We start from the raw sequence: 72089 nt of genomic DNA on the forward strand, positions 1-72089 counted from the left end.
TACAAGATCTTTTGTTTAAAAAAATACAGAGAAATTTTTCCCCTACACCTTTTATGAGACAAATGCAACTTCAATAAAAAGAGAGTTATATCCATCTCTTGCAAATATAGACATAAAAATCTCTAATGATATGTTAGACAAATGAACCTGATGATAGATAAATTGAGGCCATTCTAGGAAAGTAAGATTGAGTTGACATTTTAAAAACAAACACAACCCTACTACCATGACAAGGAGACAGGTGGAATAGGAAAATCTTAACGTAGGCAGAAATAGTTAGACAAGTTTGTCCCTCTCTGTACTTCCATTTTCCTGAATTCTTAGGAAACCAGGAGTAAAAGATGACAGTATTTTTCTCTTATGTATCTCAGGCTGGTCCCAAACTGGCTGTGTAGCCAAGGATGACCTTGAACTTCTGATCCTACCACTGCCACCTCTTTGTGCTGGGACTACAAGTGTGTGCCATCACACTCAGCTCAGTTGGTGCTGGGGATGGAACCCAAGGATGTGTGTGTGCTAGGAAAACACTCTACCAACTGTGTTACATCCCTATCCCCAACACTGAAAAACAATGAACATTACAAAATGCCTGTGGTACATCACATCTAATGGGGAAATCTTGAAAGTCTTTCTACATGGACTGAAATTGACATGGATACTGGCTCTCATGCTTACATCCAGCATTTGACAAGTCGTTCTAGTCATAACAATATATTTTTAAAGGATATTGCATCTGGAGCAAGAAATCATGCTGCCATTATTCATCATCCTTACGGTAAGAAAATGCAAATTAATATACAAACTATTTGAGCTAATAATCAAATCTGCAATGTGACTGAATACAAGGTCATTATTTAAAAAAATAAGTATTTTTATCATGTTAAAAATTATATATATATATATGCTTGTGTGGGTATGTGCGTGTGAATCCTGGTGCCCATAGAGTCCAGAAGAGGGTGTCAGATTCCATGGACCTGGAGTAGAGGCAGTTGTGAACCACTTGACATGAGTGCTGGGAACTGAACTTGGATTCTCTCCTGCTGTGGGATGGTCTGTATGTCAAATTACTCTGATTGGTCAATAAATAAAACATTGATTGGCCACTGGCTAGGCAGGAAGTATAGGTGGGACTAACAGAGAGGAGAAAAGAAAGAACAGGAAGGCGGAAGGAGTCACTGCCAGCCGCTGCTGCCATGACAAGCAGCATGTGAAGATGCCGGTAAGCCACGTGGCAAGGTATAGATTTATAGAAATGGATAAATTTAAGCTATAAGAATAGTTAGCAAGAAGCCTGCCACGGCCATACAGTTTGTAAGCAATATAAGTCTCTGTGTTTACTTGATTGGGTCTGAGCGGCTGTGGGACTGGCCGGTGACAAAGATTTGTCCTGACTGTGGGCAAGGCAGAAAAACTCTAGTTACACTCTCCAAGAACAGTACATGGTCTTAACCTCTGAGCCACCTGTTCTGGTTTCCTTTCTGTTGTGATAAACCATTTTGACCAAAAGGAAACAGGAGGAGGGAAGTGTTATTGCATCTTAGTTATCTTTAGAAGATAGTAAGAGGTTACTATCCTTCATCAAGGGAAGCCAAGACAGGAACTCAAGCAGGAATCTGAAGGCAGGGACCAGGCAGAATGCTGCTTACTGACTTTCTCTCCAACTCATGTGCAGCTAGTTTTCTTCCCTAGTTCAGGACCACCCACAGTGGACTGGGCCATCAATCATGCTCACAGGCCCACAGGCCAATCTGCTTCAGACATTCCCTCAACTGACATTCCCTCAGATGACTCCAAGCTGTGAGAAATTGACAGCAAAAACTAACTAGGCAACCATCTTTCCAGCCCTTAATTTATATTTTTCTATGCTATCCAGAAACAGACAAAAAAATTATATTTTATTCATTTTTCTACCCATACTGGGGATTTCTACCCAATGTAAGTCCTCACACATACTATGCACTCTACCACTGAGGTACAGTCCCAGTCCTGAGAGATTTTTAAATCACACAATTTATAATATCAAAGTAAATATTATATTTGGTTTTAATTCTACAAAAATTGTCTTCATTGCAATGTTGGCAATAACAAACACCAATTTTCATTCATTTGTTTGTTTGGGACAGGGTCTCACTATGTAAACTTGGCTGGACTGAAACTCACTATGTAGACCAGGCTAGCCCCAAACTCAGAGATTTGCCTGCTTCTGCCTCCCAAGTGCTGAGATTAAAGGTATGCACCACCATGCCCACCATGGAATGTTAAATTTTAATTCTTGGAAAGTTAAAAACTGTAAAGATCTCAATACTTTTTATTTAATTTTTTGACAGTTTCATGCATGCATATTACGCATTGTGATCCCAGTCCCCCCAAATCCCCCTCTGTTGACCCCTTTCATTCCTGCTGATCTCTTCTTCCCAGCTTGTTTCTTCTCAACTTTTGTGTTTTTTGAGTGTATAGGGTCTTACAAGGCAACCACATCTGCCGTGTGTTTATATCCAGAAGACGGCTTTTTATAGCATCCCACCCCATCCATCATCTGGCTCTTACAATCTTTCCATCCCCACTTCTGTGATTTTTTTTTTCTGGAGGCCAGGAGGGGAAGATAGAGATGTTCCATTTAGGGCTGAGCATTCAATAGTCACTTATTCTCAGAACATGGAAATTTCAAATCTCTGTATTAACCACCTCCCACTACAAAAGGAAGCTTCTCTGGCCAAGGCTAAAAACAGCATGAGGCAAGGGATATAAACATAAATATTTAGAAGGCAGTTTGGATACATGTCCATTTAGCGTACCATCAGAAGTACATTCGTGTCTACTACAGATGTGTCCAACCAGAAGCATTTGAGCCAGTTTACAGTACCAGCGGTGAAGGGCTCAAATCCAATGAGGAAAGGGTTGGTTAGCCCCCCCACCCCACTCCCTGAACAATCAGAACCCAAGTGAGCACATCTTGTTTGACAGGTTGGTATGGTGGTATGCAGAGCCCAAAGGTGAATAAGTCTATTAGTGACTTTTCTGTTGTTGTGATATAATCTCAAGACGGAGGTGACTTGTAGAGTGAAGAGTCTCGTTGGGCTTATGGTTCCAGAAGGTCAGAGTCCATGACAGGAGGGATAGCAAGGGACAGGCGTGGTGGGAGCAGAAAGCTGAGAGCTCACATCTTGAAGTATAAGCATGAAGCAGAGAGAGTAATTTAGAAGTAAGCTACACATTTTATTTCCCAAACCCACCCCCAGCGGCATACTTCCTTCAGCAAGGCCCCCGCCATCTAAGCCTCCTTCAACTGCGCCATCAGTTGGGGATTGTGTTCAAATGTCTGAGACAAAGCGGGCATTTCTCATCCAAGCTACTATAGTAAGGATGTTGAAACCTTTCTCCCCCCAGATAACCTGAGAAGCCCCTCTGGCTTTATGCTTGTTAAGGAGCAGGGAGAAAGCTTCCAGTCTGATTTATCTGTATCCTGCATCCAAAGTGTGTGGTGTGGTTAGCCCCAGAGTCTTACCATCCAGTTCTGGTAGATGAAGGTATTAATATTTCTAATTAATTATAAATTAATTATATTTTCATTAATCATACATTAATCAATTAAGTAACTAATTAAGTAATTAATTTATACATTCACTATTAATCCAGTAAAAATCCCATCAGGAATTGGCGGGGGGGGGGGGGGGGGGTTGGGGGGTTGGGGGTTGATAAGTAACATTTGATTCTAAAATTCCTATGGAAATGCGAAGGGCCAAGAATATCCAAAGCACTTAAAGGGGAAATTCAAAAAGAACATCAGGACCAGCACAATGTTAGGTAAACTAACCAATGAATCAGAAAGCCTTCACATAAATAGTCACCTGGTCTGTGAAAAAGCCTATGATGTATTAGAGGAAAGAATTATATTGCCAGCAAAAATTGCCAGATAAATTGACCACATTATAAAAAAAGACCATTATAAAAAATTGACCATAAAAATTTAAAAAACACATTTTTTTAAAAAATACCATTTCCAAATATCATTGCTCAAAATTTAATTACAGATGGGTTGCAGAGCTAAATGGGAAAAGGAAGCTGGCTTTTAAAGGACACGTAAGTTGACTTGATCACCCTAGTCTGAGATGTCTTAGGAGCCAGTAAGATGGCTTAGTGAGCAAAGTTTCGAACCCATGGGGTGGAAAGAGAATATCCACTCCCATAAATCATCCTCTGTCCATCACATGAATCGTGTGTCATGACTGGACATGTGCTGACATGAGACCATGCACACACGAACACACACGAGTATAAAAGATGTCTTAAACATGACTGGGAAGGGCTGGGAATGTAGCCCAGTTGGTAGGTTGCTTGCCCTGCATGCCCAAAGCCCCGAGTCTGAGTCCCAGCACCTCAACAACTGAGTGGTGTCACAAACTTGTTTTTGCTTTGTAGGCAAGGCTGATATGAAACTTGATACATAGCCCAGACAGTCCTCAGCTTCACGATTACCCTAGTTTCCTGAGTGCTGGTCCTATGGTGTACACCACCAGAGAACTGCTGTATTTTGTAATCTGGTTGCTGGTTACACGGCTCTGTCTAGTTGTGAAAACTCATTGGGACTTACAATTAGGACACAAAAATGCTGGTTTTCAATAAAGGTTAAAATAACAGAAAAATTAGCATTAGGGTAGAATTAGATTAGAAAGTAGAGACTGAAGAACACCATAATAATAACGTTCTAAAGAAATTATATCTTGAATTAATTTTTGGTGCATCATGCCTGGTAAAATGCATAGCTTAGTACAATCTAAGAAGCCAAGTCTGTACTGATGGGGGTGACAGAGGAGATTATTTTGCCTTTTTAGTCATAATAAATATTCCAATAAAGGCTAAAAAAAATTATAAAGGGCTCCAGTTAAACATTCGGGGCCTGCTTTGGAGTATAAGGTTAAAGTGATTCATCTCAGAATGTACTCCTGGGGTGCGGGTTAATCACGTTTTAATGTGTTCCACTTGTTACGTTTCTGTGCTAGGGAAAAGTCTATGTATATTTATTTTCAAATTCAATTCTTTCTTACCTATAGCAAAATACTCTTTGCCTTTCTGCATCTAAGAACACAGGTAATTTTCATTTAAAATGGGAATAAAATTGCCTGTGTGTTTTAGGTCCTAGAAAGCGGGCTTTATTTTGACAGGGCATCGGTTCCATAATTCATACCTCACATCATTGCATAATTCAAACTCCTTATTTAACAATCCCCATATTTTAACAGTATCCTCTTTGCTAAATTTCATTCCACAGCAACATGATTTTTAGCTTTCCCCACAACCATTTTGTTTAGGGAATATGTCTCAAAGGTTTTTCTTCAGATTATAAACTACCAAGAAGGGAGGGGGCTTGAAGATCTGTGAACACAGGGGACTTTTCTAGGGCACCAACCATATATTGCATGCTCAACAATTACTTCTCAAATGTCCTTAGGGGGCTAGGGGAGGATCTAGGCATCAGACATATGATAGAATAATCTGTGGGCTCTCTCTCTCTCTCTCTCTCTCTCTCTCTCTCTCTCTCTGGGGGGGGATGAGTAGGTGAGGGTGCTAGTATGGGTAGGTGTGCATGGGTGAGTGGCTTGAATATGGATGGAGGTGTGTGTGTGTGTGTGTGTGTGTGTGTGTGTGTGCAGGTGTGCAGGTGCCTGCAGATGCCAGAAAGAGGGTGTAGGATCCCCTGCAGCTGGAGTTACAGGTGGTGTGAGCTGCCCAACCTGAGTACGGGTGCTGGACACTGAACTTTGGTCCTCTGGAAGAGTGCTCTTAACTGATGAGCCATCTCCCCAGCCCCACATTAGATGCTTAATTTAAGGAACCTGGGTTCAAATCCTAGCTATGTAATGCACTAGCTTTGTAAAAGTGAGTTATAACCTTGTCTGTGGGTAAATTTGCTCACTGTGAACTAAGGCTATCCGTCATCCCTTTCTCCTGCCCTTGTTAGGAAAGCCAGGTGGTACAGAATGTGAAAACCACTGAGACTCATCCTTGGCATGTGCGAAGGATTCAACCCATGTAGCTGTTACCATAAGAAGCAGTGTCTAGCGAGTTCTGCCAACTCGTCTATCGACAAAGCACCCCACCAACACGATGACCTGCTTTGTTCTCTGTCTTGGCCACCCATCCGGGGCGGTCACTGGGATGAAAATGAATGATGAGAACCCTCTACTAGGAGGATCGCATCGGAAAGACTTCAGTCCATCTAACTCTTGCCTTTTGCCAACGAGGACACTGATGCCCAGGGCGGTTGCCCAGTTTAAACCCAAACTCCCACCGCTTACTAGGGGCACAGCAGGTCTGGGGTCTTTCAGTTTAGCTCCAACGCTGTTCTGTGGAGGCCTGCAACAGGGAGCATTAGCCCATCTTCTTGTCTGGCTCACGTTTGACTCCCCCAAACAGCACAAGTACCCCATAGCGCTCACCCTAGGCGCTGGGCGGGGGTGTGGCTTGCTAAAAGATGTCTATTTCTAGCCTTTGTGGATGGCCTACTCCCTGCAAATTCACTCAGGCTCACAGACTGCCGCGGCTGCATTTGAGACACTTTCCAGGCTGTTGCTTGGTGGTTGCTATGACAACCAAAAAATGTAATAGAAATAGAGTTTTCTGGAGGATTATGCTGGTGGAGGCTTTAAAGTCAGATTGCAGTTATGACTTTAAAGCTTAAAGAATATCAGTGAAGTGTGCTGGCACACAGTAGGTATACGGTGACACCGTGGGAAGAATGACGGCAGGCCCGTCCTTGAGCTGGGAGATAGACCAGCAGAGATCTGAGCCACTACAGTGGATGTCTGAGGCCCCTTGGCACAGCTTCACTTACCCCTTCCTTGAGAAATGATGGCAGCGAATTTTCATAATTAAAGCCATGCTGTGTGGGAAATGACTTATCACCAGAATTACCAGGAAGGCTTGTCAAACCGCAGATTGCTGGGGATCCATACTCAGGGTTTCAAATCACTGCATATACTACATCACTAACAACACAGATTTCTATGTGTATGACACATAACCAATAACACATATTTCTAACAAGGGTCAGCTGCTCCCGCTGCTGGGGACAAAGCACTGTGCCCCTAGTGACACTTCAGAAACCACTGGGTTAAACTATAGGGTCCTTTCTGCCTGTGACCCAAAGCCAAATCTCCCATAATGCTGGATTCAACCCTGCGCACAACCTCTTTGTATTAATTTTTAAGTATTTCAAGAAGTGTTCAATATCTCTAGCCTTCAGGAAAATACAAACTAAAACTGCCTCGGGATACCACCCCAACCCCATTCAGAATGGCTACCATCCAGACACCCGACAGATGTTGGAGAGGATGTGGAGAAAGAGGAACCTTGATTCACTGCTGATTAAAGTATAGACCATTATAGCCAAACAGGCTACCATGTGACCCAGCTGTAAGACTCCTAGGCATGTGCCAAAGACCTCTGCATCCCATCAGAGAGACACTTGCACATCTATGTTTATTGCTGCTCTGTTCACGATAGCAATGGAATGGAACCAGCCTGGCTGTCTGTTAACTGGTGAGGCATACAGAGAAGGTATGGGATACTGTTCAGCTGTAAAGAAAACAAAATCATGACATTTGTGGGAAAATGGATGGACCTGGAAAGAATATTACGCAAAGTGACCCAGACTCAGAAATAAACCAGATGTTCTTCCTCATAAGCAAGCCCTAACCCATAATGTATACATGTACACAGGATGACAAATATAAGTGGGGGGTATAATCTAATTTTCAGGAAGGGGACCAAGAGAGGGAAATACTGGGCAATTAGGAAGGATGGAACTCAGACAGAAGGACATAAGTCATAAAAGAGGATATAAAATACTTTTGGTTTTTGTTTTTGAAGTTTCAACTGTGTCATAGGTTTTTTTTCTCCATTGTGGATTTGTGAATTCAACTTTCTGTGTATTGAAGTAGAAAGAACTATATATGCATTCTGAAAGATCCAGCATGCATTGTTCTCTTGAGGCAGAGGTTGTGGAAGTCGGCTTTATTTTAGCATCACTGACCCTTAGCACAACATGAAGTAGCAGTGATCTGTCACTGACATCTGTCACATTGACCTACTTAGAGGTGATTTTAAATAAAATTGTTCTTGGATTTTTTTTTTTTAACTGAAAAGAGTTCCCCCTTTGCTTCTATTTAAAACTATATCAAATCATTCTACCATTGTGCACTTTAATATGGAAATTGTATTGTCATACATAAATTATAGATTAATGAAGAATTTGATAATATTTATGACATTATTGGAGAAAAGATTCTAGAAAAATCTCCAGGCTTTCACTTGAAGTGGAGAAACTTTGGGACCAAGAAAGGGAACAAGTTGCCTCAATGATGGGAGGGGGCTGAGACCTAGACCTTGGTCTCGCCTCTATCCCCAGATCACACTATCCCCAAAGGCAGCCCAGGTGCACTTCCTGCTTGCTTAAAATGACCCATACACCCTGTGCTCTGGCTTGTGTGCACCCCCAGGCTAGATCTCCCTCCCCCCTGTCCCTGTCCCTCTCCCTGTCCTCCCTGTCCCTGTTCCCTCTCCCCTCTCCCTCTCTTAATTAACCATTGGAATAAATATACTTCAGAGAGTGATCTAAAATGGCAACCTCAGCGAAGAATAACATTTTCCAAGAGAGCTGGGCCCAGCGCAGCAGCCAACACCCATTTCGTGGGAGTGACTCTCCGGACCTGTTTTTCTGAATTTTACAAGCACGCAGGCCCCTCTTGTCAAATTATTAGTAAATATCCATGAAATAATACTGACAGCAGTAGCTGATCTCATCAGTGTAGGATCTCTACGAGACCAGTATGTGCTCGGAACTGCTGAGCCATCTCTCCAGCCCCTCAAAGCCCCTCCAAACACACACACACACACACATACACACACACACACACACACACACACATACACACACACACACACACCAACACCCCAACAAACTGAGATTTCGATTAAGAAATGACACCTCTCAGGAGGTTAAACCTCCCTTCCACCAAGAGACTGGTGTTGGGGCATCCCCTCAGAACGGAGACCTCAGCGGTGCTGAATTTAAGCGTTTGTTAACTTCTGCACATTTACCAGCTTCAGTTCTGTTTAACTTAGCCCCAGGACACTCCCTTCCAGGGCTGGAGCAGGGTAGTCATGTGGTCCCTCCTTGCCAGGTTGCCTGCTTGAAGTTTTAGCATAAATACCAGGGCCTTCCTGCTGGCAGCTCTTTGCGGGGGCTGGCCAACAAGGCTCCATCTTCACACCCACTTTTCCTGGCCCCTGTAACTGGGAAGCACTTTCCTGGGCCTGACGCGTCTCAGCTGAGCAAGGCTGGCGTGCGTCCCCGCCTCCCTCCCAGGGGACCATCCTGGATCCCTCCCCGTGATGTCAGCGGAATCCTGAGCTGGATTGAGGGAAAGGCCCAGGATCTCCTATAGAGGAGCCCATATGGGGTGGACCCAGGGGTGGCCGCCCGGGGCCGGGAGCTCCAGCCTCGCGTCCCCGGGCGCCGCCCCCGTGTCCCGCCCGCGCCACGCTCCGCCCCGGTCGCCGCTCGTCCCGCGTGGGAGCCGACCCGGCTCAGCCTGATTTACGGCTCTGCTGAAAACCGCTCGAGCGGCTCCCGCAGCATCAGCACCGGCGGCTGCAGCGGCAGCAACAAGTCGGGTAAGTGGGCTCGGCTGGAGCCGTGCGCCCGCGCCCCCTGCCCCACGGACACATTGGGTGCTGGTCCCGGCTGCGCAGCGTCACGGGGAGTCGGAATGGCCGGCTTCCCCGCAGCCACCTGCACGAACTCGCGTGAGCACGAATCCACGCAATCACCAGCCAGAGCGGAGGGCTAGGAAAGCGGGGGACCCCAGGCAGGGGCTACCCAGCTTGCCCAGCTCTGCACAGGAAATCGCAGCCCTTTTTGCTAACCTGTGCCCCGGGTTTCCGCTGAGCGGGTGGAAGCCTGGTGCTGGGGAGTGCGTGGTTATCCCATCTTCCCCATCCAAACATGCCTCCCTTCCCATTGCCGCTCTGGAATCCTCTCTTCGTATCCATCCCTGCACCCTTCTCCAGCCTCTTCAGCCCTGGGCTGGGCCAGGGTTTGCATCCTGTTAAACATCCCAGTGCAGCACCGGAAGGGTCCCCTTTGCTGGGGTCCAGAGACTTAGTAACCTGGAAAATGTGCCTGCCTGGCCAAACCAGGCACCATTTCCATCTCATCTTCTGGGTGCAGTTGAGGGTGTAACACAGACTCTTCACCCTAAGATGCTATCCGAGCTCCTTCTCTCTGGGACCCGGTGCTCATTACCATTCTTGGAGGAAGTGAGTACCGGGGCCCCTAGCAACATTGGGCTGTATAGCCATCTGTTGCTAGGGCAAAGGTGAAGAATTTGCAAAGACAGCAAGTACTTCCTGTTTTTGGAGGAGTTATGCTGGCTGATGCCCACCTGGTTCCAACACTCTAGAAGTTGTGCTGAAAACAGCATCCTAGGCAAGGCAGCTCCACCTAGAACATTCTATTATCGTCCATGGCTCTGTCTATATCAAATGATAATCGGACGTTTTGGGTTTTCACATTTCAGCGGTGTTGGATCGTTGTTGTTATTATTGTGTTGATTTATGTCACCACACCAGTAATTACAAATATTAAAGTTACGGGCAGACAAGATGGCTCAGCAGGTAAAGGCGTGTGTCACCAAGCCTGATCACCTGAGTTCAATCTCCAGGACACACATGGTCGATGAAGAGGACTCATGGACACAAGTTGTCTTCTGACGTACACACACGGGGTGGGGGTGGGGGGATGCTATTTAAAATAAAAAATAAAAAATACCAAGCAAAATGAATTTTTTTAAGCTCATGGTGTGCTTAAAGCCACTGTGCTTAGCTAGATCCATCGTCCCCCAAACTTGAGAAAAGACTGCCAAGCTGGCTCTCTTAAGACCTATTCACGTGGGCCGCATTTCTGTATAGGATGCCAAATTCAGGAGGGCAAAATACTTGAGTTCTGTTTCTGGATCCCTGTCCTCCCTCCCTGGGGCTTATTATTTCATCTCCTTGCTCTGTTTTCCCTTTTCATCTGCACAAGTGTGTTAGCCACCTTGGCTCAGCTAGGTTGGAGTTGGATTAGACATGTTTCTGCCCCTGTATGCCTTGACATCTGCATCCCGCCTAAAACGATACTGTACAGCACAGAGGAGGGCAGATGTGGCTGCATTTAGCGTCAGGGTTTAGGTTTTAATTTCAACATAAAAATCAACTCTAAATACTATATGCAATAGTTGCTTAAAACCCAAGAAACCTGAACTGGTGTAGTCACTATGGAAATTGGCATGGAGATTTCTCAGGAAAGTAAAAATAGAAATATCATATGGCCCAGCTATACCACTCCTGGGCATATCCCCAAAGGACTCTATATCCTACTACAGAGACACTTGCTCACCCATATCTATTGCTGCACTGTTCACAATCGCTAAGCATTGGAACCAGCTTAGGTGCCCACCAACATAAGCATGGGTAAAGAAAATGTGGTACAAATACAAAATGGAATTTTATTCAGCTGTTAAGAAAATTAAAAGTAATGACATTCACAGGAAAATGAGAGGGACGGGGCATTTTGCTAAATGAAATAAGCAAGACTCAGAAGACGAGTATTACGTTTTCTCTCAAGCAAGGGTCTTAGAATTGTGTGTGTGTGTGTGTGTGTGTGTGTGTGTGTGTGTTTGGGTGGGTGTAAGTCATGAAATAAGGATAAAAGGACATCTCAAGGAAAGAGAGGGAAGGCTAATGAAAAGCATGTAACTTGAAAGTAGAGGTGAGATAATGGGACGGGAGGAAAGGGAATCATCTGGAAGGGCAGGCAGATAGAGGAGGGCCTTGGGAGGTGGGGGAGGACCAGTAAGAACAAAGTAAGCATGGAAGAGCCACAATGAAACCAGTTCCTTAGCGGATACTAAAAAGCGAATTAAAAACAAAGAGTCACCGCCTCCCTGGAGAGGGGCAGCCATCCTGGTGAGTGGTGTCATTTCAGTAGCTTCTGACAGACATGCCAACTGGTGTCTTCTCCCCCTCGCAGGACTTTCAGAGGGATGCAACAGACGACTTTTGAGGAAAGCCGGTACCGTTGGCAGGACTCGCTGGAGAATGTCGCTGTGTGCCTGCCATTCCGCTGCCCGAGGTGTGGAGACCACACCCGATTTAGAAGCTTGTCGTCCTTGAGGGCCCACCTGGAATTCAGTCACAGCTACGAGGAGAGGACCCTCCTGACAAAATGCAGCCTCCTGCCGTCGCTCAAAGACACGGAGCTAGTCAGGTCCTCCTCAGAACTCCCGAAGCAGGGCAAACTGCTCCGGGGTCACGCAAAGGTGACCAAGCAGAAGCCGAGCTATGTTAACTTGTACAGCATCTCCCACGGACACGCCAAGGACCCGAAGCCCTTTGAGATGGTGGCAGAGAGGCCCGTGTCCTACGTGCAGACCTACACGGCCGTGGACATTCGGGCTGACTCCCTGGAAGGCCCCCGATCGAGCCCTGGACTCCCCACCCCAGACACCAAAGCTGCTTTCGAGGCGCACGTCCGAGAGAAGTTCAATCGCATGGTAGAGGCGGTGGACAGGACCATCGAGAAGAGAATCGATAAACTCACCAAAGAGCTGGCCCAGAAAACCGCCGAACTGTTGGAAGTCCGGGCAGCGTTTGTGCAGCTGACTCAGAAGAAGCAGGAAGTTCAGAGGCGAGAACGGGCCCTGAACAGGCAGGTGGATGTGGCCGTGGAAATGATCGCTGTGCTGAAGCAGCGACTGACGGAATCCGAGGAGGAACTCCTGAGGAAGGAGGAGTAAGTGGGATGCTGAAACCGGATGCTAACCCCTGCTTGGGAGACTCCCCCTCCCCCCACCAAGTTACAAGCAGATGTTCATGGTTGTGTGTTATGTGCGCATGTCTTGGCTAGATTCCTCCCTGGTTCACCAGTGCCAGGAGGCAGGAATCTTTGCTATATGATTCACCTTTCTTGGATATGGTGACCGACCTGGCATCATTGATCTAGTTAATAGCTAACTCCTGGTTACCTTGGAATCTCTTCCATGGCTGGCGTTAGACAGAATGGTAACACAGCCTGTCTATAAGCCTGCCCACCGTGGGCAAGGGTCCGCCAGTGTGTGTAGATTATATAGTCAAGAACATGAGATGATGTCTCCTTCTAATATGAAATATGTTCCAAGTACAAGTACTTTTGGCTTGTTTGCCCCGATCCTTTTCTTTCTTAAATTATAGTAACTAAAATGTCCAGAGAAACTATAGTCAGGAGAGCTTCGTTTGCTAATGTTAAATATTTAGGCTCCCATTGAAGAGATGCCCAGGTACTGTTTCATCTCACTAGACATTTTAAAAATTATGTAGTTAGGATGACTTTAATCAGCTATTGTATTAGTCACTTCACACGCTGCTGTGACCAAGTGCCCAAATAAAAGTGATTTAAGGAAGGGAGGGGGGTTTAGCATGGCTCACAGTTCGAGGGCATCATGGCAGGGAAGTCATGGTAGAAAGAATATGAGGGAGCTGGTTACATCGCATATATAGTCAGGAAGCAGAGAGAGACAAGCCCGGATGTTCAGTTTGTTTTCTCCTTTTTATTCAGTCCTGGACTCAGCCCATGAGATTATGTCACTCTAGTTAATTAGCTGGGTTCTTCCTGATTGTGATTAATTTCAATTGTCAACTGGCCACAATTTAAAGTCATCTGGAAGCAGAGTCTCAATGAGGTTGACTGGTGGGCATGTCTGTAGGGGATTGTCTTAGTTATATTAATTGATGTGGGAGAATCTTGCCCACTGTGGGTGGCTCTATTCCCTAAGCGGGGCATTGCACCCAGACTGTATGTATTAAGTGCAGAGGGGGGCTGAGCACAAGTAGGCATGCATGTTTTCATTTTCTCTCTGCTCTTGACTGTGGATATGACTAGCTGCTTCAAGTTCCTACCACACTGACTTTCTTGTTATGATGGACTATGAACTGGGATTGTGGTTTGCATAAATCCTTTCTCCCTTAAGTTACACTTTTCTTTTTTTAAATCACAGCTGCAGGAAGGAAACCAGGATAGCAGCTTAGTTAGAACTCTCTGGAAATAGCTTCCTAGACATACCATGAAGTATGTTTTATGGTGATTCTAAATCATATCCAGTTGACGATCAAGCTTGAGCATCCATAGGACTTTCTTTGTTCTTAGGAAAGTCATCTCTAACGGCTACATCATTTTTGTTGTGGTGTTTGACCTCTGGTGCTTCCTGGGAGGAAGTGCATGTTTGGATCCACAGGGGTAACCCAGAAGACCTACCCCCCTGCAGTACTTCGAGATGGCAGATAGGGATGCTGTAAGAGTAAAGCCTGGGCTAACTTTCTGATACTTTCATTTGATTTAGTAGCAGTAAATCAAAAGGGCCACAGGTGAATGCATTTGTTCCTTTTTTATATTTTATAATTTTCTCATAGTACAAATAATAATGGATGCAGGTTTAGGGGTAGGGACTGCATAGACTGCAGAATGATGGCTAATGGAAGGTGGTTATGTGGTCAGATGTCTGTTATTGTCAAGGATTCACTTTCATTTGAGTTGGTGGACTCAACCAGTGAGTTATTCTTCCAGAGAGTAAGATTAATGGCTGGGAATGTACTTATTTGGTAGATTGTTTGCCTAGCATGCACAAAGCCTTGGGTTCAATTGCCAACACTCATAAAACTCCATGGTGGTACACACCTGTAATCCTATAGTCCAGCACTCAGAAAGGAAAGGGAGGAGGATCAGGAGTTCAAAGTCATCCTCAGCTCCGTTGGGAATTGAAGGCCAGCCTAGGCTTCTTGAGACCCTTTCTCAACATTATTTAATTAATTAGTTAATTAGTAAGTACATGCGCCCTGTCGGTGGATAGATAGTGGCAGTTTCTATTCATCCAGAATTGCCACCTGAACAGAGGCTTGTGAAACAAAACATCCCACCAGATGTGTGTGTGTGTGTGGGGGGGGGGGGTATGTGTTCTATCTCCTCTCCAAGCCCACCCCAACTCACCCTCAGGCAAAAACACTGTGAAGTTTTATAAGCCTCCTTCCAGGCCTATCTCGTGTGCACACAGCCAAGGCACACACTCCTAATGTTCCTCCAAGTGGAATCCTGACACGTACTGCCACACCCCTGGACCTCACAGCTGCTTGTGCTTTCTCGTGGCATGCCTCTTTGGTGTCTTTTGGTCAGCAGACAGAGTTCTGTCATTCCTGTGGACGATGGCATGATACCCAAAGCGCTATTGAATGCACCTTTTTCCTAGAATTAAATGTCCTAGTCCAGCTAATTTCTCATTACATCTTTGTACTCACATTTGTGTGAGTTCTAAACTGGCATTTCTTTATTGTCTGGAATTGATGCCAGAGACTCGTGTTTGCTAAACATGCACATGACCATTGAGCTCCACAGCCTGGGCATCACCGCTTTTTAACAAGTCATGTTTGGGATGACAGGGGGAAAAGGAATATTTAGTTTAAAAAATAGAACATGTGGAATAAAAAATATAGAGAAATTGCCTTAAACTTTGAAATATAAAGTCACCATTTTTCTCGGCCTCCCTTGGAGGCCATCCTACCAGTTTCTGTATTCACGCCTTAAATAAACACAGTCTCTGTACGTGAGTTGGAACTGAAAGGGTCTTGTTCCTAGGGACACTGAGTCTCTTGGTCTGAGTGTAACAAAGACAAAGAGAGCCCCCTCTGTCCCTCAGTATCTGCAGAGCCTGGCCCTGCCCTGCCACCCCACCCCACCCCACCCCCCACCCCGCACCCCGCCATCTGAATGGGAACACAGAGGCAGCTGCTCATCAGCCACATCAGTGTATCCCAACTCAGCTGGTTTGATTATGTTTGCCTGGTTGGGTCCCTTCCCATATTAGCATTTTCTCAGTGGACTATACCGCACAGAGACATGGCATTTCTGATAGGAAGGACCCCTCTTCAGCCAAGGAAACTTCTAGATAATTCCTAATAAATGTCCCATTGTGAGCTCTCTGGGCTAAAAGTTCATTTCTGAGCAAATATAGGTTGTTACTGTCCCATTTCAAATTCGCTTAAATCTGGGTAAACTTTAAAATCCAGAGAGCAGATTTGGTCAAGACAAACAAATGCCTTTAAAAAAAAAAGCAAATGTAATTAGCTTTAAAAATACCTTTCATTGAAAAAAAAAATACCTTTCATTGAAACAGAAATGAATAGCTTCAGGGACAGCTGGACATGGTATTACATCCCTGTAATCATAGCCCTCGGAAGGCTGAGGCCAAGGATTGCCTCTAAAATTCAAGGCCCGACTGGGTGCCCTGGTTAGCTTTAACTGTCAACTTGACACACCCTAGAATTATCTGGGAAGGAGTCTCAAGTGAGTGATTGCCTAAACCAGGCTGGCCTGTGGGCGTGTCTCTGCGATTATCTTGGTTGTTCATTGTTGTATGAGGTCCTAGCCCACTGCGAGCAGTGCCATTCCCTAGGTAGGTGAACCGGAACCATGTAAGGATAGCTGAGTGCAAACCTTCATGCCTGCCAGCAGCATCCTTCCTAGTTCCCGCCACGCTTGTTTGACAGTGAATTGAGTTCCTCGTTTGAGGGGCAATGCCGGGTAGAACAGGAAGCACGTCTGCCTTCAGGATTCTGCCTTGCATTCTGTCTCCTCAGTGATGGACTGTGACCTGGAATTATAAACAGTATAAACCGGTTCCTAAGTTGCTGTTTGATCAAAATATTTTATCATAGCCACAGAAAGGAAACTAGAGTACCGAGCGACAGAATGAGTTCCAGGTCATCTTGGGCTCCAAAATGAGATGCTCTCTCAATGGCACAGCACACTCCAAACCAAAACAGACAAAGCCCTGGAGTCACCTCCAGGCTGCCTTAACTCAGTTTGCAGTGGTTACACAGTCCTTAGCAGAGGAGGTGATTTGAGTAGGTCATCTTTTGTACCCATTGCCTTTCTCCCCCTGGGCAGGGCATCTATGAGCTCTGCTGTGCAAATCTGAAAAAAGAATTTGCTCATCATCCTCCCAAAGTCAGTGTGACTTTAAGAGCCCGGATGATGAGAGATGCGTTTACTTATTGACAAGCAGTCTTAGCTGCCGGGTAGCACTGTCTCTAATCAGGTAAATCAATCCAGGCCACCTTGCAGTAAGGGATCCCTAACCAGAACAATGGAATCAGATAATCTCTCCGTTGGTTACTTGGTACCAGAGTCACACCAAATTTGTTAACATATTTTTAGCCAATAAGTTTGAGACATGCCACTGGGCTGTCTTTGATGTGCCCAGTGTGGTGCTGGAGATGTCTGGAGAGCATAAGATTCATATTTTTCCCTGAGGTGCATATGCAGAAAGCAGAAAGCATACCCAGAATCATATCCTGTGCAAACACAGGGCCAGGGCTTTAATGTGTGTGTGTGTGTGTGTGTGTGTGTGTGTGTGTGTGTGTGTTACTCTTGGTCTTCAGGTACTATTTTTAAGATATCCCTTACTGGTCTGGAACTTGCCAAATAGGGTAGGCTGACTGGCCAGTGGGCCTCGGGGATTCTCCTGCTCTCTCCTCCCTCATTACAAGCAAGTGGCACCATACCCCTCTTTTTTAAAAGTGAGTTTTGGGGATCAAATTCAGGCTCTTACGTTTGCAAGGCACCAAGCACTGTACTGCCTGAGGCATTGCCTCAGCCTCCTCCCCCACCTTTTTTGGGGCGTGGGAGGGGGCATTAAGACAGGGTTTCTGGGTAGCCCTGGCTGTCTTGGAACTCACTGTGTAGACCAGGCTGGCCTCCAACCCAGAACTCAGAGATGCTCCTGCCTCTGCCTCCCAAGTGCTGGGATTAAAGACGTGTGCTACCACTGCCCTGACCTTTTTTTTTTTTAAACCCAGGGTTTTGTTGGTAGCTTCATCCTCCTGGTGCTGAGATTACAAGTGTGTGCCACCATGCTCGACCACAGGGTAGCTTTAGCTTTAAGCGCCTGAGCGGAGGCCACAGTTCTAAGTTACTAAGCATTGAAAAGTAGACCCTTCCTCCTAGAGAGTGCGAAGGGAAGGGAGAGAAGAGAATCTGTGCTTTTGCTGCGGAGGGAGGGGGCCAGAGAGTCCCTAAATGCACCCTGTGGTTGGTGATTTTGAAACTGGGAGGTGCCCTGTGCTTCCTTCAGAGGGACGCGTTTTTTTGTTTGTGTGTGTGGTTTTTGTTTGTTTGTTTGTTTGTTTTGTTTTGATTTTCAGTTAAAGAAAAAAAAGGCCGAGAGCCAGGAAGTGACTTGCCTAGGAACAGATCCCCTAACAGAGCTGAGTGTGGAACCCAATTGCCCCGTCTCCCTGCTGAGGTTCGCTGTGTCCTTGCCAGACTTCTGACGATGTGAGATTTTTATCCAAAGCATCAGGACTTATATAATCCCAAGCGTGGCCCATTTTGGAATAGCTCGATTCTCAGCTATTTTGAGACGGCTGCTATGGTGACATCATTTATTTTTCTGATGTGAATAAAGAGAGAGTCAACTGGCATTGGAGGTGTTGGACGCAGGAGCCTGGTAGTAGCATAGCACGGTCGTGATGCTAAGTTTCTGGAATACCCAGCTCAGAGCTTCCAACTCGGCTCTCCAGAAGTCCTCACGCTGTCAGGGTGGGGCCTTTGCCACTGTCGGCCTGGAATGTGAGGGGCCTCTGATTCCGTCTCTGCTTTCCATTCTGTGCTCTGTCAGCTAGAGCAGACAGACTTTCTTTCCCTCTCCTGTCATTTGCCGTGTTTCCAGCCTCGAGCCCTGCAGGAGATGGCTATTTCCAAGAGAGCCTGATGAGTGTCAGGTTTTGTTCTAGGGTCTGGTATTACAGTGGTATAAGCAAGGTGAAGTCCTTGCTGCCAGGGAACCCATCCACCAGTGTGTTCCTTTAGCGTGCTCTACCTTGTCTCTTAAGACAGGGTCTCTCATGGAACCTGGAACTCATCAGTCCCGCTAGGCTGACTGGCCAATGAGCTCTAGGGAATTCATCTGTCTATTCCTCCGCCTAGCCTTAGAGTTGAAGATGTGCTACCAAGTCAGCTTTTATGTGGGTTTTGGGGATCCGAACTCAGGTCATCATGCTTGCAGCAGGCACGCTACCCACTGAGTTATCTCCCCCAATCTGCTACCCCCACCCCCCAAAAAAACCAAACTTAATAAAGAGCATACTTGTGTTTCAAAAAGCCAAAAGAGAAAGGTGAGGCAAAGGGCCACACACAAACAGAGAGAAGCCAGTTTCAAGACTGGGTGACTCCCTGGGGAGTATGGGACCTTACTGTGGCCTCCAAACTTGTGGTTAGATGCCTGGTGCTTGGCCGGGTTGACTCCAGCTTCTCAGTTTGCCTCAGAGCTGACGTTACAGGCCATCTGAGGTGCTATGTGATCAATAGTTAGACTATTTTTAGCTGGAGGTATTTTTATCGTTTCATATACCCCTGAAGAGGTTCATAAATCAGTAATGTAAAATGAAATTTAAGTAACTTGATCGAGTCTTCCTGTGGGAAAGGGGAGCCAGCTGGTGTGGAAGTCATTTTTAAGAGTAGACGGCAGGCATCCATTGTAGATCCCACCTTTTTCCTGTAGGAGGTATCTATGGTTTATTCATCGGCTTATGCCCCAAGACTGCTCTGGAAAAGAACAAAAGAAATGTAGGGTCTTTCTGTTGGTTATGATGCTCAGCTAGAGCCGTGCTTGTACATTTGTACGCCATTAGGAATGTGTTAGGTCTCTGTTATCTCCTGGACTCCCGTGGACTACACACACAGTGCCCCAATGGTTAATCTTGATGGTTGACTTGATGGGATTTAGAATCACCATGGAAACAAATCTCTGGGCACATCTGTGAGGGATTAGCTCAATTAAGGTAGTTGAGTGGAAAGATCCAAATGTGGGCAGCAGTGTTCTGTAGGCTGGGGTCCCGGGCTGAATCAAAAGGAGAAAGTGAGCTGAGGACCAGCATGCGTCCCTCTGTGCTTCCTAACTGTGGATGCCAGTGTACCAGCTCCATCAGGCTCCTGACACGGTGAGTTCCCCACTAAGGGATGGCATCCTCTGGGTCTGTGAGCCAAAATAAGCATTTTCTTTATTAAGGTGCTTTTGTAACATTTTTTTTTTCTTATAGCAAGGCAGGTAACTAATATTCTCCCCCTACTCAATGATTTTATGATGAAATGGGCAAGTCATACAACTGGTCTCCTGTGGGGCGAGCCCTGACAGGGTCAAGGGTCTGTGGGAGTACACAGCCATCCATCACTACACTCGGGGATGTGTCTGGGAATGGTTCCTCCAGGGAAAGCATTAAGACAGGGGACTAGGGAGAGATTCTGGCTGAGAGAACAGGGTGTAAGAAGGTAAGACTCTCCCTGGGTGCTGGAAAGAAGGACGTCAGAAAGAAAAGACGTGGTTTTGAATAACAAGCTAGGTGATAGGGGGCCATACATTGCCCCCTCCTTAATAATGTGTAGCTCAATGAATGTAAATTGTGAATTCCATAATATATTAATGTTCAGTTCTGTCAGTCCCCCCACCCCACCGTGTGTGTGTGTGTGTGTGTGTGTGTGTGTGTGTGAAAGCTAGAAGTCAACCTTGGGTGTAGTTCCTCAGGTGCCGTCCACCTTGTTTTGTTTGAGACAGTCTCTCATTGGTCTTGGGCTCACTAAGTAGGCTTGGATGGCAGGCCCATGAGTCCCTAGAGATCCACTTGTGGGTGGGTGCTGGGATTCTAAGTGGGAGCCACCACACACAGCTGTTTTTACTCACCGAGCCATTCCTCGCCACCTCTGTCACTTTCGGAATTTGCTTCTAGGTGTGCTGATCCCATGGCAGTGCATTTGGATTTTTCCAAGGTTAGCTGCCTTTAACGCTCCTTCTCCGAAGAAGTCGTGGTGGTGGGGCGGGGCTTCAGTCTCTAAAAGTGTGAATATGATGGGTTGGTGAGATGACTCAGCAAGTTAAAGATATTTATTACCAAGCCTGCAGACCTGAGTTTGAACCCCAGAACCCACGTGGTAGGAAGAGAGAACTCACTTCTGTGGGTTGTCTTCTGACCTCCCCATGTGCACTGCAGCATGTGCGTGCATGCTTGTGAGAGTACACAGGTGTGTGTGCGTGTGCAGACACACACAATAAACAAACAAGCCAATAAATAAATAAATAACAGTAGTAAATAAAGGTAATGTTATCCAGGTTGCAGAGTTTATGGCCGTCCTATAAATGACTGCATGAGTAAGCTTTTTTTTTTTTCTCACGAAGTTCTGGCCACACAGAAAGAAAGGGCTTTTTCCCTCTGTGCCTTTTTCAGCTCTGTGGATTTCAAAATGCCGTCGAGTCCTGGGGCTGAATCACAGTCCCAGGGCTGCAAAACACTGCATAGAAATGAGCTTCAATGTCAGTTTCTTACATTTTCCCCTTTCAGAGTCAGATGTTACTTTGAATAGGCATTTTTTCCATAAAATCTTGGATTTAATAGTAGTTTGCTCTTGTTCTTTTTTTTTTTTTTTTTTTTTTTTTTTTTTTAAATAAGCGATGAGTGAGCAAATGGACAGGAAGTGACTTAGGGGTGGTTAAAGGGGATTTTCCCCCCATACCCTGACTGAATTCCATTAAGGTCGGCCCTTATCTTTGCATCTGGCCTTCCAGAGCCTCACAGTGTTCTGAATCAGCAGGGCAAGAACCTGAGTTAAAACTATGGACTAGCTCCACTGTTCTGTGGGATTGCGACCTGTTCTTCTTTTTAGCTGTAAACCCTAGTCTTGGGCTTTTTCAGGATCTACCATGTGTAACGTCTGCCTCAGCCACCAAACTAAAATGTATGAGCTGTTAGCACAAACCACAGGTTTTAGGAAAAATAGCCATTTCCCTCAAAACAATTGAGTAAGAAGAGGGACCTTGTTTTAAGTGTTCCACAAATACTGTTGACTTTTAAAGTTTTATTCATTATTATTGGGTGTGTGGGTGAGGGTGGCTGGGGCCATGGAGGTCAAAGGACAACTTTTGGGAGCTGGGATTCTCCTTTCTTTGTGGGTTCTGGACACCAAGCTCCTGCTGCAAGCTCTCTTCCCCACCCTACGAAAACTTTCCATTTCTCACTTCTCCATGCATAGCTAGACTTTAGTAGTTCTATATTCAGTTTGGTACACGTGTATTGTTGGGCTGAAGGTCGATGAAAGAAGTGTGGAATCACAGGGACCTTGTGAGATGGCTGAGGGGTATTTTCATCTTTGCAGACAACCGCAGATGATACTATACCAGAACGCAACAACAACAGGTAGTTTCTGAAAGAGTAACTGTGCTGTGGAATCGGAAGCCAGATCATGAACATTTCATTCTCTTACATTGAGATTAATTGTTCCATTTGGTACTTTTATTAAGTGTTTAATGGTTTGGCGTATAATTACTAAAGAAGTTGTAAATGGAATACAGTAACCCCCTCCCTCCACCTCCAGCCTTTTGTTGTTTTGTTTTTGAGGCAGAGTATCATGTAGTCCAGGCTGGCCTCGACCTCACTGGGTAGCTGAGGATGACCTTGAACTTCTAATCTTCCTTCCTCCGGCTCCCAAATGCTGGGCTTAATGACATGCACCACTTTGCCCAGTTTTATGTGGTTCCGGGGATCAAACCTAGGGCTCTGTTGTGCCATCTTGCTATGATGGCACTCTACCTACTGAGTTATAGCCTTGGCACTAACCTTCATTCATCCCTCTCCAGACTTCTCCTCATTCCTCAGGGAAATAAAGGTGTGGTTCTCAGTGGTGTGCAGTAGTCTCTCATATCATTTTTTTCCCAAGTCTGGCATCTTCACGGTGACCTATGAGCCTCCCAGCTCCTTCCTCTAGGTGCACGCACTGGCTCAGATCCATCTGCATGTATCTGGTTTACAATTCCCAGGTGTCTCTGTGGCTCCATCCCTGGGACTTCCTTCAGGTGTCCCTGTCTACAGGGTTGATCTTGACTTCGCTTTCTGAAATCCTGACCCCTCTGAGTCAGCTTTGGACCTGGTTTCAATGTTGTTAACTTACCTCCTGACACACGCATTTATTTCTACATTGGGTGGTGACTGCCTCCCTCCGTCAACATGGAATCTTATCCCTTTTGGTCATGGCCGGTCGTCACAGCTGAGGCACTGCAGGTGTCTGTCAGGATGCAATGAGGGAGGGCGTGACTTTCAGTGTCTCTTTGTGTCTGGTCCTTACAGAGAAGTTGTCACATTCAACCATTTCCTGGAAGCAGCTGCCGAGAAGGAAGTTCAAGGAAAAGCAAGGCTCCACGACTTTATTGAGAATCTGCTGCAACGGGTAGAGTTGGCGGAAAAGCAGTTGGAGTACTATCAAAGCCAGCAGGCTTCGGGCTTCAGCCGTGACACTACTGAGCATGTGGTGAGTCCAGCCCAACCCGCCTCCAGCCCCAGTCCAGCGGGAATGAATCTAGACAGAGCTAGGACAGAAGAGAAGGGAGCTGTGTGATTCACAGGGGCTTCCTGGGTAACATTTGAAGTCCTGGGCCAGGCCGTCCCTCTGTCTAGCCATGGTACCAGGGCTCCAGGGAGGAAGCTAAGTCTGGGGTACACACTTACCTGCTCTTCTTTGACCTCTATTCCAAGCCGAATTGGTAGACGTATTTTTTTTATGCTTGTAAAATAACCAAGTTGGAAATATCCGAGTTCCGGTCTTCGTTTTCAGGTAGACCAGAGGCATCCAGGTTTGAAACTTGGATAATATTCTGAGGATTATCATGTCAAGAAAGCAAGATCCAGCCATATACACTCGGCTTTCCTTACAAGGGAGGAAAATGCTCTTCAGCAGTGCTCACAGGGAGAAGTTTGAGTGGCCTATTCAAAAAGCATCCCTGGCAGGTGATAGGTTTTGGTATACTGTTTCACACAAGGCTTTCAGAAGCTTAGGCAGCCTGCTACCAGCCTAAATGAAGTGTCCGTGGGTGTTTAGGGATCCGGGTGTTGTTAAGAGGTTTGATCAAGACTCCTGGCTTCTGAAGGGCAATAGGATGTCCGATCACTCTCCAGGCGGGGTGAGTGGATGGTCAGATCTGCCTGATGTACAGTTCAACCTTAGAGGAATGGAGAGATAAATAAAATTAAATTAAATTAAAAAAATAAAATATAAAACCAGATTCCCCCCCCCCCCCTTCTTCGAGGCCAGTAGTAGACTAAGGAAGGAAGTGTATGTGAGATTTCAGCACTATACTCAAAGCAACCCTGCTGGTATGCCCTATCTTTTCTTTCCCAGGTGGGGGTGCCTGTGTATTCTGTGTAATCCCCCTGAGGCAGAACCACCACTCCCCAAGCTGACGCCTCTCTTTTCTTCTAGGAAAATCCCGAGAATGTTCTATCTAGTTCTAGTATGTTCTCTCTTGACTAGCAGCAGCTGGAGGGGCACCCTGAACCCTCTTGACCACCTTCTCACATCATTCCCTCTCACAGAAGGGCTGTGGCCTGTGGTCATGGAGCACAGATGTGAGGGGAAAATGCTTGGCTTCTGGAACACTCTCCACTTGCTTCTTACTGAGCCAAGACAGTCGTTTGCCTTCCTGGACCTGTAACTCTTCTAGAAAATGAAGTCAGTGGGGCCAGTGCTCTCAAAGCCATTTTGGCCTCTTAAGTTATCAGTTCCCCCGTGATGGTTCAGAGTCCTGAGGCTGTAATGCAGCGTTCAGATTTTGGGTGTGTAGGTGGATAAATTACCCCAAGCACATCCAATTGTGAAAAACCCTGCACTCTACCCGTGGTGTCTTAAAAGAGAAAGCAGTCGAAGGCAGGAAGGAAGCATGGAAGCCATAAGTGCCCCCTCTTTTTTCTATATTTCTGTGCTCATGCCCTTTGCTTAGCCTATTTTCCCAGCTTCAAAATTGAGTCTTTTGAGAGTCATAGCACTAATTATTTCATATATATTTAATCTTGTAATAAAAAGTTGAATAATATTCGTCTCCTGGTCAGATATACATATGCAAAACTGTATTGCACATGCAGCATATGTCTACTTATACAGATGTATTACACATGTAAACATGTGCAAATTCACATAATGTACACATAAATATATATTTACACAATGTACACAAACAAATTCATTCACACATGGTAGGAAATTAAGTATTTATGTTGGTCTCTTTTATGGTTCAACCACATGATCTGCCTTAAGCCAGTTGGCTCAACCTAAGGAAGCTTTGGCTGATTTAAATGCTATTAAGTGCAGTTGAGATTGTAATGAACAATTTAGATATGAGAACTGTGTGACTAGCATGATCAGGCTGTAGTGAGAGGAATGGCCCTAATGGTTGTAGATTGGAGGTCTGGCCTTGGAAAGACCCAGAGTAAGGAGTGATTTCAGAAGAGATTAGGCACATGTATTGGTAGTTTCTCCTCTTTGTATCTTCCTCAGCCTTTCCTTGGGTCAAGTTGGGCAGTCTGCAGACCCTACAATGGGTTCTCTCTCTGTGTCTCTGTCTCTCTCTTTCTCTCGCTCTAATTGTAGCCATATGCATCCACTCCTACCTGAAAATGAGGAGCCAAGCCTTTCATAGAGTAAGAGAGCGATGTCCGCTCTCCCACACTCTCTGCGACTATGGAGTGTTGTGGGATATTATTTTAACTGGGCAAAAAATGTGTTACTATTTAACTCTGTGAAGGTGTGTTACATTTGTTTCTGCTGCCTTTGTGAACTATGTAAAGGTGTTTTGCATTTGCATTAATTAAATACAATTAACCAGGGCTCAGAGAGGTGGGGTTAGCAACTGGCTGACAGGAAGTCGCAGGGAGGAGCTTAGTGTCATTTTTTTTTTTTTTTTTTTTTTTTTTTTTTTTTTTAGTTAGGGTGGAGTGGAAGGGCATGGCTTCCGGGGACACCAGCAAAGAGTCAAAGTTAGCCAGTGGCTATTCTTGCTCTCTGAGCTCACAAGTTTTCACCCTAGACTTTGAATCTTGAGTTTTACTAGAACGATAGACACTTAGTTAGAACTGCCTTTAGTGGCAGCACCAGAACCATGGCCCGGCCTTCGAAGCAGGCCACTGGGAGTATAAAGTGCAGGCCCTGTAACAAAGGTGAAAGAGCAATGCAGAGAGAATAACTTGGATCCTTTTAGGAAGGAGAACTTTGAACCACATATTGGGCACAGCTTAGCGTGTTACAGAGCACCCATCTGACGCAAGCTTCTGGAGTCACCCAGAATAGTTACTTACTGTGACACACCGAACAAGCAGACACTCTGCCTGGCTCTCTCACATCTCACCTCTGCCTGACTCTCTCACATCTCACCTCTGCCTGACTCTGTCACGTCTCACCTCTTCCTGCTAGCACCTCCATGTCCCTCCTCCTCCAGAGTGTTTCAGAAAATTCCCCTCCCCCCACTCCTCATTACAGGCCGCACACTGTGGATCCACTTCTCTTCCCTCTCCCCTAGGTGCACTCCAGAGAGAAGGGCCATCCTTGGTGTGCTAGGTGGGTTGCCTCTTCCAGAAAGTGACTCTTAGCATTGCATCTTCCTGTGCGGGGCGGGGCAGGAGAGGGCGGGGGTAGGGGTTAGGGGGAGGGAAGCTTTCTTGCCCCTCACCTTTTGTGCTTTTTCCAAAACGATGTGTGGCATTCTGCATCTTTCCCTGAATCCCCTTGAGCATTTATGTTCTTTTTCACCTGGCTGATTTCTAAAAATATAGCATGCTTACTCAGATACTTTATCTTTGTGCTCTAAAAAAAAAAAAAAAAAAAAGCTGTCAAATCAGACACAAAGTGACCTAATATCCCATCTGCCAAAAAAACATTCTCGGAACCGCTCAGATAGAGGGTTGTGAAACAGCTTGGATAATCTTGTTTTAAGACTGCAATCATTCCCTCCGGGCTGCTAATTGAGGACTAGCGGTAATTCATTTAACTCGTATTTATTGAGGGCACCGGGCTCATGAGGTGCCAATGCAATGCCAGGAGCAAGACAAACAAAGTCCTTTTTCTCTTGTGTGGAGGGGACAGCGAGCGAATCAATAATAATGACATTCTTGCGTGGTGGTAACTACCGCAAAGACAGTGGAAGACGATAAGTGTCTGAGATGTTGGGGGTGGAGAGATGCTTTGGGGCGATGGACAGAGAGAGCTCTGCGCAGCTCTGCGGCCTAAGTGAGATGACTCTGTGGAAAGTCAGAAGCAGGACGTTCTAAGCAAGGACACTGTGGTGCGGGTGCCTAGGAAGGAACAGACTTGGCATGGCTGAGCAGTAGGAGGCAAAGCCAGGGAGTTGCGAGTCACAGAAGAAGTTTAGATCTATTCCCACTGCACAGGGAAGCTATGGGAAGGCTTCCAGGATGGAAGAGCTTCAGAATGAGAGATGCTAGGAGGATTTTATGATAGGAGGTGAGAGGTGGTGGCTGGGAGGGAGCAGCCGAGGAGGACGGAGGTGGTAGCTTAGGATGCTCTCTGGAGCAGAGCTGAAGAGGCCATTGGGCGCTGATGGAGGGTCATACTGAGGGGGTGAGGGGCACAGGGGGATTAGGAACGAACTGCTAGAGGATCACACTGAGAAGGTGAGGGGAGCAGTTGGCCTGAAGCAACATGAGACCAAGTCCTCTATCGATACTAAGCATGCCATAATACTCCTTGGTCCAAACTCCAAGGAGGCCTTTCTCCCATATTTTCTTCAGCGTTCTCCCTTTTGAATCTGCCCAAAGATGTGACCTGACTTCATCCTAGTGAGAGCTGCTTGAGGGAGGTTGGGAGCCTAGGGCTGGCAATACCCTGGGCTTCCCCATAAGGGGAACGATGACATCTGGATCACAATATGATAACCATCAATTTCTGCTGCCAACGAAGGCACTCTGAGCCCAGCCACAAAGCACAGGCAGATATTTTATTGCATGGGCTATTAGGAACGGACATCATCTCGATGGTAGATGGCCTTGGGGACATTTGTAGGGTTGGTCTTCATATGTTCTCATTTTAGCAATGATATATTTAGGAAATAACATTTGATGCTCATTTCCTTTCTGTTGGTACTTTGTGACTAGCTACAGCTGTACTAAATCAGCTGCAAATACAGCCAGATCCTGAGAAATAATGACACATTGTGCCGGGTTGTAAAAACATGTTTTTTGTGTTTTTTTTTTTTTTCCAACCTGGATTTATTCGGAAGCTTTTTCATGTACTTATTTATTTATTTATTTTTGAATTTTTTGAGACGTTCTAATACAAACTTCTTGGCAAACTGAGAACAGGTGTGGAAGAGGCTCACTGCATGCTCACTCAGATGACGGCTCCCTGGGTAATGCCACCAACTAGTTACAGGCCTCCTTCATGAGAATCCAGTGTCTTAAAGAAGATAGAGTGCTGTGGGATGTCTTTCTGTAATGCTGTGAATATGTGTTGCTCCCATTAGCTCATAAATAAAGCTGTTTTGGCCTATGGCAAGGCAGCTTAGAGTTAGGTGGGAAATCCAAGGGGAGAGGCAGGAAGAGAAAGGTGGAATGGGGGAGATGCCAGCCAACCAGCCACCTAGCCAAGGAGCAAGATGCCAGCAGACCGGTAAAGCCATGGAACACGTGGCAAAACACAGATTTATAGAAATGGGTTAATTTAAAAGAGCTAGCTAGCAAGAAGCCTGAGCCATTAGTCCATACAGTTTATAAGTAATATAAGCCTCTATGTGTTTACTTGGGTCCGAGCAGCTGTGGGACTGGGCGGGACAGAGAAAAACTTTTGACTACATGGCTGCCCAACGTGTTGGCTTGACTTCCCACGTAAAACTTGAGAGAACTTAAAAAGAAATTCTAAAATTGAGCTAAGAACAGCTCTCTACTTCGTGTCTTATGTGGGCTGAGGTACAGAGATGCCAAGGTACAGAGACACCATGGCATGCAGACTTGAGCTACAGTATGGCAAGTTCAGCATGGCATTGGACACAGTGGCGTCTCCAAGCCGTGCAGCGCACTGCATGGGGATTTAGCTTTTGCTAGTACAGACCAAAAAAAGAGAGAGAGAGAGAGAGGTTTTTGGCTACACACTGCTGGATGGAGGCATGGACCCACTGCCTCCCAGAGTCAGCAGAGAGCATGGCTCCCAGAGCTGGTGGTGAAATTACCCCTGCCATGTTGAAAGCTGACAGTTGGTAAGGTAAAGTTGGCTTGTGGCTTTTCCTGTTCTTCTGATCTCTCAGGTTTTAACCCCAATATCTGGCTCACGTTTTTTTTTTTTTTATTTAATAAGACCGGTTAGCAATTTGTCTACAATAGAGTTTTAAAACTGTCCAGGAACCAAAGAGACGAATCAGCGGGTAAAGAGCTTAGTGTGAAACCATGAAGATCTGAATACAGATCCTCAGGACCAACATAAAAGTGGAGCATGGCTCTGTGTGCATGCAACCCCATTACTGCAGAGGGCATAGTGCAGGAGACAGGCGGATCCCCGGGACTTACTGGCTACCAGCCTAGATAAAAACAGTAGGCTCCAGGTTCAATGAGAAACCCTGTCTTGAGAGAATAGGGTAGAGATTAACGTAGGAAGACATCCAGTGTCCTTCTCGAGCTGCTGTGAGCACATGCTGGATTAAGTGCACTCCCTCACTGAATACTCCATTCTCCCCCCACCACCGCCGCCACCCCGCATACACATACATGAACCGCACCGAGCCTTCAAGTGAACTAATGTTTTCTCTTATTTATTTCCCATCAGCTCACAGACATCTCATTGAATAGGAAGCCCAGATGTCTGTAAGTATGTTATTTTTATACTTGGGCCATTGGAGGATGTTTACATGGTATACTTTCCTATTGCATTTGATAAGATATCCATGAGTGGATTTTTAAGCCAATTGTGTTTGATAAGATGGATTTTTTTAAAGGCTTGTGTGAACATTTACCTGCATGCCCTTTCCACTTTTAAATAGGTAGCAGCTGGTCCGTGAGTGATACTATAGCAACATTGGAGTGATGTTCCCAGGGTGTTATCTACTGTAATTTTTTTCTTACTAATGTATAATGTTTATATGTACATATATATATATGTTATATGCACATATATATAATATGTGATATATAATACATTACCACTCTATATGCACTATTTCTATAAATCACATACTTTAAAATATATACAGAACATCTTTTGTTGAGTCTCCCAGTAGTCACTTAAAGTGTTAAGAGAGGTGAGTTCCATGCTGTGTGTCTGTACAGCATTCTGCTGGTCATTGACGGTTTCTACGCCTGTTTCTTCATTAGTAGTGGAGTTAGTACTGTCTCTCTGGGATTTAGACTCAGTCAGTCACAGGAACCATGGGACATTAAAATACCAGTATCTGTGACTTATGTCAGTGAGAGCATGGTCGCCATGGTGGTGGACAGGAGTGGTTAGTTATTTTTCTTTTAAGGTATAAAGAAGCCCCCCTCTCTCTCTCTCTCTCTGTTCCTCTCCTCGACCCCTCTAGAAGCCGAGGGCACCCGCATTCTGTGTGTAACCACCCAGAGCTGAGGGCCCATTTCCATCTCAAGGGGAGGAGCTACCTGAAGAAAACCAAGGACGAAAGAGCTGGGATGCAGCCTGCCAAGGCCGTTCACGAACAGGCTGAGTCTCCGAGAGAGTTCTTCAGACCAGCTAAGAAAGGGGAGCATCTGGGCCTGAGCCGGAAAGGCAACTTCAGGCCCAAAATGGCTAAGAAGAAGCCTACAGCAATCGTGAATATCATCTAGAGCGCGGGTGGCTCAAAAGCATCACCATGGGCTTGGGGGATGGGGGATGATGTTCCAGGGGCCTTTGGGACACGTTGCTGTAGGAAGACATGGCAGAATCAGGAACACAACACATAGGGAGGGACACCCTGATTCACCAGAGTTTTAAAAAGAGGGTCTCCATGAACCAAGATTGTATTTCAACCTAAATTTAGGTGCAAGCAAGGCAAATTACAAAAAATAAGAAATAAGAAAATAAAACCTGAAGCACTTTTATCCCACTGTTGTGGTAAACATGAACCTGTAACTTCTAAAATAATTGGCCCAGTCTCCAGCAATCCTGGTACCTGGGCTTCTATGCAGTGGTCATTAGTCCTTGGGCTACACAAGACGCCAGGCTCTGGTGTCCACTGCTCTCTGAATTATGAGGCAAGGAATGTGACTGTGAAGTTCTACTTTTTTTAAAAAATGTATATATATTATTCACATCTAGTGTTTTGAGACAGGGCCTTCCTCTGCTATGGAGCCCTGACTGGCTGGCTTGGAACTATGCATACACCAGGCTGGCTATGAACTTGCAGTAATCCTCCTGCCTCTGCCTCCCGAGTGCTGGGGTTACAGGTGTGTGCCACCACCCCGAGCTGGGAGTGTCAAGTTCTGGTGAGAGCAGTGAAATAAAAGTTTTTTTTTTTCTTTTTTTTTTTTTTTTTTTTTTTGTCCTTGTTTGTTTGTGCTTGGACTCCCTTTGATACATTTGATAATAAAAGCTCTGGTTACCCTTAAGGATTCTAGTGAATCAAGACTTGAATCTCCTGGGTGGCTTACCAGATGTGTTCAGTTAGACCTCAGTTAGTTTCCACTTTGCCAGGTGGCTTTTAGGTTTGTCGGATTCAGATCTGGGGTCCTTCCGAGCATATTCATTCAGATCTGGGCGCACCCCACCTGCCTTCTTTGGCTAAGCACGCCACACCCTCAGAGCTGTCTACCGGCCTCTGTCTAGATAGCTGCTAAAACCCTTGGGGTCAGTAGCATCATTGATGTGGTACCCAAGTGCTTGATGTGCCAGAGGAGGGCACGTTCAGTGCACCAGGAACATCCTGGGCATGTTGCAGGGACGCCCAGCCTTCTGCTACTACCTGCTTCCCTGGAAGTACCACCGGCTTGCTATCTGTTAACCGTGAGCAAGCATGTCCTTCTCTTAGCTGTCTTCCTTTTCCACCCGGAAGCTCACGTCACCTCCTGCTACTTCTATGACTAGTGTACACTTACCTACCTGTCAGTCATACACCTAGGGTATTATTCACTGTGTGGTGCATTCTATTGTAATTTCAGGAAAAAAAAAAAAAGGATGCATGGGGGATCTGACCTCTGACACCGTCCTCCCCAAATGGTATTGTCCCCATAAAAGAACTCTGAAGAATCTCTCGTCTTTAAATTTTCTTCTAGAAGGATTTTTCAACTTTTTCCTTGAATTGCACAAAACCATCAGGTCTCTAGAGTGTACACATGCTGACATCCTTTGTAAAACAGGGATAATGTCCATAGGTATATACATATATAACATATACACAATATATATATATATGTGGAGCATATTAATAGTTTATTTTTAAATATTCATGGAAAAAGTCTGTGTTTGTGGTGGGTGGCTTTAAAACTATATAGCTTTGTTTCTGTAAATCAAATTCTTTTACTTTAAAAATTAAAACTGTAACCTAATTAACACTAGTAGAATTATTGTTATTGCAACACGCATCTGAGGAGCATTACATTAAAAATAGATAATAAAGCAGTGACTTAGGAAGCCAATAAATTGAAAAGGATATTTTCAGATATTTGGAGCCTATCCTCAGGGAAAGGCTGATGTTTGAGTCTTCGCCGACCTCCGGCTTCTGGGGGCAGATCTTCCATGTGGTGTATGGGCAGATACCAACTGGGGAGAGGACATCGCTGTGGCTCTCACTGTTGAGGCTGCCGTTGTGAAAACTGTAATGCTGCTGTTTATTTGGATCAGCAATCTCCTCCATAGGTATTTATTATTGGTGTTGATATCATGATTGCATTTTAGCTTTCTCCACACTGACATGTGACTGGCTGGTGACGGTACTGCATGCTCCCTGTCCTGTGGTGTGTGCTCAATAACAACAGCTTGGCTGTGAGGACAGTATAGCCAGACTGGTTCCCCATTTTCTTTAAAGTAATTCACTTTGGGTGTTTATTTGACATGCCTAGAAGAAATGGCAGCCCTCTTTAACAGTGACACACGGTCATCTTTGGAGAGCACCCTAATGTTGTATCTACTCCGTAGACGTTACACAAAACAAATAGTTTTGAGATTTAATTACTAAATTAAAAAAAATTTTAAGTTTCAACTGGATTCTGACCCCCATACAGAGGAAAGATATTAAATTCAATAGACTTCCTAGGGACAGAAATCTGCTACTGAGGTATGGGAGCTGACTCACAGAAGGGATCATTCACTCACACCATGGCCAAGTTCCATTTATGTGTTATCTGAGGCAATCAATCAACCTTAAATTTGAGGCAGTGACTTTTTGAATAAATTGCCAAAGTTTTTGAGAAACCATAGTCAAGGTTTAACTAAAGTAAAAATTGAATTTTATTATTTATTTCGTAAGGGGAAAAGATCTGTTGAACTGTTCTTTCCCCCCACCCCTCCCTCAGGCCCCAAACTAGGAACAGATTCTTAACTGTAAGTGTGGCTTGCCTGGAAGCTGTATTCCAGTATTCTGCAGGTCGAGTCAACTGTATAGAAAGTTGGAATATTTCTGTTCCCAGGGTGAAAAAAAGAAAGTTTTTAGATTATGAAATTAATTATGATAATAAAGCTATATTTCTGACTAACATGTTGGTCTGTTTATTCTAGGTCAAGTCTTTTGGGCAAGTCAAATTGACTGCATCACTAACAATGAACAAAACTCTGCTTCACAAATAACCTGTTCATTATGGACATAATCGCTGGGACCTTCGACACCTCTCAGCCTGCAGGGAAACTAGCGTGTTCATTTGCCTGCACTCTAGTACTACATCTCAGTGTCTTTTCACATTAATGGGGGCTCATTAAAAGCCTGATCAGGCCGGGTGGTGGTGGCGGCGGTGGTGGTGGTGGTGGTGGTGGTGGTGGTGGTGGTGGTGGTGGCGGCGGCGGCGGTGGCGGTGGCGGTGGCAGCAGTGGCACCCGCCTTTAATCCCAGCACTCGGGAGGCAGAGGCAGGTGGATCTCTGTGAGTTCAAGGCCAGCCTGGTCTGCAGAGTGAGTTCCAGTAAAGGTGCAAAGCTACACAGAGAAACCCTGTCTCGAAAAAAACAAAAAACAAAACAAAACAAAAAGCCTGATCAGCTTTCCCTGTCTACCTCTAGGACTGTGAATAATTTCCCCAACACCTCAGTTCTGAACTTGTTAACTCTTAGCAAAAAAAAAAAAAACAAAACTATAAACAGATGTCACAGTGTACCCCAGCCTGGGTCTACTGTATATCATTTTTGCTGTAAAGCCCAGAGAGTACTTAGAACAGGTTGCAAAGACAGGAACCCTTCAACCACTGGTCTTCTTCTTCTTTTTCAGGGCGGGGGGTCAAAACAGGGTTTCTCTGTGTAGCTTTGCGCCTTTCCTGGAACTCACTTGGTAGCCCAGGCTGGCCTCGAACTCACAGAGATCTGCCTACCTCTGCCTCCCGAGTGCTGGGATTAAAGGTGTGTGCCTCCACCACCCGGCAACCACTGGTCTTCTAAGAGCATAGAACTGTGGGAACTCAGTAAACTCCAATTGTCAGTTTCTTATAGCTATTGGTGAGATGGCCTTGCTCTGTTCTCAATACTTAAGAAGTGTTACGTTAGTAGGTCTACCATGTTACAGGCTTTTTTGTTTTTTGTTTTGAGAACTAGCATGATAGTCTTGATTATCCCCTGGCATTCAAAAATGTAAGTTAGTGTCTTGAATTCCAGGGATAGCATGCATGGCCAATCCTGAACATGAGACTTGGAGAGATTTCAAATAGTGACTGATGGGCTATGTTATAAATTGGATTCCTTTACAGGACTCACTAGCGCAGCATGATGGTCCTCAGTTCCATCCCTTTTATTCTGTCAGCTTTTAACACATTTTGTCTCATTTGCAAAAGCTAAGGAGAAATGGAAAGGCCTGAGACGGAAAGGGAGACAGCAAAGGGTGTGGAATGGAAGAGGAAGAGGGGAAGAGAATAATAAAGAGAGCCAGGAGGTGAAATGATCCGAGAGGACGCTAGATGTACATAAAGAAATGATACAATAAACCCCATTGCTTTAGCTGGGCATAAAGTCTGTAGTCCCAGTCCTCAGAAGGCAGAGGCAGGAGGATCAAGAATTCAAGGTCATCCTCAGCCACACAGCAAGTTCAAGGCCAACCCGGGGGATACATGATAGTCTGTGGGAAAGGAAGGAAAGAAAGAACGGAGGAGAAAAGAAGGGGAGGGAAGAAGGAAGAAGGAAGGAAAAACCATATAAAAATGAATACATACTAATAAAAAAATGAAAGAAAAACACAGATGCTTCTGACACTAAATTTCCACAGAACTTCCCCCTGTGCACAACTCCAAACAAACCTCACACTTAGGCCTTTAAATTGTAAACTTGGAAAGTGAAGGCAACAGAAATCTTGGCAACCTTGCATTAGCATCTGTTAGCGAGGACGTTACATTGTACATCACAAGGGGAAACACTGACAAAATTTACCTTGTCAAAACAGAAAACTTCATAAATGAATTGTTAAGAAAACGAAACAGAGAGATACAGGTGGCAAGGAATCATTTTTTTAATTGGACTCCTTTTTGCGGCATTAAGGTAGTAGAGTTTTATAACCTGTGTCTTGTATCAACAAAATGAATGCATGCCCTGTCTCGCAACAGGACATAGGCAGCAGTTTCCCAGGATAGAAAATAACTACCCAGGAGAGGAACTTAATCTGTGGGCAGGCTGGGTTCCGCCACCCTGGAATGGGGACATTGATAAATTTTGCATATGCCGTGGCAGGTACCCAGAATGGTACATGAGGACTGGTCTTGTGATGAGAGGGGGATATGATGGCTGCCGCCAAGTATCTGAAATGTCACACGGAGGGTTGCCTGCCTTGTGGCTACAAGAGACATTGCCGGAATCAGTGAAAGAAGATGATAAAGAATAAAAAATCAGATCATTAATAAAAATGTCTTAAGTGCAACAATGATGGGATTACATCGGGACCAAGTGAGCTCCCTGTGTGAGCGGCTTTTCATGGCAGATAGGATTTCACGGTGGCATTAGACCAGAGACTGCTAAGGCGGCCCTGGACTTTATGACAATATGTACAGATGTTGCATTAATATAAACGTTGGTCACGTAAAGCAAGCAGAGGTGACAAATTGATTTGGGAGATTTTATTTTCCTAGTGTGGGCTTTGTAAAGTTTTCTGTAACCCACGTCTGTGTCTGCCCTTCCAGAGTCCTTGGGGGACAGGTAGAAATAACTGAAGCTCCCCGTGCTTCCGGGAGCAGGTGGGGAAACAGTGGCTGGAGAAAGGAGAGACACGGGCTTGGCACAGTGGCTTCGGCACATGGTGTGTCTCACTTGGCTGAGTGGGGATTTGATGTTTTCAGAGAAGGTTCATTTTTTTGTTACAACACGGCTCCTGAAGGCAAGCCAACGGCTTCCTCTGGTGCTCCAATTGACTCAACAGCAATCCTTTCCAGCGCTGGAGAGAACTTGGCCATGTTGGACCTAGTGAGACACGACGTGGGCTGTGTCGGGCTCCAGGGTCGTGCCTTCCTCCAGTGTGTTCCATGTCGTGCTGGCTATACACCAACATTTGTCTTTGTTATGAAAATAGGTGACTTCATCGTGTTTTACAGCGAAAGCAGGACTTAATGCAGTTTGCAGAAGTTTCTAGAGCCTGGGAGTCAGAGCCAAACAAAGTGTCAGTCTGGCTTTTTACCCAGTGCTTGTTTCCAACTTTGAGCCTCTTCACTGTTAGAAGTGAAGGTGATCATACATTCATGCATCTGTTGATGCCACAGAGATCCCGTGTTCTAAAATTCAGCTTCTCATCGATAATCAGTTAATGCCCCAGGGGCTGGGAACGTGGGTCAGGGGTTAAAGAGTTTGTTGTATAGCATGAGATCTTGACTTTGGAAATCCCTTACCCAGGTAGAAGACTGTGCATGGTGCAAACTCCTGTGACTCCAGCACTGGTAGGTTGGGATGGGGGCTCGGCAGGCCGGCCAGCCAGTCAGTCTAGCCACTTGCTGAACTCCAGAATGAGTGAGAGACTGTGTCTCAAAACAATAACATGAAAGTGATACAAAAAGACACCCAAGGTTGGCCTCTGGTCTCCCAGGGCACATGCACATACTTTCCCACCCCTAGTGACCTACTTCTTCCAGGTCATCAGACTGCCTAAGTTTCCAGGTCCTCCCAAAGTAATATGACCAACTGGGGGCTAAACACTCAAATCATGAGCCTACAGAGGACACTATATATTCAAGCTATAACGTTCTGTCCTTAGCCTCCTCCAAAGGCTGATGCCTATCCCATAATAGAAAATGCATTTAATCCAAATTCTAGAAGCTACTAAAATTCTTCTGATACTTACATTTAACTTTTAAATAAGAAGAAAGTTATATACCTTCAGTATATTGTGGTACACAGCATGTAAATTAGGTCATAGAAAGGAGAGATGGGACCTGTCTTAGTTCATGTTTTGTTGCCACGAAGAAACATCATGACCAGGGCAACTCTTAGAAGAGGAAGCATTTGATTGGAGGCTTACTTACAGTTTCAAAAGCTTAGCCCATTATCATCATGGCAGGGAGCATGGCAGCATGGATGGAAGGCATAGGGCTTGAGAAGTAGCTGAGAGCTACATCCTGATCCACAGGTAGGCAGGCAGCAGGCAGAGAGATTGGGCCTGGCATAAGCTTTTGAAACCTCCAAGCCTACCCCCAAGGACACACTTTCTCCAACAAGCCAACACCTACTTCAACAAGTCCACACCTCCAAATCCTTCTAATCCTTTCAAACAATTCTACTCTTTGGTGACTTAAGCATTCAAATATATGAGCCTGTGGGAGCCAATCTCATTCAAATGACCACAGAACCTAAGACATAAGACCAAGAAGATTATCATTACATCCTACAGCTCCATGTCCAACATCCAGAGTAAGTGGTGTTCTGATGTGAGCTCCCACAAGCTTGGGCAGCTCCATTCCTATGCTCTCGCCATCTGCAGTCCATCTGACCATTTTCTTGGGCTGGCTTGAATTGTAGCCTACCACTGTTATTGGAAGATGTTCCATCTTTCTGGTATCTGAAACTGAAATTTAGTAAAAGCTGAATCCAAAGAGAATCAAATGTAAGAGATAGTATGTGGTAGAGAATATCTGTGTATACCCAAGTTGACATTCTCCTAATGAAGGTAGAAGGAATATTTGATCTTGGCATTAATTCTCTGAAGAATCAATTCAGAAAAGGACATTTCCATGTATTTCTACTACTAAATCCAAAAACAAATGTCTAATATCTTGAAGGAAGAGCCTTTTAATTCCCACTTCTTGACGACAGTAAATTGGAGAAATAGCTGACAGATTCAAAATGTTTAGAAGATCTTGGATCATGATTTCACTGGGTGGCACTTTGTAGCTTTTCTATTTATATTGAAATCATAGTGGACTGGGGGCAGGTGAGCAGACATATAATCCTAGAACATGAGTTTTATAACTGATGTACTCCTCCAATCCAAGTACAAGGACACTTAGAGACCAGTCCCTCTGATTTAAGATCAAAATAGACCTAGTTATTTTATTTATTTATTTATTTACTTACTTATTTACCTATTTAGTTGTATAAGAATTTTGGAAACAATATTAAAATGGATACCTCATACAAGAAATTCAACCTTGATAAATGCATTCACTTTGCTTACCAAAAATTGTTCCTTAAATTCTCATACTGGTCCTCAAATGCTTGAGCCTAAGCCAAGGGCAAGGTGCTTTTTTCTCCTCACTTTGCACCACAATAATGGTCCCTAATGCTTCTGCCTGATGCTGACTGTTATGAGCATCTGGTCTGAAGTGTTTGAGAGCAGACTATTTTAATATCGTATGCCCTCTAGTTATTCTTCAAATGCCGCTAATGATTCCGGCGAAAGAAGCACACGGTAGCTTCTCATAAATAGAACCTGCTGTGAACATGGACAAAACGTCCACTCCTGTTTCTTTGTTAAAGCCACACACCATCCAGTTGAAGTTCTTTCCATGGCCTTTACCTCTGAAGGGTTGGATTAGGAAAACCATGGAAATTTTTCCATGAGAAAGATGGAAATCATCTCCTCTTAATCAAATCAGTGGGACACTGTCCGACATTCCTCAGATGTATTTACCAAACTCAAGTTAGATGTACGTCAGCACCCACAATACAGACGACACTGATTCATTTTTTCTTGGAAATGGGAAGGATTTAGAGCCTTCCATTTTTATACCTTGGGAAGCTGAGACATGTTAAAGGGAGTGATGTTCTAGTAATTAGCTAGAAAGCCTGTAGCAAAGAAAGAGCCACACCCCAAGCCTCTTAAATTTTTATGAACCAGAAATTTTAAAACCTGAACAAGAATAGTTTATTTTTATTTATAGACTTGATTTCCTTTTACAATGTACCAATATATTTTTAAAGAATATGCTGATCTCTTTAAATAGCTAGCTTATTATTCTATTTTATCATTAGAAATAGACTAAGCCTAACTTATATTTTCTTTTATGCAGTAAAGGTCTACCAGAGCACCTCACTGCACATAGCTAGTTTTTTAGGTAGGGTTGCTATTGCTGTGATGAAACACCATGACCAAAATCAAGTTGGAGAGGAAAGGCTTTATTTGCTTGTACTTCCAAGTAATAGTTCAGTCCTGGGGAAATCAGGGTTGGCGTCTAATGTAGAGGCCATGGAGGTGTGCTGCTTATTGGCTTACTCTTTGTGGCTTACTCAGCATGCTTTCTTATAGAACCCAGGACCACTAGCCCAGGGTTGGCCCCACCCACAATGGGCCCAGCCATCCCCCATAAGTCACTAATAAAATGCCCTACAGGCTTCCCTATAACCTGATCTGATGGAGGCATTTTATCAACTGAGACTCCTTCCTCTGAGATTTATGTCAAGAAGTCAGGGCAGCTGGGATTCAGGACAGCATAATTCCCTCCATCTCTGTAAGGACACAAACTGAAAACTGCGTCTTAGGTAACCTTATTCTGGGAAGAGACTATTGCGATGCCCGTGAAGTGTTTTTTTGTCATAACCCAGAGATGTATGCATTTTTTCATGTTTCAATGACTTTACATAACTATAAGCAGGCAAAGAAAAAAAGGAGAGCAGACTGAGTACTTAACAAACGTTACTCCATGGCAGTCTTTGGAGTTCTTGACCTGGGCCGCAAAAGTCATATGTTAATTTTCTGCGAATAAATGATGAACTCAAAAGCACATGGTGGCTTTCTTTCATATTTCCTCCTCTAGTTCTTCCAGTGACCTGTCAAAGCACCCAATCCCTCCTGGAATGTTCCTGTTTTCTTTTCTGAACCCTGACCCATAAAGCATTTTGTATTGGAAGAGCTCTGGAAAATGACCATTCCAATGAAGGCATCTAGTCTACTTATGTTTAAGGTTGTTGATAACCAATAGTGGCTGGTGACTCTTTAGTTACATCCATCAAGAAAGAATTTGCCCATTTTCGTTTATTTTTGCTTAGAGTAAAATGTCTACTGAGAGGAATTCTTTATGAAGCCAAATGGCTGTCGTAATGAATTATTTTGATAGGAACAATAAAAAAGACTGTGGGAAATCCTGGTTGAATTTACAAGCTCAAAGCTTGAAATGCCTGGGTTTAAACAAGGTTGAACAAACATAATTACAACTATCCTAAAGTAACATATTCCCTCTTGTACTAATGATGCGGAGACATCTTGAAGTCATAGTCAGTCTGGTTAAACAGGCTCCCAGACTGCAGTGTGAGTAGAGATGTCTATTGGGAAAAATGAACTCATTGACTGACGCTCTGAAAATTGGAATCAGAGTGGGGGAAACTGGGGTGACTACAAAAATCCAATAAACCCCTCAAATCCACCAAGTTGTCCCCTTTCCTCTTGGAAGGGGAGGTTGTCCTTTTCAGACACCCCATTATGACTTCACCTAGAATTTGCTGCAAATAGACATCATTTTGTTTAAGATTCACTTTATCCCACATTGTCCCCAGATCCATACACTGGTAGAGAACTATTCAACATGCTACAGGGGACAAGGACACATTCTAAGCCACAGGGGGCAGTTTAAATGCCAAATCAGTGGCTGATTTGTGTTGGCAGAAGCTTGGGGAATATTGTAGGAATGGGTTTTATTATAAGCTAGATCATTTAGGACCCAGTCAGTGTGTTCTCATGAATTAATAGGAGGAAATAGAAATCCTGGATTCATTTCGTGAACTCAAGCAATGAAGAATGACTTTGCCATACACTTGGCTGTTTGAAGCTGGAGTTGATGGTGGCTTGTGGTAAACAAGTTGAGCCCCTGAAAAAAATGGGGGATAGAACAAAGAGAAAGTATCTACAGGGGTAGAAGGGTAGGAATGTTGTAAGGGTCTGTCATGCCTGTCCCGATGTCCACTCTCACTGGACCATTTAAGATGAGCTCATCAGACGGTCTCATAACCAAGACATTGAGAAAAACAGTTAAATGTCCTTGGGGGGGCTCTACAGTGTCTGTCTTGAGCAATGGCAGCAGGAAAGACTGTCACTGGAAAGAGCTCCTTGGGTGTGATGAAGATGGCAGAACCCTGAAGCAGATGAGCTAGAGATAAAGTCAGTGTGTTGGAGCCAGGCTGATCCCTGAGACGGAAGAGCCAGCCAGTCTAGCCGGAAAAGCCCACTCAAAAGAAAAGGCAGAGTGCATTGAAGGGAGACACTCATCTGCTGGTTTCCACATGCACAGGCATATATGAGCATATACACCAACACACACACACACACACACACACACACACACACACACACACACACCATACATACACATGCATACACACACCACACACACACACACATTACAGATACACCACACATACAATACATTATACACACATACACTACACACACCACACACAACACTACACACACACCATACACATACACATTATACATCACACATATAACACATTACATACACACTACACATACACACACATTACACACACACCACACATACACACACATTGCACACACACACACACACACATACACACACACACCAATAGCAAGAGTTCTGAAAGAGCTACTGCACTAACATGCATTTTGATTTTACATATTTCATGACAAGTGGAATAAAAAAGTGGAATTACCATATTGGTGATTTCAGAATTTCTTTGGACATTTTTAGCAATTCAGGATTTGAGATAATATTTCATTTTGAAAAGGAGGAATGAAAGTGCTAAATGTTTATTTTAACTCTGAGGAGGATATGAGAGACTCTCCTTGGATTATTATAAATGATTACAGTTCTTCATTCAAAACAAAATTTTAACAGAAAATCCTTGCTATGAGGGTAATGTAGGTGATACTGAAAGAGAAGTATGTAAATCAAATTTAATGATGATTTTTTTCATTTTATCACAGGGATTAGGGTTACCAGGAGAACGCAGCTCTATGAATCCAATTAGGCTGTAATGAAATGCATGCTTTGAGCTTACACACCAATTGATTTAGAGAGGGAAATAATTATAATTACCGGCATGATATTTGGCACTGTGATTATGCACTAGGCTATTCTGATTATTGAAATCATTCTGATTTTCAGAATGGGCTGTTCTTTGTCTTCCACACTGTGTTCAAGTTCACGGGGTCTGCCGTGCATTCTAGTGTCTTTGGATATGCGGTGTGGGGAGAGAGCTGCAGACAGAATAAGGATACAAGGTCCTGATGAAGAAAAAATTAGATCTGATTAAAAATGACTTCGTGTTTTTAATGAGTTTTTATAATAGACCACAAAAATATCATCTGTAGGAAAACAAAATGGTTGATTCTAACCGATTCTGAAAACATAAATTTAAGAACCACACCCCTGTGTGTGTGTATGTGTCTGTGTATGTGTGTATATGTACATGTGTGTATGTGTATGTATATGTGTATATGTATGTGTGTGTATGTGTGTGTATATGTGTATGTATGTATGTATATGTGTGTATATATGTATGTGTGTATGTGTATGTGTATATATGTGTGTGTGTATGTATATGTGTATGTGTATATGTATGTGTGTGTATGTGTGTGTATATGTGTATGTATGTAAATGTGTGTATGTGTATATGTGTATGTGTGTGTATGTATGTAAATGTGTGTATGTGTATATGTGTATGTGTATATATATGTGCGTGTGTGTGTGTGTGTGTGTGTGTGTGTGTGGTGTATGCCTAGCTGATGGTCTTTGCTTGTTGCTAACTCCACCTCTCACCCTGTCCTCTAGATTGAACACTTAATGTTCTGTTTGTAAAGACAAGATAAAGAGGTGGTAAAGAGTAGATGAATAGAGATTTGGTTGGTAATTACTCTGTAACTAATACACAAGGGCTCCATAGTCCTGGGTCCTTCCAGCAGAGAAGCCCAAAGGTGTCACCTGGTAAAGGATCCATCGAACTCACTGCTATGATACTTTGCACATGAGCTAGCACCTGACACAAAGCAGCGACTTTAATAAAGTTTTGTTGAATAAACGAATAAAACGATGTTCTGTCACACTTAAACAAAATGCAAGTCGACACACAATGCTGTGGGCTGGGGAGATAGTTCAGCTGGTCAAATGATTGCCTTGCAGGCATGACCGAAGTTTGATTCCTAAAACCCATGATAAAATGGGAAAAGGTCCTGTAGCACTCACTTGTAATCCCAGTGCTAGGTGGACAGAGATAGGCAGGTAACAGAGCTCTGTAGCCCAGCTCAGCCTACACTGTGAATTCCAGGCTGTTGTGAGAACTTGTCTCAAATATAAAGATGGACAGTACCTGAGAGATGACACTCAGGCTTGTCCTCTGACCTCTATACACATACATGTACCTGTATACATCTGGACACATGCCTCCCAACATGTTCTAATAGCTTTCCATTCGGACGATACAGTGACTTGTTCACAGTCAATCAATATGGATACTTTCCTCCCTAGACATTAAATCATATATTTGATTTTTTGTCCTTGTAACTCCAGAATCAAATTCTTCGGCTTTGTCCGGATTATGCGACTCCTCTGTCTGTGAAACACTGTCCTTCTCTTCTTTAGTGGTTGGTTGATTCATTATGAAGGTGGAAGGAAGCACCCTCCCTTGGCTCCCCCACCCCCAGTCTTGAAGAGAGAAAAAAAAAAGCAACTACAAATATCTGAGCTGTGGAGAGAGATTCTGACACAAATTTAGTTGCAGTTAAGGCTGAGCACTCCTTAGTCTGTTATTTGCTACACGATGACCAGTTATGAATCTCCAATTAACCATCTTCCATTGCCAGGAAGGAGCTCAGAGAATCCATTTCTGTATCACTTTTTAACCTTGCCTTCTGTATGGTCAATCATACGTGACTCCTTCTTTGCTTGGTATTTTCTGGGATAGATCAAGGAAGAAAATATTAAGGGATGAGCATTGATATTTACAACCCACGGCTTCTCCTGCTACAACTCCTCCATGCTGGTACTGTAGTGAGGGTGGAAATGTGGGCCCCTTAAAGGTTTTATGGCTGTAGATGGATAGTCAAAGAAATATCCTACTTCTCCAGCCAGACTTAAACCCACATAGGAGCTCAGTACTAGGTTGATGTTGCAAAGTTCTCTCCAGCAACAGTCCCCACACAACGCTCTTTCCAAACTGGTCCTCCCTCCTATATGTATTTCCCCTTTCCCAGGCTCTCCTAATCGCTTGCTATGTTTTAACAACTGGCTTGGGGTATGTTGGGGAAAGCTCTAATTGATAGCATTCCTGTTTTCCCTAGTGTGAATGCCCACAAATACAGTTCAAGCTACCAGTGAGCAGTGGCTGAGCAGAAGCTAGGCAGGATTGGATTCAGATGTGCACAATGGTGCCCTCTAGATGTTGGAAACAGCTCTGGTCCAACTTCTGCATCCTCCTTCTGGTGTAACTGACTTCTGACTCTATCTGCAAATGCCTGTGGGTGTTAGTCCTCCTTAGGAACATCTTTGTACTGTGGAATAATCCTTCTGTACGGTGTGAATATGTATTACTCTTATTGGTTAATAAACAGCTGATAGGCTGGTAGCCAGGCAGGAAGTATAGGCAGGATAGCCAAAAGTAGAAGACTCTGGGAAGAAAGAGGTAGAGTCAAAGAGATGCCAGCCAGCCACCAGAAAGCAGGACATGTATAAGCCATGAGCCTCGTGGTAAAGCATAGATAAGAAATATGGATTAATTTAAGTGTAAGAGTTAGCTAGTAACAAGCCTGAGCTATCAGCTGAGACTTTATAAGTAATATTAAGCCTCTGAGTGGTTATTTGGGAACTGATAGGTGGGAGAGAAGCATCCAACAACATCTTTGAGTTTTTGCAGGAATCTTCTCAGTCTTGTAAACCAGTGGATCCTAGAGTAAAGAGTGGGAGCACTGGTGACAGCTGTCTCCTGCACAGTAGAGGTCTGAACCTCAACCTTGGCTCACTGCAGGGGACAGTCTTTTCCCAAAGTGTTGCTAGGTGATTATATTATAGTTTAGCGTTGAGACTTAAGGATCTTCAAGTGATTTGATGTGTTAAAAATTAAATTACTAAGGTCAATGAGATGTAGCTACAGGTAAGGATGCTTGCTACCAAGCCTGAAGACCCGAGTTAGGCTCTGGGACCCATATAATAAAAAGAAAGAAGGAATTCCCACAAATTGTTGCCTGATCTCCACAGATGAACCTTGGTACCTGTGCACCCCACACACAACATGCGTGTATAAACAATAATAACAATATAACAACAACAACAAAGAAAAGTGACATTATAAGCATATTTGTTATTCAAAGATGTAGTTTATAGTATACTTCCTTGGGGATTGGTTTTTAACTTTTGAATCAATTAGAAGATGAACAAAAAACAGACATGGTGGTACACATTTTTAGTCCCAGCACTTGGGAGTCAGAGACAGGTAGACTTCTATGAGTTCAAGGCCAGCCTGGTCTACATAGTAAGTTCTAGGCCAGTCAAGAACTTTATTTAGCTATTGTTAATAAGGTAATAACCTGGTAATTACTCCTAAATTCGGTGTGGGTATGTGGGTATGTGTGTGGGAGCATGCATGTACAAACATACTCCCATGCACACCGTAAGTTTGCATTCACAGAGAAGGCCGATATGTGTTTAAACACATTTGAATATGAAATATGCCCCACAGACATGGGTTTTGAGCAATTGGTCTCTCAGTTGATGTAAGATACTTTGGAAGGTTCTAGAACCTTTAGGAGGTAGAACCTAGCTAGAGAAAGTGGGTTATTGGGGACAGGTCCTTGGGATTGTTTAAATGCCACCACCACCACCACCACCACCCACCCACCCACCCACCTACCCACCCCACCCCACACACACAGAGAGCTTTTGCTTGCTCTCTGCTTCTTACCTAGCGAGAATTATGAGCTGAGATGCTCCATCATGTCTTCCCACTACGATAGATTTTTCTGGAAACCACGAACCAAAGAAAACTGTCTTTTTTAAAGTTGTTTTTACAAGAGACATCACAGGGATGTAAAACATAATTAACATCACATCCCTCTCTCAGGATGTCTTGCTTCAGTTTGTCATAGCTCACTTATTAGGGACACAGTACCTGCAGCTAGGTTATTCTTCTAACTTCTTAGGAAGTTTCAGCCATTGGCTCAGTGTCCAAGGAAGAGATGAAGCTGCCCTCCTCTTCCATTACTGCCTCTCTCTTAAGAAACGAAGAGGTGGAATCAGGCATTCTCCTGACTGCCAGGAGTCATGGCTAGAACACAGAGAAAAGCTCAATGGGGCTCTGATGTTCTTGCAATAGTATGACTTCCTAGATGATCCTTAGCCAGGACCAGGCCACAACCCAGGCACAGGGATGGCATGCAAACAGTGAGACCAGAAGGATGTTGAGTAAACAGAACTGATATGTGCTTGTCTTTAATATTCTTAATGATACTGTATGCTCTTTCTCATAAACATAGCATAATTGAATTACCCATCGTTGAGTATAAGCATCATTCCATTTCGATGCTGTAAGCCAAGAACATCCCATCCAGGACTCTGATTTGTCACTTAGGGAGGGGTTACACAGTGGATATGTGACAGTCTTTGGGTCCTTGTTTTGCATGCCTGAGGTGGCTGTTGGGATCCATCTCACTACACTGAGTCTCTGAAGTTCTCATTTTTTTGTTTTCCTTTTCTTTCATTCATTTATTTGTTATTCTTTTTCGATAAGGTCTTCCTTACTATATACTCCAGGCTGCTCCTGAACTAGTAGCAACCCTCCTGCCTTAGCCTTCTGAATGCTGAGATTGAGATTATAGGCAGGGTATCAAATACTCTCCTCACTGAAGTTGAGAAATATCATATACTTAGAAAAGAAAGGACCATTGTAGGCTCCCCCCACACCCAAACATTTAAAAAGATTCTATTTAAACTTAGCGTGACATTCATAGGAGAGTAAAACAAAACAAAACAACAACAACAACAAAACCCTTTTCATTTTGAGACTGGGTAGCCTCAGGCTTACTATGTATCTGAGGATGACCTTGAACTTCAGATCCTCCAATCTCTGCCTTCTGAGTCCTGGGACTGCAGATATGCACCACTATGCCTGGTGTATATGGAGCTAGGGATCGAACACAGGGCTCAGTGAATGGTAAAAGCATCATCAATCCTATGAACCGAGCCACGCCCTCAAGCTCCTTTGGAGGCCTTTAAAACTTAAGCTTTATATGGCATAACACCCAAACCCCAGGGACAGCATGAAATGCTAGTTATTGACAACTTTATAAAACAATCATTTGTCACTGAAGTGCAAGGTCCAGACATGAGAAGGAGAAAGGCACCAGCGAAGTCCACGGGCACACGTGCTCACCCGGGGAACCGGCTTGAGTGAATTACCCTGTCTATTTTTCTTTATACTTCAAGACCAAACCCAAGATATCTGATGAACAAGATAGAGTATGACAATCAAGGTGTGGCCTTAGGTGTGCTCCCGAGTGAGCAAGTGAGTGGCTGCCAACGCCTGTTTTGACAGAAGTGCTAATGAGGACTAAGAGTCCAATCATGTCATTTGCTGCTGGTTTTATTTGTCATTCGGGATATAATTATAGTGTTTCTCTTTTAAACGGCTCATGATGTGTTTGGCCAAAGGGAAAAACCAGAGCAGTTGGTAAAAAGTCACAGGCCTCGCCATCTGTCTCTATCACGTTTCCTTGGTTTCAACTGCAATCGCTCTGTCTGGGAAACTGGCTACTTTTTACAAATAGGTCAGATCTATTGATTTTGGCCAGCAGCTCTAGACTTAGAAAAACACATTGACTTTTCTGCTCTTTCTAATTATTTGTGAAATTATTAGCAAGCAATAATGCCAATGATAAAAACAAAACTTTACTTGGGTATCCTTCCAGGATCTTCTTTCCAGAAACAAGGATAGATGTATATATATAAAAAAAACATTTAAAACTCAGATGGAACCTTATACATGGAATTCTTCTTTTGCTTTACAATATTTCCCAAACAGGTTTCTATATCAATGAGTAGAAATCTTTCTGCTTCTTTTTAAAAGCGGTGACATAGCCCATGTATGTCTCAAATATGTCTTTATGCCTGTCCTCTACTGATGGCTAAACTTTGTTTTTTAAATGGTGGCAGTTAATGCAGTCAGTGTAGATCACACGATGTTTATACAAATGCATACTTAGGATAAACCTCGTTGTAGTTAGGGTTTCTATTCCTGTGAAGAGACACCATGACCACAACAACTCATATAAAGGAAAACATTTAATTGGGGCCGGCTTACAGTTCAGAGGGTGAGTCCATTGTCATCACGGTGGGAAGCATGGAGTCACAGAGACAGACATGGTGCTGGGGAAGGAGCTGAGACTTCTACATCCAGATCCTAAGGCAGCAGAAAGACACTGTGAGCTACTATCCTCGTGAGCATCTGAGACCTCAAAGCCTGCCCCCTAGTGACACACCTCCTCCAACAAAGCCACACCTCCTCCAACAAGGCCACACCTCCTAATAGTGCCACTCCCCATAGGTCTTTGGGGGCCATTTTCTCTCAAACCACCACAAACCTCTAGGTCAAAATGTATATGTGGGCTTGGAGATAGCTCAGTCAGTACAATGCTTGCTGTGCACAAGCAGGAAGACCTGAGACTGATCTCCAGAGCCCATTTTAAGAGCAGGCATGATGGCAAGTGCTTGTCATCCCAGTGCTAGGGAGGTGAAGACAGGAGGATCTCCGTGGCTCACTGGCCCAGGCCAATGAGACTCCTTGTCTCAAAAAACAAAACAAGGTGAGTGATATCTGAGGAGTGGCACTTAAGGTTGACCTCTGACCTCCATACACGTACACATGAGCAGCCATATATATATACACATGAACTTACACACACCAAAGATATGTGTAACCAAACAATCTCTCATTGATGACAACAAAGCAAAACAGGACACACCTTGGAATCGAAGATTGGACAAAGACAGGCAATATTTTTTAAAATGATTTTGTAAAAATAACCCTGTGGAAGGTTTTTCAGCCTGCCTGTGTGTGTGTGTGTGTGTGTGTGTGTGTGTGTGTGTGGTGTGTGTTGTGTATTTGCCTGTACACTTGCATATGGAGGTTGAGGTTAACATCAGATGTCTCTCTACCTCTTCATCTTAGTTTTTTGAGTCAAGGTCTCTCACCAAATCAGTAATCCACCTGTCTCCACTCTCCCAGCACTGGGCTTACAGATGCATGCCTCTGTGTTTGTCTCTTATGTGGGCACTGGGGATTCAAACTCAGGTCCTCACAATTGCAAACAACTTCCCCTGCTGAGCTGGAGCCTCAAGTGACATTTGGTCTTAATAAATATCCACTGTGATCAATGGCTCTAATAACCACGGTGAAATCTAATAACAACAACAACAAAAAAGGAGCCTCTAGAGTCATAAGAGCTAGAGGTAACAAACACATCTTGTGATCTTGGGCAAATCCACTCTCAAAACCTCAGCTTTTCCACCTATAAGATATCAGAACACCTCTGAGCCCACTTAGAATTGTCTTCACACTGACTTGACTATCACTTGGGTTATCGGTGAGTGCAGTTCTGAGTGGATACTAGTTAAGTGTCCAGGCCTTAGCTTTTTGAACCTAAGGCCTCTGGCAAGGAGCTCAGCCTTTGCACAGGTCAACCCTGCCAAGAGCTGAGGGCTCAGTAGGATCTTAAAGGGGGAACGTTTGTCGGATTTCCCCTGTTGTCTCTGTATTCTGGCCCCAGCTATTTTCGCATCTGCTTCAGAGGGACTCCGAGGCAGTATTCTACTGAATCCAACCCTCAGCATCGTCCACAGTGAGAAGTGCTTTCAGACACGACAACAGATTGGTAGTGCAGATCCTGTGGACCAAGTGACTCTCCATCCTACGGTCCAATTTCCCAGTGGGATTTCTGAAGTGAACAGCTTGCTGTTTATCCCTTAATGTGGCATTGATAGTCTGACCCTTGGCATTTTTTTTTGAGTTATCTTATAAATCCTTCACTTAATTAGTGTTTCAAAATCCCTCGAGAGTGATCATTCATTGCCTTGAAGACCTCTGTAATCAGTACTCCTATATTTTCAATATGGTCCAATGTTGCAGAACTGTAAATGTTCAGCATAATAGAGCATCCTGTGCTAGTCTGATGGCACACTGTGGAAACGTTTGAAAAAACCAATTCAGTGGCAGCTAAAGGTCCATTTGGAAAGGCTTCCAAACATCTCAGTAAGATGGAAAAGAATCATAGAAAGCAATTTTGCTTCAAATAATAGGAAAAAAATACCAGTCTCCAGGATATTCCATCTTAAATATCTATTTTAAAAGATCTATTTACTTATCTATTTATTTTATGAGAGTGCCTAAGTGTTTGTGTACCATATGTATGAAATACCTGAGGAGGCCAGAAGAACGCATCCGAGTCTCTCCGGCTGGAGTTCCAGGTGGTTGTGAAGAGCCAGATGCGGGTGCTGGGAACTAAACCTAGGTCCATGGAGGGACGGTGTGCACTCTCAACCACCCAACTCCACCTATAGTCCCTTAAAGATTTATTTGTATTTGTATTTATCTGTATGTGTGTACATATATGCGCATAGGCCAGGAGAGGGTGCCAGATCTCCCGAAACTGGATTTACACACATTTGTGAGCTGCCCAAGCAACCAAACTCGGGTTCTCTGGAAGAGCAGGAAATGCTCTTAAGCACTGAGCCATCCCTCTAGCCCCAGAATATTCCATTCTAAACCCCACGATTTACATTAAGCACTCTCCTAGCACACCCAGATTTGGCACTCACTTTTCAGTCATTATGGGGCTTAGGGCATCAAAGGGTATGGAGCCAGGGAAGCCTCTCAACACTTTGGTTTTCCTTGGAGAGTCCAGATTAGCAGGGAAATCAAGCCAGAAGGAAGTCCACATTGCTGTGATGGGAGCCGCTTCTCGGAGAAGCTTGATCTAAGCTCAGTTCAGACTTTTCTGGGGATGAGTGAAAACACAGGCAGGGTTGGAGATGTGGTTCCGTTCGTAGGATGCCGGTCTAGCATGTGTGAAGCCCCGAGTCCCCTCTCCAGTATCACATCCATAAACTGGGTGTCGTGGCACATATCTGTAAGCCCAGCGCTTAGGAGGCAGAGGGGGGGGGCAGAAGTTGAAAGTCATTCTTGATTACATGGTGAGTTTGAGGCCAGCCTCAATAAAATGAAACAGAACAAAAAACAATAAATAAACACACACAAAACAAACAAAACCAAGCAAAACAAAAACAGAGACTCAGGGTGGAGGAAAGGGCTAAGCTAATCCATTAGGGCTTATGAGTTACTGAATGAGTTAGTGAATTTTCGGAGGCCCCAGAAGTTGAGTTCCAGAAATGAATTCGTTCAGACAGTAGGCTCACAGACTCACTGACTTTGGCCATCAATGGAGCTGACTCACCTGCTCTCAGTTAGGTTTCATAAGAATTTGGGGGCTGGCTGGATATTTTTGTCTCGTTGATTTCAAGTATCAAGCATTGAGTATACTGACACTCTGATATTCTTCTTAGGAAAACGACACATTGCTCATGAACAGATGGGCTTCAGGAGTGAAAACACATTAGTAATGGCTTTTAGTTTCTGATGACGAAACCCTTGCTCTGAACAGCTTGCCAACTTCCTTACTCACATAGAACTGAGTGGACCTTGAGGAGAATCCAGAGTAGTATTCAAGAGGCTGAAGTTAGAGCTCCACAGAGCCCCAATAGAGAGCCAAGAAGTGTCCCAAAACATCACCTGCAGGCATTGTTTTTAAAACCCCCAAATCCAGCGTAGACCTCGAGTACACGGAGAGTGGAAATCTTGATGCTTTGGAAAGAAGGGCATGTTGAGAATAATCAGCCATGAGTTTCCTTGGAAATACTGAGGGAGCGAAACCACAGTGGGGAGTTCCCAGTTCTCTTGTTCTGTGTGGACATTTTAGTAAGATGGAAAGTGGGTGGAGGGAGTCTGGAGAGGTGGTCAGCGGCTCAAAGAGTGTTCTGTTCTTGCAGAGGATCTGAATTCAGTTCCCTCAAGTTGGGCAGCTCACAACTGCCTGTAACTCCAGCTCTAGGGGATCTGGCTCCCTCTTCTGGACTCCTCAGGTACCTGCACTCACAAATGCACATACTTACCTACCTATAAACACACACACACACACACACACACACACACACACACACACACACACCCCACACAATTACAAAATTAAATAAATAATTTTTTAAAAAAATGACAGAGTTAGGAAAGCTTCCACATCAGAACTGAAGGTGTTTAAAGAGCCACAGGCACAGACATCTACCCAAGCTTCTTTATGCTTCTGTTTCTTCATTTGGGTAAATTAAAGGGTTGGGTTAGACTGGCACTTCCCAAACTTGCTTGAACAAAAACATTACCCAGAATACTTGTTTTTTTTTTTTTAAAAAAAATAGGGCTACAGCTAGTCTCAGCCCAGCTGAGCTGAATACAAATCACTAGGGTGGGGTTGAGAACTGATGTAATTGGTACCTTGGGTGACCGCTCTTCAGACAAGTTTGGAAATTTGGGAAACACTCGGTAAGATATCAACCAGCTTTAACTTTTGCTCAACAGTCCTTCAATATACCCTGCCCTTTCTCTTTATATTTCTGTCTGAACTAGAAAAGACTCAAATAGTCAAGTTAGGCTGTGGGTGAGAAGTATTGGTCTGGACTAAGGATTTAATGTAGATGGGCACTGCCTTGGGTACATTCAACCTGGACTGGGCAAGGTCTGTTTGCTGCTCCTTCTCTGCATTGACACTGCCTCTCAGAAAGGGCCAGGGCCAGGGCCAGGGCCAGGGCCAGGGTCAGTCACTCACTCGAGAGTTTAAACAGGTCAAGTGGCAGGAGTGAGTGACGGTTCAATGGATAAGGTCACTTGTTGATCTTCCAGAGACTCGAGCTGGGCTCTCAGCACCCACGCTTAGGTGGCTCTCGACCACCTCTGCCTCCAGCTCCAGGGAAACCCACATCAACACACAGGGCACACAGACAGACAGACAGACAGACAGACAGACAGACACACACACACACACACACACACACACACACACACTCACACACACACTCTAAACAGCTCCAGAGCCTGTTTTTGTCTTTCCCTCTGGCTTCACAACAACAAGATCTGTAGCCAATGAGCGTGAGATACTAAGAACGCTAACAAGGAAGGCCAACACTGGCTTCCGGCAAAGACCTCACCTGCTCATCAGGAAAGGGTTAGTGAGACGGGAGACACCCGTTCTCCACAAGAAGTGGAATATCTGGTCAGAACCGTTGTCCTTTTTGTTGTTGTTGTTTGTTTGTTTTTGAGACAGGGTTTCTCTGTGTAGTTTTGATTCTTGTCCTGGATCTCACTCTGTAGACCAGGCTGGCCTCGAACTCACAGAGATCCGCCTGGCTCTGCCTCTCGAGTGCTGGGATTAAAGGCGTGCGCCACCACCGCTGGGCCCTGTTGTCCTTTTTTAAATGGTTGCTGCCTTTTAAGCCACAGCTGTCGGAATCACCAACTGCAACTTCATGGCTAGCAGCAGCGCTTGGGCTGCAAGGGCCAGAGCCAGAGGGAAATCTGTTCCCTCAGGCACCGACGGAAGGGAACTTAACTAAACCTCTCTCCCTCTAAAGAACTCAGGATTCAAAGGTTCAGGTGGAATTCTGCTCTTCAGAGAGGCTGAATAGCAAGACGCTCCCCTCCTCTCCTTGCTCGCTCCCTCCAAAAAGCCCCTCCTTATAAATGCTTCTCCTCGCCGCCCTTCCTTATAAACCCTTTCTCACCTGGCTCCCCCCACCACTTCCTATCAGCGCATTGCTGACGCAGCCTCCGGACTGCAGGGGAATTTTATTTAATCAAACACATCTTTGCATCATTACACACCCATTCCAGAGCATAAACAAAAGTAACACACCTTGAAATAATATTCTACAACCCCGAACGAACTCGGTGCCGCCCCTGTGGAACGCCAGTCCGGGGCAGCTTCTTTGAGCGGTTAGCATTTCTTCTCCCAATCCCATCTGAGAGAACAGGAGAGCGACCTTGTTCAGAAGACTAACAAGTCCTACATGGTGAAGGCAAATTCACCCTTTCCTGCATCCATTGGGCTCCGTTTATCCAGGAAACGCCTCCTTTCGAGAATTCAACAGCATTTCTTGGGATGTCGCATGAAGCCAGCAGATGCGCTGCATTCTAGCGGGGGAGACAAATACTAAGAGCGCGAACGAATACATGAAAACCATTCCTGATGGTGACAAGCTGGAGGTGGATGTGGCAGGGGTGGGGAGGGCTGAGGCGGGTAACTCAAATGCCACCAGCGTGTCTGAGGAGGCCAGAGGATAGATAACGTGCGTGGTGGCTCCCTTTCCACCATGCGAATGAATTGGTTTTCTCTTCGTGGGTCCCTGGATCCTCATGGGATCCAGGCCATTGTGCCTGGCAACAAAGAGGCTTTAGCAGCTGAGCCATCTTGTCAACCCCAGATCAACGGTCTTAGAGGATGGTTAGGGAGAGAGCCGCCTTGCCTCCTCTTCCTAGGGAGACTGGGGAGGGCTGTAGCAACGCTCCCATCCCAAATGAACTTTCAGATGGTTGAGGATTTAATCAGGATTTTAGCCCAGAGCTCGGGTTTCCCAGGGTTTGGAAGCAACTTGTTTCCAGAAGACTTGCCCTTTTTATTGAGACTCCCAAAGAGGAGAGTCTGCTTGGCAACGCAGGTGCTTTAGATGTGACGGAGCGCGCATGTGCTGACTGCTGGCTGGTGGCTGAATGATGAAGTGGGTGAGAGTTAGAACAGTTTATAAGGCTCTCCCGCCAGGAGACTGGGGAATCTTAGCAGCTCATTTTCAGGGATGCGAGACAATAAAGTAGTAGGCGCTGTAGACGTTTAGACACCTGCAAAAGCTAAGGCAAGCTGGTTCGTTTCCAACCCAATGCAGGCAGCAACATTGGTACCAATTCTCATTTGTTCTGTCAACTAACGGGAAAGTTATTTTTACCACGGATCTTTGCAGCCACATTTTCATGCAAATCCCTAGCAATGCCTAAGTCCTCAAACTACAAAAATCAAAAAGGAAAAATGAGTTTCTTTTGGTCTGTTGACTAAGCCTGTTATGCCCTATTCTTTACAGGCAAAGCGAAAATAGGCATCCTTAAATATGTCATCTCCAACACTCTTACTGAAATATCACCTCTATCAAAAGTGATGTGTCAGCCAAATTAACCATTTTTGCCTTTGTTTTCGACTGACACTTGGAAGGTCATATTTTACACCGTGTGACCCTAACATATTTACCTCTTTGGTGTTTGGTTTCCTTTACCATAGCATTTTTATGTGTTTACTTCTGTTTGTTTATCTATTCTTTGTGTGTGAGCCGGCCACCATTCATGTGTAGAGGTCTGGAGGTCACAGGACAACATTTGGGAGTTGGTTCTCTCCTTGTACTGTGTATGTGGATTCCAGGGATCAAACTCACATAGTCAAGCTTGGTAACAAGTTTCTTAATCCACTAAGAGTCTCACAGATTCCCTCCCTCCCTCCTTCCCTTCCAATAAGGTTCTGCCTCCATCTCCCAAGTGCTGAAATTACAGGCACAAGGCAGTCACACACTGCTTATTCAGTGCTAATCAACTAACCCAGGGTGCGTAACGGCAAACACTCATCAATTGAACTGTACCCCTAACCCTACTTTTCTTTCTTTCTTTCTTTCTTTCTTTCTTTCTTTCTTTCTTTCTTTCTTTCTTTCTCTCTCTCTCTTTCTTTCTTTCTTTTTTTCTTTCCTTCTTTCTTCCTTTCTCTCTTTCCTCCTTCCTTTCTTCCTTCTTTCCTCCCTCCCTCCCTCCCTTCCTCCTTCCTTTTTAAAATTCTTCTCATATGTTACATCCAAATTGAAGTTTCCCCTCCCTCCTCTCCTCCCAGCCTCTCCCCACCACCTCCCCTCTTGCCCAGAATCACTTCTCTCCTTTTCCTTTCAGAAAAGACCAGACTTCCCAGGGATATCAACCAAACATGACATATCAAGTTATCATAAGAATAGGTACATCCCCTCATATTTTAGGGCAGGATGAGGCAACCCAGTAGGAGGACGAAGGTCCCAAAAGCTGGCAAAAGAGTCAGAGACAGCCCCTGCTCTCACTGTTAGGAGTCCCAAAAGAACACCAAGCTACCCAACCATAACATACCTGCAGAGGGTCTAGGTCAGATCTATACAAAGATCCGTGGTAAGAAATAACTTCCCTGATTGTTGGTTCTGTCTCTGTGAGTCCCTGTGAGCCCCAGTTAGTTGATTCTGTGGGTTTTCTTGTGGTGTCCTTGACCCCTCCGTCTTGCAATTCTTCCTCAAGCTCTTCCTCAGGATTGCCCAAGCTCAGTCTAATGTTTGGCTGTGGGTCTCTGCGTCTGCTCCCATCAGTTGCTGGATGAAGCCTCTCTGATGACAATTATGCTAGGCTCCGGTCTACAAGTATAGTAGAGTATCATTAGAAATCATTTCATTGACTTTTTTCCCCTGCCAGTTTGGCTGTACCCTAGGTCTCTGGGCTATCCAGCCTCTGGTTCCTGGCCCGCCAGGCAGTGTCAGGCGTGGCTCCCTCTAGTGGCAAGGGTCTCAAGTTGGACCGGTCACTGGTTGGCCTCGCCCACAAGTTCTGTACCACCTTTACCCCAGCACATCTTGCAGGCAGGACAAATTGTGGGTCGAAAGTTTTGTGGCTGGGTTAGGGTTAGGTGATGCACCCTGATCTGAACGTATCTGTGAGGTTCATTGATAACACAGGTAAAGGAGCTACCGCCACCTGCTGCCTCATCCAAGATACTACAGTTGGCAGAAAAACAGCGCAATCCCATCAGGCAAGCTGCCAATTTTGCAGGCATGGGAATTTTCTTCTAGACAGATAGGAAAGTCCCAATAGCTACACAAGTTAAATAGACTGGAATATTGACTAACTGCCACAGAAGTAACTAAAATCTTTACCCTAAATCACTGGGATTCTTTTGTTGATGGCTGAAAGAGGGTACACAGAACTCCTTTCCGCCACCCTTCCCTCCTCCCCTTCCTCTTCCTCCTTTTCCTTTATGGAATATGTGTGTGCATGTCTGTACGCAGATGGACTTGTCTGTGTGGGCACATGAGGAGGCCAGAGGTGGATGCTGGGATGCCTTCCCCCCACAATGTCCCCACTTCATTTGGAGGCGTGGTCGCCTATCAAACCATAAGTTTGATGTCATATCACGGTGCCCCGCATGTACATGGTGCTCCAGCTTCCTTTAGGTTGCTCTGAGGAACCACTCTGACCAAAAGCAACCTGGAAGAGGAAAGAGGTGGTTTGTCAATTCCAGAGTTCCCCTGGAGAAAAGCCAGGGCAGAAACTCAAAGCAGAAACTGCGGAGGAACGCTGCCTCCTGGCTCGGTTTCCGGGTCCACTCTCAGAGAGATTTCTTACGTGGCTCAGAGCCATCTGAACAGAGACTGGTGGCCCCGTGGTGGACTGAGCCACCGCTACATCAGTTAACAACCAAGACAACCCCCGCAGGCCGGTGTGATAGAGGCTCTCTCCATTGAGACTCTCTTCCCTGTCATGTCAAGTTGACAGTTAACATTAACTAGGACACTCGGGGTCCGGGAATCCAAGTTCAGGTCCTCACAATTGAGCAATAGGCATTTTTACCCATGGAGCCAGCTCTCCAGCCCAGAGCCCCCTTGTTCATCTTTTAGGAGGAAAAGCAACAGGCCCAGCTGGTAATCATTGAAATTTAATTACATAAGAAAGTTAAGCCATGTGTCCGATTATTGGCAATAATGCATAAAAATAAGGCTAATTTTTGATGATATACAAAAAAAAAAAAAAAAACAAACCTTAGCCCTTCATGGAGTCACTTCAGCATTTCAAGGCAGAAAGATTTTCACAAAGAAGTTTGTGTTTGGTAGGAGATAAACATCCCTTGAATCTCTTTCCTTGATGATCCACTTCGTCGAAATGACTAATATCCTGCCTAGTGTGGCATGGAGCCAACCAGCTGGAAAAGCCAAAACTAAAGGGTTTGGCCAGCCAGGAGTTAAGATCCGCTTGCAGAACGGGCCACCTTGTGTCAGGAATCTCGTTTATGTCCGTGGGCTTCTCTGTGACGTGGTCAGGAGAATCCATCACCACCCAGCTTCACGCACACGCGGTGCATACTCAGCACCTGAGAGATGTTATGGATGCACATCTGGGTGTCCTATAACAAGGCGGGCATCTTCTGGGAAGCCTCACACTCACTCACTGTTAGCTCTCAGAGCGGCAGAGTCCAGGGCCACAGGCCCATGCACAGATGAGAAAACGTCCTTTCTGCTGCCGGTGATTTCAGAATCGCCCACCGTCGTGAGGAGTTTCTGTTTAAATCTTTTCGCAGTACACACCCGTAGAAATAAATATACATTTCTGTGGGTGTCTGAGGGAGCAGGATGGGTGGAGGCAGGGGAATGTGGCTGAAGTCACTTCGTCATCTGACTATTTTACAACTCATGAATTATGACAGGCCAGTTTGGCTGAGGCTAACTGCTTTTAAAATACATTGCTTCCGTTAACCTGTTTATTTATTTGAGACGATGTTTCTTGTAGCCAAGGCCTTGGACTCTTTATGTCGTTGTGGCTGCCCGTGAGTGGGCCTGGGCCCTGCGTGTGTGTGAGCACAGATCCTGACCCTCCTGTTCCGCGCCACTGCGCTAAGTTTTATGTGGTGCTGAGGATGGAAGCCTTTGCTTGCTGCGTGCTAGTCAGACTCTCCGCTCACAGGGCCACACCCCCCTGCCCCTACATTTATTTTTCACCCCTTTATTTTAAGTCGAGCTACGTTATCCTGGGTGTCTGGCCCTCTGTAAGTGCTCTTCGTGACATAAAGTGAATGTGAAAATGTGCATAGGAAACCGTGTCCTTCTAAAGGAGACACACGCTGCCTTCTTCCTTATGTTTTTAAGGAAAGGATTCTGGGAACGGCTGTGGTGACGGAGGCAACGTCAAGGGCCCTTTGAAGGAGTTATTTTGCTCTGTGTTTTCCAGGAAGTTAACAGGCTGCCGTATTATCCAGGGGTAGCACATAAACCTTTCCTTTCTAAGTTGCGTACTTGTGTATTGGTGTATATGTGTTAATATGTGTGCTGTATGTGCATGTTAGTATGTATTTGTTAGTGTGGATTAGTGTTTGTATGGTATGTGTGCTAGTATGTATGTTCATATGTTTGTGTATGTTAGTATGTATTAGTGTGTATGTGTCATGGTGTGTGGTTAGTATATTTTAGTATATGGGTGTCTGTGTATATGTTAATCTGTCTATTAGCATGTATGTGTCTTTGTGTTAGTGTGTGTATTAGTATGGGTGTGTTCTGCGTGTTAGTGTGTGTATATACTAGTATGCATGTTAGTGCTGTCATGTGTGTTAGCATGTTTGTATGTTCGTGGGTGTATTTGTGTGTGCCCATGTGTATGTTAGTGTGTGTTAGTATGCGTGTGCTCTGTGAATTCTAATCTGTGTGTTCCTACTTGTTAGTATGTTTCTGTGTGTGTTCATGCGTTTGTGCTAGTATGGGTTTGTTCTGTGTTAGTATGTGGTCAGATTACTACACGTGTGCTTATGCGTGTGCGTTTGTTAGTGTGTCTAAACCTTTTTCCGCACAACGCTCATGCACGCAGGGCCGCGGTAATGTCTCTTCTTCACCACTAGAGGGCGAGAGCTGACAACGAATGAGCCTGTGTGGCTGGGAGCCGCAGGCGGTGCGAGCTTGGGCCGTCACCTCTGCAGGCCGCCTGTGGGGTGGACGCCCTTTATCTCCTGCTTTTCACAGCGCAGGCCACTTACTGGATGCGTTTACTATCTTTGCCATTGTCGATCTGATCTCCTGTCCGGATGTATTTTATCCAGCTCCATATAAAGATTAAAGTCCTTCTAAAACGTCCCATTTTGAATTTTGACCCTTTAGAACTCGGCCGGGTGTTGGAGGAGTGGCTACGGACGTGTCACGTGACTATGTGCCCTCTTTCTTTTTTTTCTCTCTACTGTACCCCGCCAAAGGGACTTCTTGTAGTTAAACTCATGCTTAGCTAGGGGACTGTCACGTAGAATGCACGTCCATCGCAGGTGACCTTCAGCCGTCTGCCCAACAGTGATGGTGACGGTCTCCACATACATGTCCTCGGAGGGCAGACAGCTTCCTTTGCATATGTCTACCCTGCCGGTACACACACACACACACACACACACACACACACACACACACACACACGGTACACACAATCGGTAAAGCTGAGGGAGGCGAGAGGAAGCAGGAAGTTGGAAGTGGGAAAGTACATCCAGCTACTCGATGGGTTGAGAACTGTAAGTTCCTTGAAGTAGAAACATCGCTTCACTCATCGGTGCATCATCTATACGAGGGTTTCTAAACGTGGTCTGAACATTCCAAATCGATCGGCGCTTTGCTAAAAACAGGTTCCCAGGCCCTGCTCCAAAACGATGAGTCGGAGTCTTTGCAAGCTGCCCGGGAATCCACGAATCTACACATTTGCGAACTTCCGCCTTGAACCTTGCAAAGCACTTCCTATTCAGTAGGTGCATAGAAAATAATATCATCAATGGTTCAGTCTCTAATGTCGTTCCTTTCGACCATGTCACGTTTATTTGATCAAAACAGGCTATTTCATTTCAAGAAAAAGAAAGGGGAAAAAAAATCTCCTTTTGAAGTAGGCAAAATATTTTCTTTGATAGTGAAGAAGACAAGGCTTTTGAAAATGGACTTGATGTCAAGTAAATAAACAGAAGCCAAGAATAATGCTTATCCTAAAAGACTTGGGTACCTAAGCACAAAGGCCAATCATTTCAGGCTCCGACCCTTGGCGTATCTCTGGGTACCTCTCTTTGACACTCTACACCTGCTTTTTCCCATGACCTTGGCATCATGGATTCTGTTACAAGTTCATGAAGACTTAGCAGGCTTTCTACACAGACACGTGACTCATCTCCCGTGGGCAGAGATTGCTCCGGGAGTCTCTTCTTGGCAGGAACCTGGCTCGTTGGACACAAGGACAAAGCCGAGTCTCCTCACATTAGCAACAGCCCCAGTTCCGTGAGGATGTGTGCTCATCTGCCGAGGTTGGCTAGGCTGTCTCTGGCCCACTCTGACAAAGTCAGATTGACTCGGGAGGGAAGCACAAGCTGGATTCTCTGTGTGGGAAGGAGAAAAGCACTGGCCTGAGAAACTAACACTTGGGGAGCATCTACCCAGTGTGCCATGCCCAGGAAGTGATCTGTTTGGCTGCAAGGAGTCCAGGCATTTGCACAACACCACTGAATAATCTGACCTCATCATTGCTGAAGTAGCTAATCAGACTTACCTCTGTCTTCCTAACAAGCAAGCCGGCTGCTCTCTCTGCACCCAATCCATCATATCCCTCACAACGTGTGCACACTGGCTCAAAGCTGTTCCCCAGAGGGACTTCCTTAGTCTCCTCGCCACCTACATAAGCTAATCTCTATTGTCAATTCTAGATGGCATCTAGAATCACCTGGCAGACAAAACCCTCGACACATCTGTGAGGGATTTTCTCTGTTAAGTCAACTAAGGTGGGAGGACCTACCCACAGTGGATGGTACCATTCCATAGGTTTGGGTCCTGGATTCCATACAAAGAAGAAAGCTAGCATTCACCATTCTCTTGTTTGTGACTATGGATGATGCCTCAAGCTGCTGCCACGTACCTTTCCATCTCGATAGACTGCACCTTGGACCTGGGAGCCAAAATAAACCCTCCCTTCCTTGAGTTGCTTTTTCAGGGTGTCCTGTCCTGGCAGCGGGAAACGGAACGAAGACGCCACCCACCACGGGGAGAATTGTTCTTGTCGCAGTCACTGAGCCCTGCCCCTGTGCTCCACTTGCTTGCCGGATGCCGTCATTGTAACAGCTCCAACAAGCAGACGCTGTTGTTAACACTAGCCAAACGGGTAGCCAGACAGGTGGAGCTGCTTGGCCAAGGCCACCCAGCTGGAATGATACAGGGGTGAGGTTCAAATCGGAGGTGGTGTGGCTTTCATGTCCCGGCTCGGAGTCATTCTACATCCACTGGGATGTCTTCGCTCCGCCGTTATCCACCAAGCTCTCTGACTTTGGGTGTTGGCTATTATCTAACACACACACACACACACACACACACACACACACACACACACACACACACTTCAAGTCGCCAAACTGGTAGAGAAGGTGGTCAAGTGCCCTCTGCACCCTCTTCCCATTTTATAGATGAGAAAACAGAGGGTCAGAGATGTTAAGGATCATACAGAATCCAGTATTGTCCACAAGACAAAAATCTTGCCACTTCATGGGGCCTCTTCTTAGAGTTTCTGCGTCACTAAGCCAGGCATAAGAGCTTGGGATTTGTGTGTTTAGACAGCATCTCCCTAAGAAGCCTGCTCAGCTACAGTTAGGAATCACTCTTCCTCCGTCTCGCTGGGGAGGCCATCTGCTTCCTCTGTCCCCTCTTATCTCTCGGTTCTCACTCTGCTAGACTCATCATTTATACGTCCCTGTCCGGGGTCCAGCCACAGGCTGAGTGTACTTTGTGTGTCCTGTAAATTGCTTGTGAATAGAACTGAAGAAAGTGTGAGATGTTTGAATGTTTGACTCCTAGGTCTTGAGGAAATGGATCATGTCAAGTGAGTCCATGGGCACATGACAGCCAGTCCTCCAGGTGAGAGGAGGACTGGACGAGTCTAGGGTTGAGCTGGTCTCATTGGCTCCGCTTCGGAGTGACTGCGGGGGCCCCGTGGGTCGATCCAGGTGACAGAGTGTGCTCCCGTCTTTCTTTTGCCTTCCGGAGCTGTATTGACAATATTTAGTAAATATGATCCTCAGACACTTGGGACACGCCTCACACTGCTCTGGGAGGACAGGACCAAGTGACACTCTTGCCTTGGAGTGGCAGAACCTTATAAGGAAGTGGAGTGTGCTTTTTGCTTTACTGGGGTGTCTTTAAATAGCAGGGAACAGCATCTCAAAGCTTTCCAAAGAGCTACTTAAAGTTATTTTTCTCCATGACAACAGCCTGCCAATAAGGATAGAATTTAAAGAGCCAGGACCCCAAGCAGGAAGAGAGACGGGAAAATTTCCCTGCTAAATTGAAGGCTGGAAGATTAACCCAAGCCGGCATGTAAATTCCATACATTGACTCACAGTTATAGAGCAGATGAAATGAGCAATCAGACTTCATGCTTTAATTAACTGAATGTAGAATCCAGGGGACATTTAAAGGTGCTCATACTCGTGAATCATGGGGGTACTCACAGGCGTATGTTACCGTTGCTGGAGCTGAAACAATAGATTTGTTTTCTAACTGACTACCTGTAGAAGCTCGAAGCCATTGATCTGGTTTGGTCGCTTCAAAATCAATATCTAAATAATCCCCTTGGCCTTTTCCTTATGTCCAACCTTGCAGAAATACCTTTTGCCTCACGAAAGCTGATTCCCAGGCACCAGCTATCTGCTCCGAGCTCCCGAAGTTCTCTTCCACCAAGAACAACTATTCCGATGCTGTCTGAGAGAGGACCCCACCCTGACCCGGGCACCTGCATCCATTGGCTTTCTGTTTCTGCAGTCTGAGGGGTTTTCTTTACCCTTTAGTAGGGGAGGGGGATGTAGGGTTTGCCTTCTGCTCCTAATTGTCCCTAGAGAGGAACGTGAACTTGCCCTGGTAACTTCCCCTCCCCCAACCAGGCCATGTGTCCACTGAGCAACACCTCCACAGAGCAGATTCAACGTTACCTGCCACACGGGTTCCCTCCGTAACATCCCCTGTGTGCTCAAGAGAACCCCAACTTCTGGGTCCTTGGCAGGTAGGCTGACAGTGGTCAGCTTCACCCATGACTCCTTCTTGGACAAATGTCTTGGGTGCCCTTTCTATAGTAAGCATTGAGCCAGGTGACGGGGCACTGAAGGGATCCATGGTCATTTTCACTGTCTGGGATGGGTAGTCTTCCTCTAATGACTAGTTCTAGCCCCGTCCTTTGAAACCGTGGAATTAGTCACGGCATTCCTTAGAGATTGGAAGAGAGTGGCCAGACCCCTCTGTACTCATGGCATACTTCTTGATCACATCTTCTCTTGGATCCACTACAACTGGACATTGAGCCTTTCTGAGGAGATTGTCCCAAATGCTGCCTTTCTCCCTTAGGCTCAGAGCCAGCCCCAACTCTGATTGTTTCTATCTATGGAGTTACCTTGCTGGACAGGGTTCTGAGTCCAGAGGTATGACTTGGCATTTGTATGCCTGCCTTGAGGAGAAGGTTCAAGACATTAAATTCAGCCTGAGGATTTGCTTTTTTTTACCTGCTCTTTAGCCAGAAAATAAATGCCACCATTGTTTTGAAAACCAAAATGACAGCTTTTAAGCAACCTACGAAGAACCGAGTTGAAGATTTCAAGAGGAAAATGGGTAGAGCTTCTGTAGTTGGAACCCCTTGTTGACCTCTTAGCTGGGAAGCTGAGCACACAGCAAAAGGATGGTAAGTGCCCTTCACTCTATCTCTCTGCGAATGAATGTCCCCACGCCCAGGAAATGATGTTAACATAAACAATAAAACTAAGTCAGGCCTCTTCACCATGCCAACTTAGATAGGCAATGATTAGTGTCCTTGAACTTTTGCCACATGGAGTATGGCTTGACCCGGGGAAGAATGTGCTCACCTGTTACAGCCAAGCCTTCTCAATGCCATCTGTAACAAGGGCTTGGCTATTGCTGCCCAGGTAGGGGAGCCCTCCTCCCCTTTCTTCCATTCTTCTAGGGCTGAGAAGCATCACACTGCTTGGAGGAAGAATCTACATTCCCTCTGGCTTTGGAGTCCTTGCAAGAATTTGACATATTATCATGGCCGGCTCCATTGCTCACCTTCTTCTGCTCTCCAGATGTGTTTCTGATCCACATAGATACACCCTCTGGCTTGCTGACTGGACTCTACTTGAGTTTGGCCAATGCGAGGTCTTTTGGAAGGCTGGAGGGTGGGGGAGGGGGAGGAAGTGTTAACACAGCTGACCAAAGACCTATGCTTCTATCTAATGGTAATGTAATCTAATGGTTTTTAGCAAGGCAAATAGGGGAAGAGCAAGGCCTGCCAGAGGCATGTCTGGGCTGGTCAGAGTCCCTTCAGTCTCCTACCACCACAGCCTCTTCATTCCAACCACCAGGAATGAGTTCTTACTTCACAGATAAACCTCCTATCCAAATAACCCATAAGTCATGCAATTTCCGGCCATGGATACTATCTTATCTCCATCCATCTGGGCCAGTCCCCCTCTCCACCAAAAGGCACTTGGCCAAGTGTCTTGGTCTTCTTTGAATACTTCCTGCTGACACAGCCATATCTGATGACCAGTGGTTAAATTCTGTCAATCCAGGATTGGAGAGTCTTAAGACCTTTCATCCCAGTGTAGCTCCAAAGTCTGTCTCTTTGGGGGATATTTCTTGGAGGTGCCACAGTTCTATTAGAAAAAGACTCCACCAATAACCTGAGTTTGGTCCCCACTCCAGTATGGTCTTGGACACTTGCTTTCCCACATCTTTTTTTTTTTTTTCAAATTCACAGCTAAAAGCTTTGAAGCCGTTGGAGAGCTGTGTTACTCCTAACCATGTGACTTAAGGCTCCGTTTCCGCATGGCGTAATGTTTTCAACTGTAAAATAAAAATAACAGAGCCACGGAGTTTCACCCAAAAGGAGCCCGCGTTCAATACATTCCCTAGACATGCTGCTGGTACCGTCAGCATGATGGCTACTTATTTTACCTTTGGAACTTTGGAAGGCTAGGCAGAAGGGAACAGGGATGGGGTGGAGACACAGGACTTTTCCTCCTTGGTGTAGTGCAAGTTGGGAAGCATGTCTGGGTATACAGTTACAGACCCAGGAAGCCAGGGGTTCGAGTCCTTGACAAAATCTCACGTGACTAATTCTCTTTAAAATTCTGGGTATGCGCATGTGTGCGGAGGCCCGAGGACAACCCGCTGGTGTCGCCTCCCTCCTTCCTTCCACCATGCGGGTCTCTGGAATCAAATTCAAGTCATCAGGCTTGGCCGCGAGCATCTTTACTGAACCCGTCTCATTGGCCCGCATGTGACTGACTCTCTAGTGGCTGTCATTTTGTACAGATCGGGGCTCGAGCTGGGTAGAAGAGCTGGTGGGATTGAAAATTCTTCTTTCTTCATCCTGGCCTGGAACTGGAAGGAACAGCCCGAGTCACTGGTTTCGAAGCGTGGGAGGTGACAGTGAAGGACAGAATAGGGGCTCCTCCAGGATGCTGCTAAATCAAACAGCAACAGAAAGGGGGGGGGCGGCTGGGACCGCCTTGGCTTCCGCCTGTTGATTTGCAGCCAAGCTGAGGACACACGGCTTCATTTAGCAAACCTGACCTCATGTTCCTGTCAATTAAAAGCTATTCAAATGTGTTTTGAATTTTCTAGACAAGGGTGTGTTATCTCTTGGTGCTGACTAGTGAAATTCCCATCTCTTAAACTTTGGGTAGCTGAAAGGGACAGAGGGCAAGAAAGGATAGATAGATAGATAGATAGATAGATAGATAGATAGATAGATAGATAGATAGACAGACAGATAGATAGGTGATAGACTGATAAGGGAGGCAGAGATAGGCATATTCCTAGGGCTCATTGGCTAGACAGCCCACTTAATGAGTTCCAAACCAGTGAGAGACCATCTCAGAAGTCAAAACAACAACAAAGAGATCCAGGTGGACAGCATCCAAGGAAGGATTATCCAAGCTTGTCCTCTGGCTTTCAAATGCATGTGTACACGTGCACAGATGGGTATACATACACACAGATATGTACAACTAAGTGCACGTGTCTTAATCAGACATCTCCAGAGGTTTGCCTGTGTCATACACTCGGAAAGAGAGGGAACCCATTTCCCACTAGGAAGGGAAGGCTCAAAACTGGACTGGAAGCGAGCGGCCGTGATAACCCTCCTGCCTTGAGGTTTCCAAAACCAGCCAGGGATAGGAAAGCCGACACATCAGTGCGGAGGTCAAGCTGAGGAGTTAAATCGACTGTGAAAGTATTGCACACTTCTGCATTTGTCTTGTGGTTTGGCTGCAGGAGCCTGTGGGGTCTGTACCGATGGAAACAAGTTCTCTTTAGTTACTTTCTCTCAACGGGAGTCTGACTAACAGACAAGTTGACTAATGCTAAACAGCATAGGACAAGCCTACTGCATGTGCCAAGTGAGGAAATCGTCTACAAAGTTTCTCTCCAGTGTGAACTACCCTGGATCTATAGGACAGAAGCATTGGCCTTATCTGGTCCCAGCTATGGCTCCACTCTCAGCAGGGAATAAAAAAGTCATTTTGCACAGCTAGGGAAAATATGACAGATGATAATGTTGACATGAAAAGCATACTTGTTGAGGGACTCAAGAGATGGCTCCGTGGTTAAGAGTGCTGGCTGAGGGAGGTCAAGATCACAAAGAGGAAATCTACAGAGACAACTGAACTAAGCTTGTAGGAACTCATGAACTTCAGACCGACACCTGTGGAACACACATGGGACCGGACTAGGCCCTCTGCATATGGGAGACAGTTGTGTAGCTGGGTCTGTTTGAGAGGGCCCCTGGCAGTGGGAATAGGACCTATCCCTGGTGCATGAGCCGGCTTTTTGGAGCCCATGACCTTGCTCAGCCTTGATGCAGTGGGCGGCAGTGGCGGGGGTGGGGTGGGGGGGGGTGTTGGTCCTGCCTCAACTGAATGTACCAGGTTTTGCTGACCTCCCCATGGGAGGCCTTACCCTTTTGGAGGAGTGGATGAGGGGTGGGTTGAGGCAGGGGGGAGGCTGAGGGGGAGGATCAGAAGGAGGGATGAGAGGGGGATCTGTGATTGGTATGTAAAATGAATAAAAAAAAAAAAAAAAGAGTGCTTACTGTGTAATTGCAAGGACCAGACCAGCCTTCAGCTTCCGGCATCCACACATGCTGGCTGTCCTGCCCACGCCCTTAAGCTCAGCTCTAGGAGAAGCGATGGTTACTGACTCGGGCTTGCTGGCTTCTGGCCTAGCAGGAAAAGAAATATAAACCCTAGGCTCAGGGAGAAATCATGCTGCCCAGCAATGGGCAAGAGTGGTAGAGTAAGGCACTTGAGACCTCTACTACTCACAAGTGTGAGCACCCACACTCCCGTATGTGCAGACATACACAAATAAATAAGTAAACAAACAAGGATGAAGCTGGAGAGGTGGCTCATCTGTTAAGAGCACACACTCCTCCTGCAGAGGACCTGAGTTCAGCTCTCAGCACCACATCAGGTAGCTCATAACCACTTGTAACTCCAGCCCCAGGAGATCCAACACCCTCTTCTGGCCTCTTCTGGTACTGCATTCACATGCATATACTCCCCAACACACACACACACAAAATAAATAAATAAATAAATAAATAAATAAATAAATAAATAAAATAAAATAAAATGAAAATTCTTATAAAAAGGAAAGGAAAGTTATTGATGTGAGAAGCAGAACTTTTAGCCAGCTAATTGTCTTTCCAACTTGAATGCTGGATGGGTTCTATTGCTTTAGTAAAATAACGACAGTGTGTTATTCAGTGCCTTTCACCGTTGGAGGTGGAATGGAGTCTCGAATGCCAAAGTACATCAGAATTTGGAAAATGCCAAGCCCATGTGTGAGTAGAGAGGCGAGCTCTCAGTCATCTGAGGAGAAGTATGGGAAGCCTTTCATCACCCAAGGGAAATAGCTACTCTTGCATTTTGGACTTTGCATATGAGACTGTTTATCGGTTCTGTTGTTTGCCCGTTATATGCTCGGAATTGATTCCCGATTCTCTCTTTGTCTGACTTAAAATAAACATCCCTCCTTGGTGAATTCTATAAAAGTCAGAAGAGCGGCTGCTTCTGACGGGAGGGAGGGCCTGTAGACAAAGGGGCCCGAGGGAGCTCCAATGTGGGTGCCCACGTTCTGTGTCTAGTTCCAACTGTGGGTAGAGCGGAGTTTACCTTATTAAACTGTGCACTTATTTTGTTGAGTTGCTATTTTTGTGTTTTATATTATACAATAAAAGTCTAAAAGCAAACACATAAAGATGTTAAGATTTGACAAAGCTATATGGTTATTGTTTCTTTCATTTCATTTTAAAAAATTACTCCGTATTTTTTATATTACTAGAACATTTCATGATACAATTTTAAATTAATTCTCCTTACTTTCCAAATTCTCTATAAAAGGACAAAACTTTTGGTTTTGATTTACTTGTCTGAACAAACGAGCAAACTGGTCTTGTTGTAAAGCCCAGACTGACCTAGAACTCACTATGTATTCCTAGCTGGCCTCTAACTGCTGATCCCCCTGCCTCATCACTGGAGTACCCGAATTACAGATGTGCACCACAACACTCCACCTAGGACGAAGGTGGTTTTTGTTTCATTTTCTTTGATACTTTATGATGTGGAGTCACTAGACATTTGAACTCTGGCCTTTTGAACTTCGGTCTTTTCCTAGGCTAACCTTACAGAGTGTGATGGTTTCTCTGTGCTGCTCAGCAGAAGCCATCCACAGCTGCCTGCAGCTGTGTGATCCCAGGGGAAAGCACCTGGCTCTGTAGGACACTGTGTTGCTGGAGGTGTTTGGAGCAGAAACATTCAGGAAGTTACTTCAAATTTCTTGTTCCTCCTCCTCCTCCTCTTTTTCTATCATCTGTTCATTTTTTTTATCACATTCACCCCAACCCTAATTCCTCATAGATATATGCCTGCTTCCCTACCTCTCCAATTTTGTGCCCCCCCCATGCCACTTCTTTTTTAGAATAACCCATCCACTCTAACCTGCAATGCCCATGTACTCCTGATTGTGGAGCCATCCACTAGAGCATGCTCAACCTACCAGAAGACACACCCCTAAGTCCAACTCTCTCCCCTCAGCTGTCCACAGCTCCTCAGTTAGGGATGGAGGGGCTCAGGAATCCCTTCCTACTTAGAACCAAGTTTTCATATGGCTTTCACTTTTCATTTCAAAACTATCACCAGTACTCTCTTCCTTCTTCTTTCTGTCTTTTTTCTTTTCCCTTCTTTTCTTTTTATCCTGAGATAGGGTCTCACTATGTAGCCCAGGCTGACCTGGAATTGGCAAATGCCATTCAAACCGTCATTTCGGCTAGCCTGATTCACTTTTCATAGACTATGTGGCCGTTACTACACATTTCTACAATTTCTCATTCATTTTTATCTGACTAGATCTGCTCATTGCCAAAGTGAATGGGGATAAAGGACCTACTTGGACAATTTATACTAAACTCTTCTAGTTCTGATGATTCAGATTTCAGCAAAGAAAAGAATGTCGATATAATTGCTCTGCCTGCATTATCTACATAGGACTCCTTTGCTGGGATGTCAAACTTCTTGATATACAAACAGGCCTTAGTTAATAAGACCGGCTAATCATATTTAAGCACTTGACAGGCATCCCGAACCCAGGAACACAGCAATCCAAAGGAACGGATGCACAGAGGTCCCTAGTGGCAGGTGACCAGGCAACACCACATCGGTGGATAAAGGTACTGAGAGACCAATTCCGGAGGAAGATGTTAAAACGCACCATTTCTGCCCAAGTTAACAGTTCTTGGCTACTGCTCTTGGGAAATGCAACCAATACATAAAAATTCTTCTCCCTTAGGAAATGTACAGTCCTCTGACAGAGTTCATTTTCCTGCATGTATTACGCAGATCTTTTCTGAAATAAGCCATTCGCTGGAGGAGAGTAGAGGCAATACAATGTCCAGATTTGCTGGTGTCTCCCAGCTGGGGACAGCATCCATCATGGCCCAGCCTGTATATTTAGGGCAATGGTTCTCAACCTTCCTAACGACCAACCATTTAACAGTTTCTCATGTTCTGGTGACCCCCCCCCAACCATCAAATTATTTTCATTGCTGCTCCGTAAACTGTCATTTTGCTATGGTTACACAACACAACGTAAATATCTGATATGCAGGTTCTCTGATACATGACCCCCCCCACACACACACACTGGGGGTCACGACCCACAGGTTGAGAGCCGCTGACTTAGAGGGCCTTTCCACCCAGAAAACACTGGCCACAAACAGATGGAGGCATGGTGAGTAATGAGCACCCCCAAATATGTGAGGCACGGTGTAACCTCTTTTTCCACTGCCCCTCCATTCCCCACCTTCCCCGACCTGGTCCCCTTTCCTCTGGTATTGGGCCACCGAGGCTTCTTGTCACCACTTTGAGCCATTGTTTTGCCGAGGCCTGGTCTGTTCTTGCTTCCCTGCTTAAGTTGCCCAACTTGAGTAGACTCATTATTAGCTTGTTTCATTTGGCCTCAAGGGTCCTCATGGCTTGGCAGAGAGGTGAAGCTTGGCTCGCACTCCTTCATGGGTGGACTTGTTCAGTGGAGGGCCAGAGCGAGGGCGGGTGGCAGCTTAAAAAAAAAAAAAGAAGAAGTGGAAACTCGGGCAGTGTCCCCATCTGCAACCCGCCGAGGCTTGGCCACCGGTCCGGAGAACTTTGAGGCTTCCATGCCTCAGGAGTATTAAGTCTTTTAGCTTTGTTCTTACTTCTTGTTCAGAAGAGGATC

At 45.1% G+C, this 72089-nt stretch overlaps 1 protein-coding gene across 1 annotated transcript; it reads left to right on the forward strand.

Annotated features, from left to right (window-relative positions):
- Positions 1 to 9272: 9272 nt before the first annotated feature.
- On the forward strand, positions 9273 to 31217 carry Znf365 (zinc finger protein 365). The gene is made up of 5 exons (XM_028877224.2): positions 9273 to 9675; positions 12074 to 12835; positions 23239 to 23419; positions 29708 to 29745; positions 30459 to 31217. Exons 2-5 carry the CDS (start codon positions 12087 to 12089, stop codon positions 30718 to 30720), a joined length of 1230 nt encoding a protein of 409 aa, XP_028733057.1. The 5' UTR covers positions 9273 to 9675; positions 12074 to 12086; the 3' UTR covers positions 30721 to 31217.
- The last annotated feature ends 40872 nt before the right edge of the window (positions 31218 to 72089 follow it).

Source organism: Peromyscus leucopus, chromosome 16_21, assembly GCF_004664715.2.
Source record: "Peromyscus leucopus breed LL Stock chromosome 16_21, UCI_PerLeu_2.1, whole genome shotgun sequence".
Taxonomy (NCBI): Eukaryota; Metazoa; Chordata; class Mammalia; order Rodentia; family Cricetidae; genus Peromyscus; species Peromyscus leucopus.

Excerpts from the sequence above, each read along its gene's own strand:
- Znf365 (XM_028877224.2), top strand. The coding sequence starts at position 12,087 with ATGCAACAGACGACTTTTGAGGAAAGCCGGTACCGTTGGCAGGACTCG. Across the intron at positions 12,836-23,238 it reads GAACTCCTGAGGAAGGAGGA|AGAAGTTGTCACATTCAACC; the intron begins GTAAGTGGGATG and ends TGGTCCTTACAG. Across the intron at positions 23,420-29,707 it reads GTGACACTACTGAGCATGTG|CTCACAGACATCTCATTGAA; the intron begins GTGAGTCCAGCC and ends ATTTCCCATCAG.